This window comes from Neltuma alba, unplaced genomic scaffold (assembly GCF_004799145.2).
Source record: "Neltuma alba isolate B1F8T4 unplaced genomic scaffold, ASM479914v2 tig00012586_pilon, whole genome shotgun sequence".
NCBI lineage: Eukaryota > Viridiplantae > Streptophyta > Magnoliopsida > Fabales > Fabaceae > Neltuma > Neltuma alba.
In genome coordinates this window covers 387,239-459,327 of record NW_021637038.1, presented here as the reverse complement: position 1 = coordinate 459,327, position 72,089 = coordinate 387,239, and the positions used below count along the sequence as shown (strand labels likewise).

General features: G+C 33.6%; 4 protein-coding genes across 4 annotated transcripts in view; all 4 read right to left on the bottom strand.

Moving 5' to 3' along the window:
- Window positions 1-13,604: 13,604 nt before the first annotated feature.
- Window positions 13,605-22,898, bottom strand: LOC114728992 (proline-rich receptor-like protein kinase PERK1). Its single transcript, XM_028915934.1, has 9 exons — window positions 22,502-22,898; window positions 18,374-18,475; window positions 17,159-17,524; window positions 16,581-16,667; window positions 16,421-16,491; window positions 16,112-16,191; window positions 15,780-15,912; window positions 15,255-15,422; window positions 13,605-13,864 (listed from the first exon to the last, which is right to left on the bottom strand). The coding sequence occupies exons 1-9, from the start codon at window positions 22,863-22,865 to the stop codon at window positions 13,799-13,801; spliced, it is 1,437 nt and encodes a 478-aa protein (XP_028771767.1). The 5' UTR covers window positions 22,866-22,898; the 3' UTR covers window positions 13,605-13,798.
- A 9,817-nt stretch (window positions 22,899-32,715) lies between these two features.
- On the bottom strand, window positions 32,716-38,109 carry LOC114728971 (proline-rich receptor-like protein kinase PERK1). The gene is given in 8 exon segments (XM_028915913.1): window positions 32,716-32,889; window positions 33,046-33,179; window positions 33,182-33,206; window positions 33,315-33,462; window positions 33,714-33,793; window positions 34,022-34,092; window positions 34,204-34,290; window positions 37,722-38,109. Coding segments are annotated over 8 exon segments (1,107 nt in total).
- A 16,467-nt stretch (window positions 38,110-54,576) lies between these two features.
- LOC114728970 (proline-rich receptor-like protein kinase PERK1) lies at window positions 54,577-57,654 on the bottom strand. Its single transcript, XM_028915912.1, has 7 exons — window positions 57,267-57,654; window positions 56,062-56,148; window positions 55,880-55,950; window positions 55,576-55,655; window positions 55,178-55,325; window positions 54,908-55,069; window positions 54,577-54,750 (listed from the first exon to the last, which is right to left on the bottom strand). The coding sequence occupies exons 1-7, from the start codon at window positions 57,652-57,654 to the stop codon at window positions 54,577-54,579; spliced, it is 1,110 nt and encodes a 369-aa protein (XP_028771745.1).
- A 12,084-nt stretch (window positions 57,655-69,738) lies between these two features.
- LOC114728969 (proline-rich receptor-like protein kinase PERK1) overlaps window positions 69,739-72,089 on the bottom strand; it is a 6,985-nt gene continuing 4,634 nt past the window's right edge. Inside the window, exons 5-8 of the mRNA XM_028915911.1 lie at window positions 71,338-71,408; window positions 71,040-71,187; window positions 70,602-70,763; window positions 69,739-70,022 (exon numbers count right to left, since the gene is read on the bottom strand). Of these exons, the coding sequence (XP_028771744.1) occupies window positions 69,858-70,022; window positions 70,602-70,763; window positions 71,040-71,187; window positions 71,338-71,408 (546 nt within the window). The 3' untranslated portion in view covers window positions 69,739-69,857. The remainder of the gene's footprint in view (window positions 70,023-70,601; window positions 70,764-71,039; window positions 71,188-71,337; window positions 71,409-72,089) is intronic.

The window sequence follows — 72,089 nt, the reverse complement described above, 5'->3', positions numbered from 1 at the left end:
CAACCCCACTTAGGAGAAGTAACAGAGACAAAACTCCTAAGAGACGCTTCTCAATTGAAGGAGCAACCTTCATCGTTAGTCCAGAGCACGATGAAGAAGACCCCGTAAGTGTTAAAGAAGCACTAACAGGACCTGCTAAGGAAAAATGGCAAAAGGCCTTACAAGAGGAAATGGATTCCATGGAATCCAACCAAGTATGGGAATTAGTTGATCTACCACCTGGCCGAAAGGCAATTGGGAGCAAGTGGGTTCTCAAGTACAAACGTAAGGCTGATGGATCAATTGATAAACCCAAAGCAAGGTTAGTTGCCAAAGGGTATACACAACGGGAAGGAGTGGATTACGCAGACACCTTCTCACCTGTTGTACGTTTCAACTCGATACGACTGATACTGGCTTTAGTAGCAAGTTTAGACTTAGAGTTACATCAGATGGATGTAAAAACCGCCTTCTTGAATGGAGAACTAGATGAGGAAATCTATATGGAACAGCCTGAGGGCTTCATACAGAAAGGGAACGAACAAAAGGTTTGTAAACTCTTGAGATCCATTTATGGACTCAAGCAATCATCTAGGCAGTGGTACTTAAGGTTCCACAAAGCTATAAGCTCCTATGACTTTGAAATGATCGAGGAAGATCACTGTGTTTATATCAAGCGGTTTGGAGACAACTTTGTCATTCTATCCCTCTATGTCGATGACATACTACTGGCTGGTACCAATCTTAAACTAATAAAGATGATCAAAGAGTGGTTATCCTTGAACTTCGAGATGAAAGACATGGGCGAAGCAGAATATATCTTAGGCGTTAAGATAAGAAGAGATCGTTCTAGAAAATTGCTGTCATTGTCACAAAAGGCATACATAGCAAAGATTCTTGAGCGTTTCAATATGAGAGACTGCAAGCCTATGGATACCCCTGTGGTTAAGGGACATAACCTAAGTGAGGAAATGCGCCCTACAAAACAATGCGATATAGAACGCATGAAGAGAGTCCCATACTCAAGTGCCGTTGGCAGCCTAATGTACGCCATGTTGTGTACCAGGCCAGACATATGCTTCGCAGTCGGACTTGTGAGTCGATTCCAATCCAATCCAGGAGTCAAACACTGGGAAGCTGTAAAGAGGATTATGAGATATCTAAAAGGAACCATGGACTATGAGCTATGCTATCAAGGAAATGGCCTTCGTGCGGAGGGTTATTCCGATGCTGATTGGGCAGGAGACCTGGACGAGCGACACTCGACGTCAGGCTATGCTTTCCTACTGAATAACGGAGCAATCTCCTGGAGCAGCAAGAAACAAACGTGTGTGTCTCTTTCATCCATGGAAGCAGAATATGTAGCTGTTCTGCAGCTGTCCAAGAAGCTGTGTGGCTCAAAAGATTCTTAGTACGATTGGGAATCCATGGTGGAGTGAGGGACCAACTCTGATTCACTGCGATAGTCAAGCAGCAATAGCCTATGCAAAGGACCCTAAGTACCACAATCGTACTAAGCATATAGACATAAAGTATCACTTTGTAAGGGATATGATCGCTAAGAAACAAGTGACAGTTCAATACTTGTCCACTCATAAGATGTTGGCAGATCCCCTAACCAAGCCTATAGCTAGAGATCCTTTCGTAAGCATGTAAAGGCCTTGGGCATGCGTAGAGCATGATGTATTGAACTCCTTTTTCTTTTTGATCCTTTTTGTTCAAATACGCAGGCACAAGGCATGTTGTACTGAACCTTTTCCTCTTACTTAGTAATTCAATGCATTTTATCCAGTTCAAAGAAATTTTTCTTGTATATTTGTGTATTTATACATGCATAGGCACAAGGTATGCAATACAAATTAGTACAGGTCACAAGGTTGGCTCACTCACACGAGCAACCGCCTCGCTATGTTCTCATGGGATATAGAAGGTTTGACAGCAGATGATCACCATGAGATGGTAGAGAAGAATCACTGCACAAATGTCACCTCAGCTAGACTGAGATGAGACCCATAAAAGTTTGGGCCGAATCATGGATAATGTGTCATCCATGAGACCTGTAGCCAGACAAGGAACTCTTTACTAGTGAGACGTCATATATAGTTGTGATGAAAGAGCTCCTGGTTCAAATGTTGGAGTACATTTGGAACTTAAGTCTGTACGGTGCTATTAAAACCAAAAGCGACATACTCCACTTAGGTGGATTGAGCACCGTAACATGCAATTCATACTGCATGAGCTCACTCAAATCCGCAACAAGGGACGTAGATGGAAGATCCCTGATCCGTTACGATGTGAGTCCCAGAAAGGAAATAAACCTTTCATAATGCCCTTAAGACTTAGACAACATCACAAGGTTTTGGTTTAGTGACAGCTACTCTAGCCTAAACCCCATGGTCAAGAATGATACGATCTAACGGGTCAAGACTGAGAAAGCGACTATGCCAAATCTAAATGATGAATAGTCAGAAGGAAGGTTTATCCTGAAATACACATCTACGTTGGTGTCTGTGACATGTCCCTTGCAGGTTGAACAGAACAACTAAGCAAGTGTGGATACCATACGTATGAAAAGGCAATCTGAGTAAACAAAATAACTCGAGAGGGATTAGATATGCCACAAGTAAAGTGTATGGATAAAACTAGGGCATTCGAGGCAACAAGCATACAATTTGCAGGTATAACCAAGGGTGTTCTTGTGTGCTGGTCCTGCATAAAGGATTCCTAGTGCACAGGCGCCCGAACCGATGACGTCATGCCCACGCGGTCACGGCAGACACCTAGTATGAAGCAATGAAAGATTTAGCTATCGCACGATGGACAGCCCATCAAGTGCGAGTGGGAGATGTTAGATTTTTGGGCTTGGATCCGCCCTTGATGGGCCGGATTATTTGACCCGGTATAAAGAGAATATATCAGTCAAATATCCAAGCGATATCATGATATGTTTGACTTGGTCAAACATCCTGAATCATATCCAATCGGTTACGATATAAATCTAATTAATTTATATTAAATTAATTAATTAATTTATATGTATAGATTAAATATATATTAAGTATATATATTTAGAATTAATTAAGATTGATTCAGATTTGAATTCAAAATATCATGATATTATGAGATAAGGATATATTATATCTTATCTCAGATTTTATCTGATGGGCTCAGTGGATATTTTTATGCTACCCAAAATATCCCTGACAAAAGCTATAAATAGAGGCTTCCCCCCATCAGTTCAAATCACTCCAGTAGTAGAGCTTTCCTACTATCTCTCTCTCTCTCTTAATTTTCTTTCTTGCAAAAGTGGTGCTCTGCTGTGCACTTAAAAGCTCAGACTTTTATAGTCTAGCTTAAGCGTGAGCTAAGGAGATCCGACCGACCCGACCCGAGATCCGACCCGGTATGTTTTCGATCCATTCTCCAATTTTTCTTACATTAGGTTTTGAACAATTTATCAAATTGGTTGTCCACATTCCTTCTAAAGAATTAGAAAACGTTTGAACATCTCATGTTTTTTATAACCAGATAATTATTTAATCGTACATATATAATAATGAGTTATTTTGCTTATTTTTTAAGATCTAAATAACTAAATATGTCCCAAATAAGGGGCTCATCATGTATAAATACGTCACACGAATTTGATTAATTATGATGAAAATGCTTGTAAATACGTATGTAAAGTCTGCAAAAATTATGGATCGAGATTGTCCACCTGTATATCTAACAAGTGTGAATTGTAAATTTAGAAAGATGACTTTTGAATCCATATATAAAACCAAAGAAATGTGACTTTAGTGCGACTTTAATGTTAAATATGAGTGTACATGAAAAAATTATTTAATACTCATTGAAATTATCAAATATTTAATAAAAGCATTAAAAATATTTTTTTAAAAAAAGCCTTTTAATAAGGACTAGAAGGAATACTTTTTCCTTCCCATTATCGTTATTGTGAAATGAAGATAGATTTTTTAAGTTTTAAGAAAATAATGGAGGACAAAAAATTTAACATCATGGACTTTATAGTTTCAATGGCTCCAATGAAAAACCCGATAAAAAAAGTTTCGATTTTTGAAAGTATTTTTATATTAGTATATTGTAACGATCAAAAGACAGAGAGGAAACACAGTAAAATAAAATGTTCGTACGCATATTCGAATGGATAATATTCGAATACGCAGAGGGAGAAGAGTCCGCGCCAAAATCATTCCCCACGCCTTCTGGTCTTCTGTGTGTCTATATATATCTTCACTTTTGCCTACCCTAAGCCCAAAGTCACCGGTCCAATAATACTCTCTTAATGATCCAATTCTCTCAGCTTCCAGCCATGCAAGACTAGATCCAACAGAAAGGATTAATCTTTCACAACGTGACAAACTAATATTTGAATCTCTGTTGGAAGATGTGCTTACATTTAATGTCTAACAATACCTCGAATAAGAGGATACCTATGTTTAGCAAAAAAAAAAAAAAAAAGCTGCCAGCCATGCTCGTCTCCTTCATTCTTGTTTGGGCTCATTGCCCTCATCTTCCTGCTTTCTTTAATATTTCTTTGATTCTTAATATAAGATCTATTTAACTAATTTAATTAGATTAAGAAAGTTAGGTAAGTTAGTTAACCATATGAAATATGACATGTTTTTTCTTAAATAACTACTATAATTATCTTTCTTAATATATCTCTCTCCCTCTTCTACTTGATTATAGTTGAGGGAGTATTTATAGGGGTAATTTAGAAAAAAGTTGATAAATATGAGAAATTGGTCTTATATTTAGGATCAAAATCAACTCAACAATTAGATTGTATACTAAGAACCGAAAAAGTATTATAGTACGTTATAATATTTTGGCCTTTTATCTTTGAAGGAGGCTTTTATTTGACTAATCTCACTCCCACATCCACCTCAGGCATGGATCATTATGGGTGAAGAAAATTCCAACCTGTGTTTATTGATATCCTTGCTCTTCTCCCTATTCTTTGTTTTATTTAATTTTACTTTTATTATCACTTTGTATTTTACATAAAAATTATCCTTATTGTTCGCCTCCTCCTTGGATCATTCATGTATACGAAACTATTAACCAAACTCCTAAAACTTTTACCCTGGCAAGAAAAAAAGAAATTATCACCAAAATAGGGTTGGATCATCTTTCCTTTTCAACTGTTAATTAGCCTCTAATTTCAATACGGTTGTTGTTGTGCTTTGTAGATCCATCCAACCAAATCGCCATTACGCCGGTTAACAAAGCAAAACTAGGTAAGGGCAAATCCCGGGAAATTTTTTTTTTTTTTAGTTCCCATTATTTTAACTTGATTGTAGCTCAGACTCTAAATTTTAGCTTAGTCTAATATGTAGTCTTTATAGTTTTAACTCAGTTGTAATTTCATCTTCAAAATTTGAGTTGATAAAACTCAGATCATATAGTTTAACTATTTAAAAATTAGTCCCTATATTTTTAAAAAATAAACGTATGTATTTCATGAAGTAGTTAAAAATGTAAGAACTGAGTTGCGCCAAATTAAAGTGTAAAAAATAAAGTTACAACCAAGTCAAAAATATAATGACCGAGAGATCAATTTTTCCAATCCAAAATTATCTGTTGCTAGCTCCTTCAAATTAGCCTGCTGCTGCTGATGACGACGCCGTTATAGAAATGCAGTCCTTACAAGAACTTTAATGAAGTACGATAAATCCGTTAGTTACTGTGTTGCCTTGCCGAATCCAACTGAATTGCAAATGTTGGAGATCCTTTGCCGGTCAACAACGCAAGCGCAAAACACAATGTACCAGGGAAGGTTAAATTCAAAATCATCTGTTCCTATGCAATCCTGGTTAGGCGAAAACTATTATACTACCTAGTTGAGAGTTGAATTCATTCTTAAATATTAAATAGAAGATCTTAATTTACTTTGTCTATCAAATTTATAATTTATTCTTCCAAGTATCCTCGTTGTTTATATATACTATCTTCAGTCTTTTATATAAGAATTAGTTATATGTTGTCTTTCTTAAAATATTCTTATTAATCATGAGTATCAACTAGTATTATCATTTGAAAACTTTTAACTTGTACAACTACTATAAGGATTGCTTTTAAAAAAATGGATAAATAAGACAAAAAAGTGGATTAAAATCTTCTATTTAGAATCAAATTAAAGATCAAACTAACTCTTATATTAAGGATCGAAAACACTATTAAAGTGGTTTCCATCTAATGGTAGTTATGATTAAAAAAGGTATTTTAAAAAATTTAACTCATATTTGTTATAAATAGCTAATTAACTTAACTAATCTCTTTAATTTATTTAAATTAATTAAATAGTTTTTATATTATTGAGGAGCGGAGTTACTATATTGCAAGAACTTTACACCCATATGGATCCAGTTTTATTTGTTACGTGCGCGTTGCAGGCCCAGTACCAAGAATATTTACACATGAAGAATTAGAATTGACGAGTTGATCCAGTTAGTAAAAGGTCAACTTATACTCACAAAGTTATAAGTTCAAATCTTGCTATCAATATGAGGATCTTGTTAGTAAGCGATCTGTAAATACTTTTCTAAGCGCTCTCTGAATCTAGAGGTATACCCTAGTCTAAATGAACTCTTAAAATCCAACTCACCTAAACTTTTTTTCACAACGGACAATAGATGGATTCTCCGAGTCAAATAGAATCGGCCGAGGTGGTTTAATTTAGCACTGTCTATAAAGGAGCCCTCCGAAAGTGCTCCAGTTAAGAAGCCAAACTCTCGAGCTACAGGAGGAAAACAGCAGCTCCAGACTGAAATCAAGGTCATTAGCTAAGCCCGTCACAGATACATGAGCAAAATACCTTAATAACCATCCTCTATTTTACTTAAATTATAAAAACCTCTATTTTATTTTGAAAAACGTATATAAACTTCTCTTAGAATTAACATATATGTTACACAAACATCCCTTATATATTTGTGATTCTATTTACATCCATCCAAATGTTAATTGACCCCTGAGTTTGACTCGTAAACTTTTAATTTGACTAAAATACCACCCACTAACATATGACTTATTTAAACATTTATTTTGTTAAAAAATACTTTTTTTATACAACCAAAAATTATTTTAATACATCTATTTTCGAACCTTCTAGCATGTCATGAAATTTATTTAGGTTTCCTTTAATTGGATAAAAAAATTTAAGTGCATTTTTTTCATCATATAATACTGTAGTCCTCATGGTTTGTAAGCATCTTCAACTCAACTCTATCCTTTTGATTTAGTTCCGTTAAAAAATCAGTCCCCGATTAGCTGAGGCATACAAATACCGTTAAAAATTTGCTTCACTGTCAAACAGCAGTTCAGGTGGATTTATAAATGGGAAAATTGTAATAAAGTCCCACCTAGGGGAATTAAATACAAAAAAATTTCTTGAAATCATCAAATTATTCTGAAATCCAAGGGACCTCATTGCAAAAAATTTTATTTGTTTAATTATCAAATTATCCTTATTTTTTTCTTTAAGTTCACGTTAACAACTAAAAGAGTAATAATTGACAATTTAAGGTGTAAGGATTAACAATTATCACAGCAGGTATTACCAGCATATTTTTTCAGCATATCACAAAATGTGATGTGTGAGTTGTCAATACCTGTTGTAATAATTGTTAATTTTTATACTTTAAGTTCTCAACGACTTCTCTTTTAATTATCAATGCAAACTTAAAAAAAAAAGAAGGAGAATTTGGTAATCAATCAAATGAATTTTCTTGCAATGAAGTCTCTTTAAATTTCAGAATAATTTGATAATTTTAAGCGATTTTTTTGTATTTAATTCTCTTGGGTGGGACTTTGTTGCAATTTTCCTTTTATAAGTTGTGTAAGTCAGCTGCCACTCATTTTTTCACTGTTTATTTATTTAATAAAAAAACTACTTTCATAAGAGGATTGAGTTGCATCAAAACAAAGGATAGGGACTGAATTAAAGATGTTGACAAACTATAAGGATCACAGTATTAATTTTCCCTAATATAAATGATGCAGGTTTGAGAGATTATATAAATAATTTGAATTTAAATTTAAAATTTTGAAACAATTCTTTTCACAAACATTTATAAACATATTTACTTAATTTTAAATTTATTTAAAGAATTATTCAAATTTGTTAGGTCTACATTAATTTCGTTAAGTTTTTATCCCCAAAAAAATTAAACAAATAAATATTTTTAAAAATAAAAAATAAAATTAAGGAAAAAAATACCCTTGATAATCATATGTATTAGCTAAAACTACTATTTAATAAAAGATTTAATATGTGCAACTACGACATAGACTACCTTAGAAAAAATTAAAAAAATATTAAAGACAAAGTAGATTGATTTCTTATATTTAGGACCAAATTGAAAGTCAAATTAAGTTTTATATTAAGGGCCAATATAAAGGTTTTGAGTTTAAACAACAGGTAGCTAATGAATCCTAGTTAGTAGGATTTGAAGTATAGAAATATATGATAAGACTTCATTATTTGAGAAGGCCGAATACATTGAACCCGTGCTTTATTTTCTATCATGAAGTTTTAAAAGGGTTTTCAATATAAACCTCTGAACCCCTGACCCTGTATTTGAATCAAATGTTTGGATTTTCAAAGTTTTTTAAGAAAATCTCATTCCTTAAGAAAAAGTACTCCAAGTTAGATAAAAAATTTTTAAAAAAAGTTTAATTCTTTTGGATGCTGATTGGGTCAAACAAGGTTCATTATAAACTAAACAGCTTCAGTGAAGGATTACGTAACCAATAAGTACTTATGACAAATCCCCATATCAATTCATTTCAAATCGTTCCGATTCATACGTATACTGCTTACCGAAGTTCAATGATGAAACCATCAATACAATCAAAATCACACTTATTTTCGTCCTGTGATCAACTCCAAAAGCACAACGCCAACGGCAAAGACATCTGACGTCTCACTGATTTTCCCGCTAAGAATATACTCTGGAGCTAAATATCTGTGGTCCAACGGTGTGTGTGTGGGTGTTTATAGCATAAATTGTTAGAGATTATTGAAATGATAAACACAGTTGAGGGAAAACGGGGACAATTAAAAAAAAAAGTACTGTCCTATGGCAATCCATGTACTTAATTAGCTTTACATATATATGGTGAGATAAAATTCAAAGAGAGAAGATTATAAAGGATCATAAAGCTAAGATTTACCCAAGGGTTCCCATGAATCGTGACTGGGAGAGGTGGGTAGCAGTGTCAGATAAAAGTTGTGCAAGTCCAAAGTCTGCTATCTGATTAATTAATAGATACAAGCACACGTAATTATTTTGTTATAGATATGGTAATTGAATGGATTCTTTATGTGCAGCAAGAACAATTTGGAATTCCTCTTAAATAAACTATTTCCCAAGTATGGAAACGAGATCGTGAATTCAAAACCTTTTTCATTTACATTAATCATTTTGATGAAAAGCCATCTTCTCATCTACTAAATTTGCAATTCCCTCTCTCTCTCTACATATATATATATATATATATACACAAGTTATATTTCATACAAAATCCAAGGGTGTTTGCGAGGGAAAAGCGAGGTTTGTTTTGACTGAAAACTTGCATTTGTGGATTCACATCATATTTAGTAATTGTAAAGTTACAAGAGAAGGTAATTTTGGCTGAAGATCACCCTGAAGAATTATGTTGGGTGGTTTGATGTCACAGTGTATGATTTTGGGTTCACCTGGAACGATCGAAACCCCAATAATATTGGGCTGAAAAAACTAAGATCACAAGAGTAATAAAGTCAATTAATTAACTAATCAGGAAACTCACAGTCTTCATGAAGATATCTCAATCTTTTTGCGGAGCCAATAGCAATCTTCATCCTTGTATCCCCATAGTTTCTGTGCCTGTCCCTGCATGATATTATACATTTGTGTGCGCGCGCGCATATACCCCTAGTATTTTATACAAGATTATAGTTTATACTCATAAATAACCTATAGCATTCGGAGGCAACATTGATGTTAATTTTTGTATGGTTGTTTAGGGAATGCTTCTTCATCTCCTGACAAATCTTTAAAAAGCATCCCTCAAGAATTAGTGGATTTTCCCGGACAGATTTCCTGAGGTGCAGATTAGATTTTATAAAGTTGATAATGACTCCGTTGACGGGCATTAAGACTAGTTACTGGGTATATCTTCCCAATTATCTTGCTGGAATGCATGGTGTTATTCTCCTAATCATTACACATGTCTTCGCTGTGTATTAATGCTAGTTAAATTTGATTTGAAGGAGTTCTCCATCTTTGCAAGATCTGACTTGGACAATGATCCAATATCAATATTTAACTCTATTGAGCCTTAACATTTTTGAAATCAGATTCAGGCTCTATCAAAGCATTCTCACTATTTTTTTGAACGCTATAATTTGCTCACAGCATGAAGAAGGATGCATTGGGGAGGCTATGTTTTTCGAAATTGTCCAAGTTATTTGTCTACCTCCTAATTTTTTTTTGGACCATCACTGTTATACATCTCAGGTTATTGATGTTATTCTATATGTAATCCGGTTTTACATAAAAGAAAGGACCACTCAACTGTCGTCAGCGGAAGTAAGGATTGGGTTTGAATTTAGTTATCCATTTGTTGCCTCAATGCTCAAGATAGAGAATCTTGCTATAAATTTTAAAGATGAAAAGATGGTGATACTCTATGCTTCTCCGTCTTTTGAGGATGTTGATTATTGCCAGAACACATATGTAGATTCTCTGCATATACAAAGTGTTTCTGCAGTTGAAGTTAGGTTTCGAAATAGGATTCTATTCATTTTCTCAATTATTGCTACCGTGAATTTTGGAATTATACAAGGTGCTCTCTATTATCGCCTTCCAATTCACATCTCTTGGGTTTATCACATCTTGGGTTGTTGGAATGGCCTTGATCCACCCACCTATGCAGCTTTAGTTATGTTTCACGTTGTTTTTACAAATCTGGACCTTGAGGACAAGGTCCATTTTAACAGGGGAGGTAATGTAATGAATGGGCCTAAGAATAATATGGTTTGGGGTCTTGAGGTAGCACCGACTGGGCCAGAAGAAGTTACTATTGGGCATTAAGTTAATGGGCTTAGATGAAAAGAGTGAGGTATGTAGATGCGGCAACAAGGGATTTGGAGTGTGTGAAGATTATTGTGGCGATTCCTCTCTGTCGATCTCCTCTCTTCCCTCTAGCCATTGTCCTTGTGACTATGGAGTTTCTTCTGTTCTTATTCCCTTCCTGTAGCCTTTGTAGCTTCTCATCTTATCTGTTATACTTCTAGTTCTTCTTCATCTCTTAGTATTATAACTGTAAGACCGGGTATAAGTATGTATGAGTATTGTAGCCTTTGACCTATCTTGCAATTATTTCTGCTAACCTTTGATTATAAAGAGCGATCATAACAGATTGTATTTGTACTGCGTCATCATCAGTAAGAGGCTAATTTCAAGGAGAAGAAGCAACAGATAATTTTGGAATAAGGATTTGCAGCATTAGTGATTTGGTTGGATTCTGCAACGCACGATAACAACCATATGTATTGAAAGAGCCTAACGCATTTCATTAAAACTTACTTTTCAAGGATTTCACTTTAAATAGTAATAAACGATGAATTCTTTTCGACATAACAAAGAAATTCCAACAAATCCAGATCGAGTTGGGTGTAAAGTTCTCCCAGGATTGCATTTGCTTTGCGTCACTATCAGTAGCAGAATAATATGAAGGAGAAGCAGCCGATAATTTCGAATTTAACCTGACCGTGTTGTTCTTGGGAAGGCGCCCCCCCCCCCCCCGGGCGGGGTGTTAATGGCTGGGTTTGGCCCCCGATCCTGGATTGTTAACCAACAAAGGATTTCCACTATTGGAGGTCTGGATGGATCCTGCAAGTCATGATAACAAACATATAGAAAGAGGCTAACTGATTTATCATGCTTCATTAAAACTTATTTTTCAAGGGTTTCATTGTTCAGCTTTTTATTTCTCAAAAGATACAAATTATTTTCTTAATAAATATATTATCCCCATTTAAAAACATAAAAGTGTTTTTCTTCTATGTTATTAAAACTTAGTAATTTCTTCATGCATGTGGATGTGAGAAATTTATAGGTACAATTGTTCATGCATATGACCATTTGATTTTTTTTTTTTTTGGGGGGGCCAGAATGCATATATATAACAGTTTGATTCCCTTCTGGGTTCCATTATTTCTCTCTCATACCATTGTGGTACAAGTTTAGGCAAGGCAGGATAGCTTCTTTCGCCTTATTGTTTTCTTTGCTCTCATTATACATGTATGAATATTCAAAACCTAACTCCCCCAAGTTGATGGTAAGAGAAGAGTTAGCATGGGTTTGAGTGCTTTCATTTTTATAAGATAAAATTTTTTTCACATATTTATCTCATGTAGCACAAAATAGTTTAAATTAAGCTAATTTATACAACCACAGTTGGTGGTTTTTTAAAAAAAAAAAAAAGAAAAAAAGAAAGAAAGAAGAGAATTTGCCAAGGCCGGCTCATATATCCTATTATGTTTGGCCCAGCGCGCCTATTTTGTCCATTTTTATTAGTGTTCATCAGCTATCGATCTGCTGGCAAAAAATAAATAAATAAGCCATCGATCTGATGTACCAAGGGCAGAGGAGGTTATAAACCCTCTCCTTCAATTTTTTTTTTTTTAAAAAAAAGCTTCTTATGCATGCAGATTTATTATTTGAATAGAAATGTTCTTTCTCTACTCGTGACCTGCTTCGAGTTTGTGGTTTTGAGTTTAAACAACAGGTAGCTAATCGATCCTAATTACTAGGATTTGAGGTATAGAAATATATGATAACACTTCACTTTGAAAAGGCTAAATAGAGGCCTTCGGTATGGCTTAGAATGAATGTCCTTTGGTTCAAGCAGAGTAGATTGAACCCGAGTCTTATTTTCTCTCACGAAGTTTTAAAAAGGTTTTCAATAATAACGCTTTGAACCACTGAACCTGGTTTTGAATCAAACGTTTGGATTTTCAAAGTTTTTCAAAAAAATCCCATTCCTTATGAAGAAGTACTTCAAGTTAGATAAAAAGTCGGATTAATGTACATCCAACACCTCAAAATATTTTTTTAGTTGTATTCAGCACCAAGAAATTTTTTTTAGGTGTGTCTAACACTGTAAAATACTTTTTGGTGTATCCAGCATGTCAAAGTATTTTTTTAAGTATGTTTAGTACCTACAAATATTTTTTGGTGTGTCCAGCCCCAAGGCAAAAAAGAATACTTTAGGGTGCTGGACGCCTTTAAAAAATACTTCGGGATGCTGCATACACTACAAAATACTTCGGGATACAGAATACACTTGAAAAAAAATATTTTGAGGTGTTGGATACATTTTAACTCTAAAAAGTTTTTAAAACTTTAGTTCTTTTGAATACTAGTTGGGTCAAATATGGTTCTATAGACTAAACAGTTACTTGAACACTCATTGGGTCAAGTATGGTTCATTACAGACTAAACAGTTACTTGAATACTAATTGGATCAAATATGGTTCATTATAAACTAAACAGCTTTAGTATGAGATCCTAAGTAAAGGTTTACTTAACCAATACGTTATTTATGATAAATCTCCATATCAATCCATTCAAAATTATCTCAATACGTATACTGCTTACGGAAGTTCAATGAAACCATCTATAAAATTAAAAATCACACTTCTGAAATAAATAATGTAGCTTATGGGTTCATTTAATTTGAAACTCACGCAGGCACATATGCATTGTCCATGCAAAATTCTACACGCCTCGCGTTGACTTCTTCACGTGGCGTCCTCAGTCAGATCATCATTATTCAGGCGAATCGTTCCTTCTAAAGCTTGAACCACCTGCTCCATCACATTAATTAATTAAATTCAACCTCCCTTTTTTTTTTAATCTTTTCTTGTCAAAAAGAAAAAGAAAATCAATTCACAGATAGTCAAGTTTCATCTTGAAATTGCTGAATTCCAGAAGTTAAGGTATCCTAATTTCCAAAAGCCTACCATGTTACAATATCCGGGCGACGAAAAAATACTCACATTGAGAGAAATTAACCCCTCGTATGATGAGGAAATTGAGACGAAAATAAAAGTTTTTTTTAAAAGGTAGTAACATGAAAATAAGTTAGAGGTACGTTATTTTTAACACACTCCTTGTCTTTATCTCCTATTTCCCTGACTAACTCCCTTATATTTAATCTACCAAAGTCACTTTTTTAAATTTTTATATTTTTTTAAAATAGGAAAAAGATTTGTGTAATCTAGGTAAAATAAAAGGGTGGTTAGTGTATTTTATTAAAAAAAATCCAATCCTCATAATTAAATTTCTTTATAGGGAAACAAAAAATTAATAATTAAATAAACGAAGAAAAATTGAACCATTCTTTTTTTTTGCCTGAGAACCATTTTATATTTCATTTATTAATATATGTAAGATTTATAGTGAGCCAGACAAGAAGCACCGTTAAGGATAGACAAAAAGTAATGTTGCGAAAATTTCATTTAACCCCCGCTGTGGACAATTAATATCAATTAATTCCCAAAAAAATTTGAAATATCATTGCCTCCCCAATGACCGAAATTCTATCAGTGAAAAGACAATAATACCATGACTTTATTTTTTTAAAAAAATTCTTGTAAGTTACTGGATTTGGGTTGTAAAACACCGAATTTGGATTGTTAGTTATCGAATTTGAGTTGTCAATCCTTGTAAATTTTATAAGTGAATGAACAAGTCAAATTCGGTAATTTACAACCTAAATTCGGTGATTTACACATAAGAGAATTCACAAGTTTCAAATGCAATTGTTTTGGTGTGAATGAATAATTCAAATTTGGTGATTTGCAAACTAAATTTGGCGATATACAAGAAATATAATAAAAGAAAATTTCACAACTCAAATTTAGTTGTTTTAGGGTAAAAAAATGATTGAAATTCAGTGATTCACAATCAAAATTTAGTAAATTACAAACCAAATTCAACGATTTATAAGAGACACAATGGAATTTACAATTCCAAAATAAAGCAAAGTTATTTTTCTCTTTTCACCCATAAAATTTTTGGTCATTGGAAGTGCAGTGAAATTTCAGAATTTGGGGGGGGGGGTTGACTGATATTAATTATTCAGTGGAGGGTTTATTAAAATTCTTCCAATAAAGTTTATGCATGGGACCAAACTGTAGTTTGAAATGCAAAAACATGTATAGTACGTAAATGTGTGCGCGCGCGCGCACTAACCTGGCTCATTCGAGGACGACGCGCGGCTGGACGGCAGACGCAATGAGCAGCACAAGAAACCATTCGAAACATGCCTTCGGGCTCGTACTTATTGCGCAACCTTGGATCAGCAAGAGCCTCAAAGTCTGTATCTTCGGATCTCACGGCTGCGATGAGTAGAGGGGTTGCCTGTAATTTCAAATATTCACTACTATCAGTTATCTCTAAGATTCTGGTCAGCACCATTTCTATTGAAATTTGAAATAGCTAGCTGATATATAGACAAGTAGTTCGGTCAATGCATGCTTGATGATGTATATCTTGATCTAGACATATTTGGTAACTAACAATCCAAAAAATTTAGTATTTGATGAAGGAAAAAATATGGAAACAAAAAATCCAGAGTTCAGAGTGAAAGAACGATTTATGAACATTAATTAATGCAACTCTATAATTCTGTTATCTATGGTCAGATAGTTCGTCTCTAAGGACGCAGACTGTGTACGGGAAAAAATATTGAGCAAGCTGAGTACTGTGTACACACACCCAGATAACCATGCCTCCTGTGCACTCGCTAGGTTTTCGTCCTGTGATCAACTCCAAAAGAACAACACCAAAGGCGAAGACATCTGACTTCTCACTGATCTTCCCGCCAAGAATATACTCCGGAGCTAAATATCTGTGTTCCAACGATATATTTATATATATATATATATATATAGCAGACCTTGTTAGAGATTATTGAAATAATAAACACAGTTAACGGAAAACGGGGACAATCAAAAAGAAAAAAGTACTGTCCAATGGCAATCCATGTACTTAGTTAGCTTTCCGTATATATGGTGAGTTGAGATTCAAAGAGAGAAGCCAAGACTTACCCAAAAGTTCCCATGAATCGTGACTGGGAGACGTGGGTAACAGTGTCAGATAAAAGTTGTGCAAGTCCAAAGTCTGCTATCTGATTAATTAATAGATACAAGCACACATAATTATTTTGTGATAGATATAACATATATATATATATATATATCAATATTCAGAGTGCCAAGTTGGAATTGAAGATAAGCCAAGTCAAGTAACTTCTTAATTGAATGGATTCTTTGGTGCAGGAAGAACAATTTGGAATTCCTCCTAATACTATTTCCGATAAACTTGCATTTGTGATTGTGAAGTTACAAGAGAGGTACCTTTGGCTGAAAATCACCCTGAAGAAGAATGTTGTGTGGTTTGATGTCACAGTGTATGATTTTGGGTTCACCTAAAACGAAACACCAATGTTATATTGGACTGATGAAAAACGTAAGATCACAAGAGTAATAAAGTCAGTTAATTAATCAAGAAACTCACAGTCTTCATGAAGATATCTCAATCCTTTTGCGGAGCCAATAGCAATCTTCATCCTTGTTTCCCAATCTATAGTTTCTGTGCCTGTCCCTGCATGATAATATATATATATATATATATATATTTATATGAGTGTGCGTGCGTGCATATACCCGTACTATTTTTATGACATAGATACGTGCGTAAGATCAGGCCAGATATCATCAATTCCTCGATCTCGAACGGACAAACTCACAGAAGATTCATATATAACAGACACTGGTGCATTATCAATTCACGTAGTAATTAATAAACAACTACGAAGATTAGTATCACACGCTAATTATTACTCCTAATTGAGGAGTTTTGAAGAGTGGATGTTAGTTCTATATGTAAAATTAACCATATTGATGTCCCCCCCAATAGTCAAGTAGAAGAGGGAATATGAGAATTATGGAAGATACTTAGAGTGTTTTAGGACAAAAAAAAAACATAACATATTAACTAATTCAACTAACATTCTTAATTTACTCAAATTAATTAATTAGATCTTACATTAAGAAGCGGAGAAGTCTAATCATATGGGTCAAAGTCTTAATTACCATGCAGGTGGTACTGTAAAGAATCATTTGGGATGAACTCATAAACAAGCAGCATGTCGGACCTAAGGGCTTCATCTTCATCAATGTAGTATCCAACGAGGGAAACAATATGCTTGTGACGGGCTTGGTTTATGACCTTGATTTCAGTCTCCAGCTCTTCCTTTCCTTGTGCTCCAGAGTTTAGCTTCTTAACCGCCACAATTTCGTTATCAGGAGGGAGCACTCCTTTATAGACTGTGCCAAAACCACCTCGGCCCAGTTTATTTGACTCCGCGAACCCCTTTGTTGCCGATTCTAATTCCTCATATGTAAATATTCTTGGTGCTCGTGACCTTTCCAAGACTCTGGGATTAGACAGTGGTCGACCTGCAATTAATAATTTTCTCCAAATTATTTATTTTCGATCATGATCTTCATTTTCTTTTGGATATACCAACCAAATTCCAACAAATCTAGATGAGTTGGCAGGCTAATTTGGAGGAGAAGAAGCAACCGTTAATTTTGAACGGGCCGGGGAAAATTATTAATCTTGTCATGCTTATATTTTTTACTATGTTTTAGCTCGATTTGTAACTTCATCTCTATAGTTTTAACTATTTAAAATTTTAGTTCCTGAAATTTAAGAAATTTATAATTGTATTTTTAAAAACATGGAGACTAATTTTTAAATAATTAAATTATAGAAATTGAGTTGCATTGAGTCAAAGTTTAAGAACCAAGTTAAAATTATAAGAACTTAGTTGCATTGAGTTAAAGTTTAGGAATTAAGTTACAATCGAGAATTAAAGTTTAAATACTAAGTTACAATTGAGTCACAACTGTAAAGACAAAAAAAAAATATCAAGGCCTCATTTGTGTCTGTTTGCATAATTGTTTTAAAAGTTTATATTTCAAAATAAGCATACTGAGACTGGAAGGTAAACCTTCAATGAGAATTCAAGTCTTCAAATGGAGAAAAAGCTATCGAACGGAGAAGAAAGAGTTTCCCAATTTTCCCAATCAAAAAATAAGAAATAAAAAAAAAAGCAAAAAAAATCTAAAAATGTTTGATTTTTTAGTTTTTTAAAACATATTTCTGTTTTTTTAAGTACCTGATTAAAAACAAATTGCCAAACAAGATTTTTCTTAATTTTTGAAAACAAAAACTTGCTTTCAAAATAAGAAATTAAAACAAACAAGTCCTAATTTTCTCAGAAATTTAAGATTTAACCTTACCTAGTTGTGCTCGAGAAGGCACCGTGAGGGTTGATGGCTGGGGACGGTTCAGCGACTGTGGGTTGTTGACTGACGGGGTCATGGCGATGTGGTGGGATGGATCTGTGAAGCACGGCAGCAACGTATTGAAATGAGAGGCTAATTATTTCCTTAATAAATATAATACTTTAATATAAAAACATAAATGCCCTTTTCTTTCATTTGTATCATTAAATTTTTTCTGCCCAATTCATACTATCAGTTTAAAATTCATAACATGTCAAATTATGAACAAATTAATGCGGACCTCGCGAGATAAAAAAATAAGTCATATTATTTATAATTTACAGTTTATAAATAAATGATATTTTTTATTAGAGTTTTATATTGTGTGTGTATTATAAGATTCCCTCCTCAAAATCATTTCACAAATAGAAAAACTTAGGTCAAGTTGTTTATGTCCATTATATCAAGTTCTATAATCACACATGGCCATGTGTTCTTTTTTTTTTTAATGAGAATTTATAATTAAATGTTATTAAAGGCTAATATTTTAAAAATAGGACACAGTAGTTCAGTGACCGGGGTTACGAACTCAATCAATAGGCTTGTGTCAATTAGAAAAACGAACTTCCTTTCCTACCGTCCTGTAAAGAGAATCAATAAGGCGGGGGGTCTATAAGCTTGTGACCTGATCCGCTAGCGCAGGTTCCTTGCGCTACAGGGATAGTTATATGTGACTAGAAAACTTGATATAATGGATATAAGCAACTTGATATAAGTATTGTACTTAACAAAAACCATGCATATATGATATATCTTTTTTCAATCATAAATCCATGCATGGTATATCAATATAACTGTAAGAGAAAAATTTAAAAAAAATTAAGAAAGATGAACGAAGTTGTATTTCACTTAAATAATCTGTAACTAAAATACACAAATTTTAAATTTTTTTGCCTAATATCTTACAGTAGTAATTAGTATTAGTATATGAATAGTAACAAACCTTATTATCATTTGTTTATATTGTGATTTACCATAAATTTTATTCATGATATTAAAATATTTATTGAAAATATTTTTTTTTGGATTACTCACAGGTATTCTTTCATGGAAGCATCCTGACTACCACTTTTGCATGAAAATTATAAAACAGTATCTGGATTTTTTGAAATTTCATTAACATTACATGGATTTTTTTTAATAATTTTCATAACTCACATAAATTTCTTGTACACAAATTATACAAACTTTCTTTGAATTTTTTCTTGGGTAAATTTTATTTTTATATTCAAGACACATATAACTTTTTTCAACATATATAATAAATTATAAAAGATCTTGAATCTCATTAAGCTAATATAATTTTTATTTTTGCCAAAACTGAAGAATGTTTGCGTAAATTTTTTTTAAATTTAATAAATTATATTTTTTATCCTTTAATTTAATTCTAAAATTGTTAGGCTTAAATGATTTTTTTGTAATAATCATGGTTGTTTTAAAAATTAAACTTAATATGTTCATGTTTGAGAATATTTTATCAACTTTTAATATCTCAATGTCACCATTTTTTGTTAACAACTTTAGGACTAAAGGATTAAAAGTATACTTTTAGAAATTAAAAGATCAAGTCAAAATCTTGTATAAAATTAAAGAACTAAAATGTATATTTTAGCCAATTTAAAATTATATAAAAATGGATTGTAGCCTTGTGGGAGAGATAATAGGGGAGGGAATGTAGGGGATTTAATTTGGTTGGGGGCAATTTAGCATTTGTAAAGTCATATTTTAATTTCTGGTCCCTATAAATAATTTCAATTTTTATGATCCTCCCTAGCAAATATCATTCTCTCTTTTGTTCCAATTTTCCCTAAAAATTTAATAATTTCTTCATGTGAATATAGGAAATCACTTTGAGGAGGGTCCTTTTTATAAGATCTTTTGAAGAAATTACGGAGTTTAAGAAAAAAAATTAAAATTAGTTAAAAATAAAAATTCAACTTTTTTTTAAGTATACCATTATTTAATAAGAGAGCAAATAAGATAGATAAATACTAATAATGAGATAAATGATGAAAAAGAATGAAACATTAGAAAAGGAGAAGGGGGGAGAAGGGTTAGTTCTGTATGGGAAAAATGGAGAGGAGGAAATAGGAGAAAAATTTTAATGAGTTTAATTTCAAAAATTGAAGAAGTGGTATTAAAGGCTCTTAATTAATTTTTCTCATTCTTTTATTTTGCATCTTCTCTTTACCAAACTTTGATAACTCCACTTCTTCAATCTTTTAAATCGATCTCATTAAAAAAAAAATTTTTCTTCTCTCCCTTTCAATTCCTTCGTACCATTTAAGTGTCCTTGCTCTACTCATACTTTCTCTTTGTAGAACTAAAGACTCTCCCCTTGTTTCTTATTATAAGATCTAAATAATCAAATTATGATGTTTAAGAAAATTATTAAACTTAGTTTAAATTAATCAATATGTAGAAAATTTACTTTTATTTTCAAATTTTCTTTTATTTTTAAGTGGGTATGTGACAGCTGGAAAATATATGAGAAAAACTATATGTTCAAAAGATAACGAGAGAGTATACTTAAACAAGGATAAAATAAGTAAAAATACATTTAATATTTAGACGAATTCAAAATATATCTTATAAAAAAAGAATAAACTATCAAAACTTTAGATCTTATAATAAGTAGAGGAGGGAGAGGAAGTATCTGTTTACCGCTCCGTAATGGCATTATTTGGGCGTAATCAAATAATCCTAAACAGTTTTATATTATTTTCTCCTCAACAGAAACAACCCTCCCTCCCCCCCCCGGGGTCTACAGGAGCGTTTTCAGAAGGCTTCGTGTAGGCGTAAGGCGTCCTCGTACGTAGGTATGTGAGCGCTTCAAGATCGCTTTTGTAGATACCACTTACGAAATTTGGACCCCCCGGGAAAAAATTCCTTCAATTCTAAATATAAGACTCTTTTTATATAAAATTCTTTTTGTAGTGTAATTTACACTACAAAAAAGGTTTTATATTTAAGGCCAGAGGAGTACCACTTACAAAATGTTCTTCTAGGTCATGTCCTAATTTTTTTTAAAAAAACAATATCTTCATTTCCGATTAATAAGACCAGCGAATGAAAATACATCCGAGAACCAATTTTCAAATACAACAATAGAAGCACCAGATCAGACACCGATTTTATGCAGAAAATTAGAACATCATTTCAGCAAAAATAGGTCAACATTATAACTTTCAAAATCTGAAATTACTATATGTATGGACACATCTGAAGAACAAAAAGAGGAAGGAGAAAACACAGATCTTATTGTTCAATTAGCGGGTTTTTTTTAAACAAATATTTTCTCTCTAGGCAGAGAAAATCTAAACAATTGTTCACGCATGCATTTAACAGTTTGATTCATTTTTGGCTTCTCCATTATTGTTTCAACTAATTGTTCTCTTGCTTTAACACATATGAGTATTCAGAGTCATCTAACTTTCCCAAGTTGATGATGGTAATTACGAGAAGAGTAAATATGATTATTGGGGATAATTTCTTTAAAACGGCATTGTCAGGGTAAAGGTTAGGGATAAGGTGCGTCCAGTACCCTAAAATATTTTCTCAGATGCATTTAATACCTTTAAGTATTTTGTGACACATCCAGTATTGTGAAATATTTTTAAGTGCGTCTGGCATCCTGAAAATTTTTTTTTTTTGCCTTGGTGTTAACACATTAAAAGATATTTTAAGGTGCTGGATGCATCTAAAAAAATGTTTTAATGTGCTGGATGCACTAAAAAATACTTCATGGTGCTAAGCCCATCTAATAAAATATTCAAGGGGTGGGACACAACACAAAATCATCAAGGATGCTAGATGCACCCGAGAAAATACTTTGGGGTGCTGGATATAACTTGACCCTAAAAGTTATAAAAGTTTGTATAATAATATTGTATGAATGATCCATAAAAGTTATAAAAGTTTGTATAATAATTTCGTATGAATGATCCAAGAAATTTATGTAAAATATAGTACTCAATGACTGTAAAAGTAAAATTAAATAGATAAAACAGAGAGGAGGGAAGAGCAGATATTTTTGCACGTGTTGTTTATTTTCACCCCCCCAATGCAAAAGGAGTTTATTACCTCCTGGTTGGTGTGGTTGTGCAGAGGGGTTGTCTTTTCCTCTCATCCTTCTGTTCCTTCTCGCTCTCCATATGAAGAAAACAGCACATAATAACCCCAGTATCAGCAACAAACCAAGCACAGCCAGTCCTGCGATTAGCAAGATTGACGGAGACCGGTGCGATGGCGGAGGTGCTTCTGCAGGCGATACGGACTGCGCCGCGGTTGAAGCCAAGGCAGGGGCCAACTCTGACTGCGGAGGCAGTGAGAAGTCATCAGTTGGAGGCGGCGGAGGCGGCGAGTTGTCCCAGGGAGGTGGGGCCCCTGGCTGGTAATCGTCGAGTCTGTAATGGGGGAGAGGTGTACCCAGAGACGGTGGATGCATCGCCGGCGAAGAGTTAGCGGTGGCTTTTTCCGTTCAAGTGCGTCTACTTGAGCTTTCTGAAGCAGCGAGCGAGTGCGATAATATATAGAATATTGAGAGCGGCAAGGGATCTCGTGTTATTACAAGATTCCCGTTGACTCCACGTTGACTCTGATCTGTCTAACTCAGGTTACGAAATCCCATTAATTAAATTCGGACAATTCCACAATCACGTTTTTTGACCATCTATCGCACAATTACGTTAGGGCTAACAGACGCTGGTATGAGTCCAAAAAAAAAAAAAGGCGCTGGCGGGAGGCCTTTAATTAGTGACGTGGATTGCTTTTGAATTTTCTTCACCTATATGATCCATGTCTCAACCCCTCAGTGCTGACCAAACATAAGATAGATGAAGTTAATGTGTCTATTTCTTACAGTGTTAAGATTCGGAGAACCTAAAATGACTCCTAAAATATATTGCCACACCTCCTTAACATATCAGCTTATTATTAGGAATTGAATTTAGTTCTAAATATAAGACCTTAATTTACTTTGTCTCTTAATGAGGAAGAGGTGTACTCAGAGACGGTGGATGCATCGCCGGCGAAGAGTTAGTTGTGGCTTTTTCCGTTCAAGTGCGTCTACTTGAGCTTTCTAAAGCAGCGAGCGAGTGCGATGATATGTAGAATATTGAGAGCGGCAAGGGATCTAGTGTTATTACAAGACCCCAGTTGACTCCACGTTGACTCTGATCTGTCTAACTCAGAATATGAAATACCATTAATTAAATTTGCACAATTCCACAATCACGTTTTTTGACCAGTAATTGCACAATTACGTTACAGCTAACAGACGCTGGTGAGTCCAAAAAAAAGACGCTGGTGGAGGCATTTAATTAGTGACATGGATTGCTCTTGAATTTTCTTCGCCTATACAATCCATGTCTCAACACCTCAGTGCTGACGAAAAATAAGCTGAATAAAGTCAATGTCTATTTCTTACAACGTCAAGATTCGGAGAACCTAAAATGACTCCTAAAATATATTACCCCGCCTCCTTAATATATCAGCTAATTATTAGGAATTGAATTTAGTTCTAAATATAAAACTTCAATTCACTTTATCTCTGAAATTTATACTGTTTTCTATAAAATATCCTTATTGGTTATTGTAAGAGCTAGGTTCCACTAAGAGATAGTTTCAATACACATGATTAAATAACAATGATAGTTTAGGAAGGTTAGCACATATTTGTTACAATTAAATAATTTAATTAATTTTCTCAAATTAGTTATCTAACTTTTATATTAAGAATTAGGTATAGCAGCTGTGCTGGCTAACAAATTTTTTGGAGCTTCCCATTCAGTTTATTTCTCGCCTCGTTTGTGTCTTTTGAATTCCTAATGATGAACGTGCTACTGCTTGAGGTAGATTGATTTAATCAGATTAAAAATATGGTTAAATTCAACAAACTTGTCATAAGTTTTGTATCATGTACCGATAATACCACTCCCCCTTTTATTATAAGGTTTCGTGTGGAAGAAATTTTTTGTCTTAAATATAAGTTCACTTAGAGTTATTAAGGACCGTTTTTATCCTTATTTAATTCTTGTTGAAAAGATAGAAAGACGGGAAAGATGATAATGATTTGTAAACGTAGAAGGAAATAACATTTTTATAAGACAAACTTAAAATTTTTTTATCTATGTAACACATATTTAATGACTTAATTATCATTCGTTGATATGTGAGAATTCATTGAAAGGGATTTAGAATGATACTCCCTCCATAACTTATTATAAATTATTTTAATTAAAACAATTCCTTAAGTTTTTGTCTTTGACCTGAGAATAATGGGCTGAATGAAACTATGAAATGAAGATACTAGCACTGACTCGGCTAGCCAATAATCCCTGTGATAAATAATATGAAAGTTATTTTTCTCTAAACAAGTCACTTTGTTTGGCTTTGGTCGTTTTCTCCTATTAGACTTCCCAAATTTTTTTTTTAAAAAAATAGAGCAAAATAATATCATTGGAAGGACGATGAGAGCTGGACATATTGAATTTGTCTTTCTCAATAGTGAATCTCAATAATGGCGGATTTGATTGACGATCACGACATCGATGCACGCCTATAGACGACAAGGCCGTTGGTGGTTTGAACTTCTTTTTTAATTTTTGATTCACATATCATGGGCATCAATTTTTCACCTATTTAATCTCCTAAGGCAGAGTTATAGCTTTCTTAGGGTGTGTTTATTTTTTTTTCTCTAAATGTAATTTTTTTGGATAAAAAGTTATTTTTCCACAAAATCTTTTTATATCTTTTTCTATTTTGCAGATAATATAAAATAAGTTACAAGATTTTGAAGGATAAGACAGAAATTATGGGGACTTGAAGAGGAATGGCGTATTTTGTTGCAATTTTGGTGGAAGATAAAAAACAAAATCACACTTACATAGCACAATATTATATATTTAACTACTATCTTTGGTTGTAAGAATTAGTTGATTAATTTGAAAAAAAAAAAAAATACTTAATTATAGCATATGTTACCGGCAACAAATTTGTGTGGATAAAAAAAATTAATTATAATACTTTAGAATAATTTATTTGATTTTCTTAATTTCTCTAAATTGATTAACTGATAAGTTGTTTCTCAACAAGAGGAGAGGGAGCTGCGATGAGACTTTAGGGGTCTAGCTTTTCTCCTCTACCTTTATCGTTCACTTAGAACAACGCCTTTTTTATGAAAAAATGGAATCTGGGCCAACTAAATCAGACGGTGTTGTTTCAGATACTACTCCAGTTCTAATTATAAGATTTTATTTATAGATTACAAACAAGGTCCTATAAATATGATTTTATGATTTTGACCGGAGGTAGCATTTCATATTCCACGTTCCTCCCTCAAGCAGCAAGTCCCATTTCTCTTTTCGCGCGTTCTGTTCTTCTTCCTCCAACAACGCGGGAAAGTTGAAGGCACTGCCTACTGGTGCGAAAAAGTTTCTGAAGTTAACTGCCCTTAATTGTCGCTTTGGGGTTACTCCAAAAAATTAACCGAATTAATGCAATATAGTGCAAAACTCGGGTCGTTTCACTTTGAGGAGCCGAAAACGAAATTAAACCCTAGTAAATGAATGCAAGTAACCTAAACTATAAAAAGAGATTTTTGATTTTGAAAAGCTGTTAATTAAATACTACGAATCAAATTGAAATTAAAATACTTTTTTTTGTTTTTATATAAAAGTGATTAAAATGAATGGAGATTAAAGAAATGAAAATGAGACACACAAATAACACTGATAAAAATCAATCCTCCAATTCAACAACAAGGCAATCATCACTCTAAAAAATGTGGGAGTTAAAAATAATGAATTAAGAATCATAATTAAGCTTTTGATCCAACAACCGAGCCACCTCGAGTTGCCACAAAATATTTTCCTAAAATCCCAACTTACTAACTGCAACCAGAATAGTAAAATGGGATTAAGGATGCTAAAAACCAATGCTTAATTAGAACTCTTAAATCCAAAATAACAGAATTAAAGCTAGCAAGAGACTATATGATCCAAAATTCTAAGCCACCTTAGAAAATCACAATATATTAATTCCAAAATCAATACAAATGTCATAACCACAACATTATAATTGAGATCAAAACTATAAACAGCCCAATGTCAAATACTAAGCAATAATTCAGTCACAATAATCCTTAAATATAATCAGATTAAGCAATACAATTATCCCAACAATCAGAAAAACTATCCTAAGACCTAGGAATTGTTAAACAATTATTGAGTAAGAAATTAAAGCAACTAGAACTCCCCCTTGAAGATCCAAGCTCCTGCCATTATTGTTGAATTGGAGAATCAGAGGATCTTAGCCACGGTTTGCCATCAAGTTTGAGGTTCACGGCGTCACTGCTCTGTTCTGTTGTTCACGCTGCTGCTCGCCTCTGTTTCGCTGTCACTGAGGAGGAGGAGAAGAAGATGATGGATGGTGGAACAATGGTTGGGATTGGTGAGAATAAGAATGGAGAAGTGTGGGTGTGATTTCCGGCGAGTCCCTCTGGTCCCTGTGTCGTTCACAACGTGGGGAGGAAGAAGATGCAGTCTTTTTTCGTAACTCCCTCACGCCGCCACTGTTCACTCCCTACGAATCGTGTGTTCCGCTCCGTCTCCTTCAGCCCGCTTTCTCCAAGATGATGGTCATTTGAATAGGTTATTAGGGGGTGGGGGCAAAACGCAACGTTTTGCCCCCCTTTTTTAATTATTTTACTATTTTTTTCTTTTCTTTTTTTTCTTTTTCATTTTTTTTTATTTTCAAAATCTTCCAAAAACCTGCAAGCAAAAATTCAAAGATAAGGTAGCATTAATTGTCCTCAAAAATCAATTAGTCACAATTAAACCAAAATATGACAATTTTGCCCCTATAAAATAATAATTCAAAATAAAACATATTAAATCAATTAATCAATCAATTAAGGTCAAAAGGGACTAATTAAGTTGACAAAACCCATATAAAAGATATCAAAATATATAAAAATAATTGAGTTTGTCAGTTTCCTAAATTAAAAGACTCTAAGAATTCTAGCAAGAAAGATCTGTGGGTAGTGGCTATTACATATTGGTAAGTAAAATAATCTTCTTCTTACTCCCGTTCTTCTTGTCGAGTGGCCAGTTTAATTTTTTTTTTCTTTTAATAAATGAATCAATTCTAAGAAGTTAGAGGAAGCATAATATTCGCCTGTTTAAATTTTTCATAAATGAATCAGTACAGTTCTGGGAAGGGTAGAGAAAGCATAACATAACAACGCAAAATACCACTTTTCATCTCTCTCGTACCTGTTCTTTTCATGTGTATTTCAATAAAAAAGGGGGAAAAAACATCATAAATGATATCATATTCCATTGGCATCCACGTGAGTTATATGTGTGTATGTTTTTTAATGAAATATAGATAAAATTGAATTTAAGAGAGTTTCTGGTACATATGTATGTGTGTGTGTATATATGCTCTATTTTGTTTAGTACTCCGTATATTTGTTTGTGCGTGTATGCATGTACAATTTGTAATAATTTTATTCATTTATCAGTAATTTACATTGGCGCATACTTTTTAATTTTGCAGGAATCTTATACCATGGCTATAAATTTGACTCCCACACTTGAATGTGACGATATAAAAGAATCTTGGAAAATTTGGAGACCACATGATAGAAAAACTAGTTTTCATAAAGAAAATTAAAAAGAATACTTGGGCAGACGGTAAGTGAATGATAAAGGCAGAGGAGGAGCCAGTCCCCGATTTTAGTTACAACTAGAGGCTTTAGGTGTCACTCTAAAAGTAGTTTCCAATGCAAATAACTATATGAATACTTTAAGAAAATTAATACATATTTTTTTTCGTAAATAGTTAACTAATCTTTCTTGATTTATACAAATTAGTTAATTAGTAGATCTTAAATTTAGGATAAGAGATAGTATTTAGCACTTACATTAAAAATAAGTGGCAGATAGATGTTCATAGCAGAACCTCATGTTTATTTTTTAAAAAAAAATATTTTTTTTCTGAAAACTGTACATTAGATCTACGCATTCAAGTTTCATGTGTATTTGAATATTTTGGTGGCAGAAATAGTGATGAGATTCACTGGTGCTATATGATCCTATCTAGTGTGCCATCTTTCTCAACTTCTTCTGGTCTTCGCTGAGTTGCCTCTGCCGTCAGATCATTATTATCCAGCCAAGTCACTCTTTCTAAAGCTTGAACCACCTGCTTCCTTACATTAATTACATTCAATTATCTGCTCTTTTATTTGTTCTTTTCCTTTCATGATTAAAAAAAAAAACTCTCAAATAGTAAATTTCTATCTGAATGCCAAAGGCTATAAGGCATTATACTTGTAAACTACACTAGCTTGAAAGCATATTTGCAGATTTGTACTACTAACCTGGCTCATTGGAGGACGATTCGTAGCCGAATGGAGGACGCAATTTGCAGCGCAAGAAAACCATTCGAAACATTTCTTCAACATCGCAATCATTCTGCAACCTTGAATCAATAATATTGACCTTCAGGTCCTGTTTAGTATAAAGCATTAAGAATGAGAGGTAAGGACTAACATCAAGAAAACTCATTAAAAGAGTAATATTTAGTACTCCTCCAGTCCTAATTATAAGACCCAATTGACTTATTTGAGGAGATTAAGGAAGTAAGTTAAGTTGGTTATTTATAATAAATAAGTGTTGTTATTCCTAAAATATCCTTGCTAATTAAGTATATTGGCTAAAACTATCATTATTAGAAGGATTATCTTGGAAAAAATGCATAAATATAAGAGAAAAAATGGATTGGGTCTTATAATTAGGACCAAATAAAAAGTCAAATTGGGTCTTATAATAAGGACCGGAGGAGTATGAGGGATTGTTTGTTACTTAAGATTGAGCAAATCTATGTAGGTGGAATTGGGAAATCCCATTGAAAGGTGCAGTATTCCCCAATTCAACCTATATGGGTTTGTCCAATCCCAAGTAACAAGCAATCCCTCATATTAAACACCTTTTTAATGGTTTTCAATGCTTCATATCAAAGGAGACCTCAAAGTTTCTGTTTCCAAAGCTTGGCGTTGCCTGTGATTTGTAACATGTCTTTTAGTGCACTGCACCACAGTTATCTCAGATTCGTGTATTAAAACTTGAAATACTAGCTCTTGTCCTAAATATAAAAGTTAGACAATTGGCTTATTTCGGTTCTAAATATAAAATTTTGATCCATTTTGTCTCACAAATTTATAATTTCTTCTCCAAAGTAGATTGCATATAATAAGAAAGTTTTTGTCAAAGAGCAATACCAATACTCATAATTAGAAGGGGTATTATAAAGAAACTAACACACATATGTTACAAATAATTAATTTAACTAATTTTTTAATAGATACAAATTAGTTATATAATCCTTATATCCAGAATTGGAGGTAGTAGCAGATAACTAGACAAGTACGGTTTGCTCAGTTTTGTCTATGCATAATTGGTATATCTTCAACCGGTTATCATTTCAAATCAATCTGAACTTGTAATAACCATTGCTAGCAGTAAACACCCTCAGGATGTACTCTCTTCTATTCAAAATATAAGTTAAACTTTGTTGGTAAGCCTTGGTTTTTTTTTTATAAGATAACATTTACTTTTGTCTAAGCATTTATTGAGTTTTTTTTTTCAATTTTACTTTTTTATATATTCTCTTTCCTCTTTGATTCATTTATTTTACCTTTTACTTATTCTCTTCATTCATAAAGGCACATTTGCGGAAAAAAAGTATATGCCTTACATATTTATTGTTTTGAATTGATTTTAATTAGTTTCTTGATAAACGTAAATGGATAAAGTTTAGTTTATACTTTAAACTGGAGGGAGTATATATATATCTTTTGCAGGAAAAAATAGAGAGAGAGCGAGAGAGAGAGATCCAATTTTAAGGAGTGAAGAATTTTGGGAAAACAAGTTTTTGGTCCCTATACTTTTGTGGCAGTGTGGAAAAACTACATAACCTTGACCCAAATTGACCAATAACTATGCTTTCCCAAGAATTTTTAATGAACATTAATGCAGCACAATTACTTGTCTGTGAATAAGATCGGCTTCTGTAAAAGGGAAAAAACGGATGGAATTATATAAAAGAGAAATATTATAAAGTACTGACCCACTCATCCATACTGCCATTTGGAAAGTCTCAGTAGCACCTTTAGATTTTCCTCCACTAGTCAATGCCAAAGGAGAAGACGTCTAACTTCTTCGTGAGTTTCTTGCTTTCTGTATGTTAAGAAGTTACTATCAAGTAGGGATAATTTAAATACACGTGATTAATAAGGATATATTAGGAAAAACAATATCTATTTATGACAAATAATTAACTTAACTAATTTTCTTAATATTCGTAAATTAGTTATCGACCTCTTATATTAAGAACTAAAAGTAGTATTAGTTAATTTACTATGAGCCACTTAAGCTTCTCAAAGTTAGATGTGACTTCTGCTTCCCATGCACACGTGCATGACAACTATTCTCATGTGGCATTATAGTAGCCCTTGTGATCAGTGTTAATCTCTAGAATTTCATATCATTTCATTACTTTTTCTTTAAGTTTTATACATTCTTAGATGTATTTGCTCATATTTTGGCATTTATCCTTGTTATTTTTGAGCTTATAAAGTTTGTCACTTTTGCAAGGTTATTTTGGTCTAAAAATTAAAGTTTCAAGCCACTTGAAAAAACTTTGGAAGGAATTAAAGATCAAGGTTTCTTAAGAATTATATGATGATGATAAAAGAAGAACAAATAGAGGCCAAATCATAGGTAGAACTCCTTATTTGAGCTAGAACTACAAAATTTTCCAAAGGCAAAATGAGCTACGACGCACTCTGACCTGACTGCGGCTCAACTGAAACAAAGGAAAACTTGGCTGCAGTGCAAAATTTTTAGGCTACGGCGCAGTAGCTGATAGCAAAACGCATAGTTCAACTAAGCTAGAAAATTCTAGGTTTTAAGCCTTAAAACTCGACTTTGGCCGGCATTCTTCGGTTCTGAGTGGTTCTTGGGAGTATTTGGCTGTGCTAGGGCTTACTTCTTGGAGGAGATTGTGCTAGGAGATGAAGCTTTGAAGAGATTTGGGCTTCTTTTCTTGGTTTTTCCTTTCCATCTTGCTTTCTCTATTCTTGTTTCATTTTGTGCTGATGTGTGTGTGTGTGTGTGTGTATATATATTCTCATGGATTTTCTGAGTATGTGTGACTAAATACTTTGATTCTAGGATTATTTGGAACTCTTGTATGGATTAAGCACTCATTTATCCTATATATTTGTGATTGATGATATGATTGTGTTGATTTTACTCTATACTTAGTGCTTCTTGTTGATTGGCGACCAATGAGATTGTTGGCTTCACTTGATTGATGCTTGAGAGGGCTAGGTTGAGTGTAGAACTTGAGTTTAATCGTGTGAGAACTTGAAATTCGCAAGTTGGATAGATGGTTTTGTTAGTGAGATAGAGATATACTCATTAACCACACATAGTCACAAAAGGATTGCAATTAAAATTGGGGCTTAATTAATTAATTAAGAGATTAAGGAATTAATTGAGCTAAACACCTATTTGGAGACTTGAGAGAGCACTTATAGGTAATTTAGTGTCCTTGGCTAGCATAATCTATAATTAAGAAGCAAATATAATTGGGATTTAATTGAGTACTTTTGAAATATAAGAGGGATAAATGATCCTAGGTCCCTTTTGAATCATTGGAATTGAAGAATCACTTTTTCTTTTTGTTACTTTTTAATTTTATAAATAGTTGTTTCACTCTCGATATTTGTATTACTCAAATTAAGTGAAAATGTGATAATCAATATTTGATTGGGTTTTGAAACCAAATCCTCGTAGAAACGATACTCTACTTATCACTTTATTACTTGTAATGACCCATGCACTTGCGGTGCGAACAATGAGTAGGATTTTTTTTTTTTTGTGAATTATAGAGGTAGGTATTAGTGGTTAAAAGTGAAATTAAACTTACTCATGGATCTTTTATATCACTAGGTTATGAGGACATTTTTGTTCCTTGTTGATTGGTTTTCATGATTGAAACCTCATATATGAATATGTACGGCTTCATCTTGTTTGGATAAGTGTACTCCTATTTAAAATTTTGAGTACAAAATGAGAGAATGAGACAACATTGAGAGTGTTCCTGGTTATAATTTAATTTACGTAGTTTTAAAATCACCAAGCAAACCCAAGTTGTAGATTGGGACAAAATTTGCCCATAAATTATCTGCATAGATCAAAGATAAATAATTTCCATTAAGCAGAATCTCAAGAAGAGCCTTCAGTTGTATTTTCACGGCTTGATGAACTGCTAGGCTCACTGTATTCTCCAGTGCCACTGCATCCGCGTAGTGCCCCCTTCCAAAACTTGTTCAGGTCCAATTTTGTGCTCTCCTCGTTCCAATTATCCACACTAATCTTTCCCGCTAAACCATCCACTACCTGCTTCATTTTTGCATAAACAACTCATTAAATTTATACAAACTCTGCACAACTTACTCACACCCTTATTCTTAGTTTGGATGGGAAGAAAAATGGAGAAAAGAATACTAGGAAGCAGAACTCTCAAGAACGCATTTTAATGAATGATTCACTAGCCTGGCTCATTCGAGGGCGATGATCTGCTGAGTGGCGCACACAATTTGCAGCACAAGACGCCATCCGAAACATCTCTTCGGAGTTGTAATTATTATGCAACCTTGGATCAGCAAGAACCTCAAAATTTCGATTCCCAATGCTGTCGATAGTAAAGGTCTCGCCTGTAATCACTTATCTATCAATCAGATCCATTCCTCTTTAAACAAAGAAATTCGAGCACGAACGTAAGATCCAAAAGGAAAAATAATAGTGAAGGACCGTGCACATACCCACTCAACCAGACTGTCTTCTGTGAAAGACCCAGTTTGAAGAACAGGTTTTCGTCCAGTAATTAACTCCAAGAGCACAACACCAAAGGAGAAGACGTCTGCCTTCTCTGTGAGTCTCCCGCTAGATGCATATTCTGGAGCCAAGTATCTATATTTAATGAAACCAGAACTTTATGCCTGAAGATGGAAAGAAACAGTTAATGGTAAAAGCAGGTAATTCAAAGAAACGTATGTATTATCTAACGGAAATCCACAGACTTCATCGAGAGATTGACAAGAGAAGTTAGATAATACTCGTTAGGTCTTAAATATATGACCAATTTTCTAGTGTAATTTATAATATAAAATAGGTTTTATATTTCGGATGGAAGGGAGTATAAGACTGTATGCAAGTCTTACCCAAAGGTTCCCTTTATTCGGGCTGTAGTGACATGGGTATCATTGTCTGATGAAAGTTTGGCCAGTCCAAAATCAGCAATCTGATGAATAGATACAGTAAACACAAATTAATTTTTCTTTCCTTTTTTATAGATATGCATGTTGATACGGTTTGACGATTGTCCTGGATTAAATTAAAATTATTCTAGATTTCTTTCTCATACACATGACTTCATTTCTAGGGTGTTTGAATAAGAAAATTGAGGTTTCTCTTCGATTGAATCTCTAAAGAGGCATTAAAACTTGCATTAACATAATGAGAGACCTACCTTTGGCTCAAAATTGTTATCAATGAGAATGTTAGCTGCCTTGATGTCACGATGTATGATTTTGTGTTCACCTACAACGCAACAAACAATATTGGACTGAAAAAGTAAACCTTCTATAAGTAGTTAATAAGTGCAATAATCTTTCTTTATTATTGGATGTTATATCAAGTAATTAAACTCACAGTCTTCGTGCAGATATGCGAATCCTTTTGCAGAGCCATTAGCAATCTTCATCCTCGTTGAGCAGTCCAGAGTTTCTGTATCTTTTCCTGAATGATTGCACATATATATCCCTTGTTGTATCTTTACTTGTAAGACTAGGCAAGATATCATTTCCACCATGCACAATGAACAAGCATATAAAGGAAATCTATGTATCATCCTCGGTCATCGATATAAGAGCTAATAGAGGGTTTTTTGGGTCTTAAATATAAGACCCTAGTATATTTTATCTCCCAAATTTATAATTCTGTCCTAAACTCTCCTTACACATATTAAAGGGTACAGTGCAAATAACTACATAAGTACTCTAGGAAAATCAACACATACTCTTTTACAAGTAACTAATTTAATTAATTTTCTTAATGTATACAAATTAGTTAACTACCTCTTACGTTTAAAACTAAAGGCAGTACCTCCTTTTTCAACGTAACATTGTTCAAACACTGATATGTACGGACAAGCCAATGGCATATGAGCGGCCAATGCATTCATCCATAGGAACAATTTTCCTAAAGTAGACAACTAATGAATTATCACACTTCCAAAAAAAAAAAACAGACTTCTCATCACAGTTATTCCATGTGGATGTCTACATTCATAGACTGTAACCCCTGCCCCATATCTGGTAAAATCAAATTTGCCTTCTGAACAATATTTGGGTTCCAATGAAGCCCATCCCACTATTTCTTCCTTTTCAGGACTAAGATTTCTTTTACAGGAACTATAAAGGGACCTTCTTCTCATTATGCTATAAATAGGGATACTTCAGTTCATTTTTTCCCAAGGAATGAAATCCTTATTCAAAATCTCCAACATTTAGAGATTCCAAGATCTTAGAAACATTCCTATCTCCATATACATGTTATGATACTTCCCTTTTATTAACAATTTTTTACGATTTATCAAGGGGAAATTACATTGTGGTTCTAAAGACGGAACATAATTACTATAAAGTCTCAAAACTAGTTAATGACAAGTTCTTGTATAGGAAATGACAATAAGTTCCAAACTGCTACTCATCATTGATACATTTTTAATAATTATATTCTTTATTTTTGACCTGATAGTGATTTCCCCATTTACCAACTGTAAAAACCCTTATCCTTAAAAACATCTTAACCCATCATAAAACCTCTACTATGGTAGAAAAGGAAATCTGTTAAATGGACTACCATAGTAGGAAGAAATTTGCATAATTTTGAATTCACATTTAAACCGTTGCATGCAACTGAAATCATTCATTTACAACTATTGGGCCTCCGAGCCTCCGGCCCGGGTAACACATACATCAAAATCAGCCCATCTAAATAGTTTTCAACCATATAATCCAGAGTTCATCAAACACTAGCAATGGCCTCCGGCCAACCAAAATAAGGAGATACATTCTCTCCAATTTACAACAAGGCCGGGTAATCAAATATATCAAAAAGCAGTCCTAAATGTGGCAATATATACTAGTCATACATATACAAATGCTAGAGGCCTAAAGCTAACCAAGCTCAAGCCTCTGCGTCTCTTCCCGATGGCCCACGCCCGGAACCTTCACCTGAAAACATTGTAAACCACGGGGTGAGATAAAGTCCCAGTAACCAACCTTTCCAATACTAGGTACTACTAACTAGGTGCTCGTGAGGTGTCAAGTGGGGCAGTTCACAAGTAATATAATAACCAGATAGCCACAATACATCATGCGAGTGAAATGATGCAAATCCCATTAACCAAATCCCTCACTTTGGGGGATTTTTAGGAGCCGAAGCCGGCCTATCCCTCACAATGGGGGACGTAAGGAGCCATAAAAGGCCTATCCCTCACTCTGGGGGACGTAGGAAGCCAAAAGGCCTATCCCTCACTATGGGGGACGTACTAAGCCAACCATCATGCATTAATGGAGGCCTTACCACGTGGTAGTAACCATCAAAAACTCTCACCAATTCCCAAATCATGCATCATGCTCAAATCATAATCAAATAGTAACAATCATTTCACAATTAACCTCATTCAGTGGCATATCTTTCACAATTCCAAGATTCATTCATCATAAATCAAAACCCCACAAGACGGTCTTTCCCTTTTTATATACAACATATAGTTTGAACACAATTACTATTTGGAGCACAAAACACAAATCTACTCACAATACCACAGAAGCAAGTACTAAGGATTGGAAAGTGGTTACCTCTTGCCTGAGCAAGGAATAACAATCAACAATGTGGCCCCGTGCACCACCAAGACTCACAACCGGTCTACACAAGCACACAAACACACAACCATCATATATTAGCTTTCAAACTAATAATGTGGCCAAAACAACACTTGGGGACACAAAATTCCTATCTCCCATCAAAACTCTACCCAACTCAAAGGGTATAACTATCAAAACAACACTCCAAAGTCCTCAAAGTCTATTAAAACATCAAGTCTCCTTCCAAGCATCAATTAGAGTTCAAACCTCAAGGACCCACTATAGGAATTCAACCTCCAACATCCCATTTGAGCAATTAAGGTTCCAACAACAATTCTAAACCGATTAAACATCCAATTTAACCCTCCTTAACATAACCCAATTCACAAAACCCAAAATCAATCTCTACATTGTCATCCTCAATCCCAAATCATCCAATTCCATAAACCCTAGCTCCAAAAATTCAAGATTCTTTAAATCCAAGGAAACTACACCGATTAAATACTTAAACTAACCCAATGCAATCAATTAAACTCAAAACAATCGGTCAAAAACCTCAGTTTCATCACAACTTAGAAAATCCTAGGGTTCCACTAAAAAATCCTCAGAAATTCCAAGAAATTCCAAGAAAGAAAGAAGATTAGAGGTTAAAATCACTTACTTGAGGTAATGGATCCTTAGAAATGTCTCCTCCAAGCCAAAAGTTCGAAACCCTAGCAGAGCTCCTCTCTCCTCCTTTAGATTTTTCTTATTTTCGCACGCTGAACCCTCCCGCGACTATATAGATTCGCGACCTTTTGCCGCGGCGAACTAATCCCGAGAGGGATTACTCGCCTGAAAACCTGACTTCGCCGTGGCGAACCCCAATCTTCGCCGCGGCGAAAGCTTCCCGAGAGGAAACTTTCGCTCGCCCAGAAAACATTCGCCGCGGCATACCCCTACCTTCGCCGTGGCGAAACCTTCCCGAAAGGAAAGCCTCGCTCACCTGAACAACTTCGCCGCGGCCAAACCTTCCCGAGAAGACACTCCCCTCTGAAACTCCCGGTGCGCCGCGGCGAAGTAAACTTCGCCGCGGCGAACATACCCTGAGAGGGGTACGTTCACCTATTCCTCCAACAAACCTCAAATCCAACCCAAACACCAAGATCAAGATTAAATCACTAATCTATCCTCAAAATCAACCCAAAAGAGGCTATTAAAACCCGATAAAACTCAGGATGTTACACCAACGACTAAAAGAGGAGTTAAAAAAACTGAAGAAATCTACAACCTTGTGAAATAGGCTCTAAATCATACCGTGGAGGTGGAAGTCCAGGGTTTTATTAGGGACAAACTCATAAACAAGCATCAACGTCCTTTGAGATTCGGCAGTGCAGTATCCAACAAGGGAAACAAGATGTCTGTGATGGACTCGACTAATGACCTGCACTTCAGTCTGGAACTCTTGCATTCCCTGTTTGCTTCCAGATCTTTGTTGCTTAATGGCAACACTTTGATTATTTTTAGGAAGTATTCCTTTATGGACAGTGTCAAAACCACCTTGGCCCAGAAAATTTGACTCTGAGAATCCACCTGTTGCCAATTCTAATTCTTCGTATGTAAATGTGGCCGGTGAATGATCAAACGCACTGGAAGATGGTAGAAGTGAAACTGCAACCTCTTCCGCTGCAAGAGAAGGTGACATCAATAATCAATAATCTGTGTGTGCGTCCACATATATTGATATAGTAGTAAAAGAATAAAACTTAATTAGGTCAGGTTCTAATCTGGACACAACCATACATCTACCCAAAAAGCAAAAATAATTGGACATGACTCCCAATATATACGTTGTTGATCGTGGGTCGAAAAGATCCTTAATTATCCTCGTAAAATTTCAAAATATCATTCCTTTTATATAAAATCTAATGGTTAAAAGAAAAAAAAATCTGATAATTAAAAGAAAAAATAAATATTCAAGAACTTGGGGCATTACAAAGGTATCACAAGAGGCAGGAACTCCAAAGCCCAGAAATTGCGAACTTGAAGAGGAACCTGATCCTCATTGAATTGCAAAGCGAAATGCTTAGAAGAGAGGGAAGCAGAAAAGGTTTACCAGCTGGTTGATTTGGTGGCAGTGGTGAGTGCCTCCTCTTTCTCCATACGTAAATGGCACCCAGTACCAAGGTCATCAGCACCAAAAGTCATCAGTGAACTAAGCAAAGCCCCCGGGAGCAGATCGCGTGTGTTTGATTTGTCTGGGGGATATGGCGAGAGAGACAGCCAGGAAGACGGCGGGAGATATGGTGGCACCACTATAGAGTAGTAATCACTGTAGGAGAGGAGACGGTGGTATGGCCGGGTGTCTTGAGGAGTCCACGGAGAGGGTGAAGACATCGCCAGCCAAGACTTGAGGCCCCGTTCAAGTGTGTCTTCTTGGAGTTCCAAAGGAGAATTAAGAACTCTGAAGCAATGAGCCAAAAAAAAAAAAGAGAAGATCGAGAGCAAAGGGAACGCAATTTACAAGAAACCACCATGAAACCTTTGACTCAGATACGTTTGACCTTTGATTAATGTGCCTATTAAAAATTTGGAGAATGACACTTGAGGGCCTGTTAAGAGAGACAATAACCTATTTGCTAAATAAGTCTCTTAAGACTAATGGCATTAGCTGATTTTGACGAGACTTCCTTGACATTACACTAATTCGGTTCACCTTATTTGTCATTCTAGAATTAAAATAAACACAAACAAATTACTTGGGCCACTACCGCAGGCAAATTTGACTTTTTCAATCTCTTCACTTTCCAAAAGTGCCGGGGGAGACCAAAGTAGCATCACTTTGTCAACAATCTTCCCTGTAGCAGCATTAATGCATGAGTTGGCCAAAGAAAAATAAATATAAATTTCTGGACGGTTTAGAAGATTTTTAAAAGTCCACGGCAATCGCCTGTTTCCAGAAGAAATCATTAATATCATTGTACATATACACACACATGTATCAATATCAATATATACCATTAGCTAATCATATATATGCATATATCATTATATATGGCGTGCTTATATATATTCCCTTCTGAGAGTTTTATATATCACACGCGCCATCCTTTTATTCTTGCCTATTCTTTTGTTGAAGAAAATTATTAAGTTCGAAGTATGGTTGAACACTGTGGTAATCTCATCTTGAGTTTCCTTTCTACGTGAAGAAAGACCCAATATAATATTTGAATCCTATTTTTGTTTCGCTAGCTGATATGGAGAGGGATCAAATTGGGATAAGTTGTTTCATGGAAGTTTGAAATCATACGTGTCAAATTTGTGAAGGATATAAATGGGAAGATGAAATATGTGGAAGACCAAATGCTAGATTGATAATAGAAGGCATAGCTCATTATGTACGGGATATGTAAGTAATAACGTTGTACAAATTAAATGATGTATGTGTACATTGAACATACATAGCGTCCAGTTGATAGAGAATATTTTATAATTTTTTACCATTAGAAAATAATTTTCCAATTAAATTTACGTAAAAGAGTTGCTAATTTAATTTGCTGTAGTCATTTGACTCAACTAACACTTAATACCTCTTCAAATCTCACTTTAGTATAAGGACATAAATTTGCATGTTCGACTTTCTATGAGCGCGATAGATACGTGAGTTCCTTCTGTCAAGTGAAGGATGATAAGAAAAACGAATTGCAAATTTCAATTTTATAGTTATTAAGACTAAAAATCGAAGTTATTAACTTATTATTAATTAATGAAAGGATACTGATTATTACGTTGCAGATTCTGGAAAAATTAAAAGGTGTAACTTCATTGTTAAATGAATCTCTTGAGACTATAGCACTGACATTGACTGATTTCACAAGACCTCATTGGTATTATACTGATTGGGTTGGGCTTGTTTGTCAATGAAAATAGATAAAATGGAATAATATATAAACATGCAAATTATGTGGTGCAGCCTAATTTAACTTTTGAAACACTTCACTCCCTAAAAATCACGCAAACCCAAAAGGTATCTGGGATCATGCAAAAGTATTTTTAAAAAATATTTTTATATAAACTGAGACAAAACTCTTTTCACGTATTTATTTTATATACCATAAAATCACTTTTAAAATCATAATTTGGTTTCCACCCAAACACCCTCTAAAGCAGCATGCATGTATAGCATATTTCTTTCACATAATTCTAATGACCGCAGATATTTTACTAACCAGTGATTATTAATATTACCTCCAATCTTATTTTGTAAGACTTTGTTTATAAACTATAAAAGAGGTCTTATAATCAGAACTGGAGGTAGTAATAATCATGTGCGTCACCGTTTTGAATATTCTTTATACCCACGTGACTATTAAGGCATGAGTTGGCCAAACTAGGGGGAGAAATATGCATGCCTCATGACTGTTTATAAGATTTGGTCAACTCGACGGCGGTTTCCGGTTCCAGGAGAAATTATTAGTATCATTATCCTTTTTCTTCTCCTTCTACCATTCTTTGTAGGACTAGAGACTGTCTGCTTGTCTCGTCTAATTTACTTCTCTAGTTCTATTTATAAGATACTTTTAGTATGTTTCACACTAACTAAAGAAAACTTTAAATTATACTAACTCTTCATTAAAATACTCCTCCTGTCCTAAATATAATACCCCTTTTGTGATGTAATTTACACCACAAAAGGGGTATTATATTTAGGACCGGAGGAATACAACAACTATTCAACTTTACTCTTATTTAATATATACATTTTTAAAAAAAATAACTATCTATATCATAATAAATAATGATGGATAAAATAATACATTCGTGTTAAAAATTTAATGAAATAATTTATAAATAAGTCTAAGAACATTTTCTTTGTCTGTCTTTTAAATAAGATCAGAGGAGCACATCCTTATTGGTCTTCTTTTCACGTAACCAAACCATTTTAATTAAATAATTTTCTATCATTTTTTCAATAGGTTTCACATTAAACTAAATTGAGACAGTCCAAATTTAGAATTTTTGAACTATATTTTTTTAATAATAGTTTATGTTCTTAATTAGATGTTAGAGCTACACAACAGGTAGACTAGATCAGACCAAAACCTAACCTAAAGTCTGGTATGATTTTTGATTAATAAGGACATGTTAGGAGGAACAAGATTTTCTCATCTCCTTTTGTTTTATTTATCAATAGGAAGAAGGCACTGTCGCTCTTCATTTCTATTCTTTTCTGTAGATAATTTTTGTTTTACCTACTTCTTTATGCAAATTTTGTTGATTTTACATTCTTTCTAAATTTTGCAGATGAATAACTTACATCACAATCAAAATTTTCTTTACAATTTCTGTATTTCATTAAAAGCTAATGATATTGAAAAATGACTGTTGTGAAAAAGTGATAGTTTAGTAGGTGCTGAATATAGAGAAAGATTTAGTTGGAAATCGGAAAAAGAACTGATGTGAAATGATTATAAAGTTTGTTAAACAAAATACCAAATGACGTGTATGTATATTATTGAACATACATATACTGCCCAATTGATAGAGAATAATTTTATAATTAACCTTATGTAAACGAGTTGTTAATTCTTGCAGTCCCAAAAAAAATAGATTTGTTAATACTAAAAGTCAAAGTTACTATTCATGGTATTAGCTGATTTCATGAGAATTCATCGGCATTATACTAATTGGATGTCGGTGAAAATAAATACACACGTTATTTGGTGCAGCCACTTTCAGACACCTCGCTTTCCAAAAGTCGCGGAGACTGAATCAAAAACTTCTTATTCATTATGCTCAATCTTTATGTACATCTCTTTTTATTCACGCCTGCATGCTGTACTGGTCTTTTTTTCATATGACCACGCATCTTAATTGTATTTTTTTTTAAATAATAAACTTATATTCTTGGATGTGATAGTTATAAAAATTAGTTTTACTTTAGATTAACTATTTATTAAAATATAAAAATTAAATATTTTAATTATATATTTTATATTATATTATTCTTGCTTTAATTAAAATATCTTGAATATGGCCTGTTAGTTAGTTAGGCCCAGTTCAAATAGAGTTTTAGACTCGGTTCTTTTTTAGTCATCACTAATGCAAAATATTACTTTAGCTACTCGCTTTTACTTCTGTTACTTGAGGAAGAGAAGCAACAGTAAATTTGTCATATTTTTACTACTGTTTTATTTCTACCAGAAGCCATAAAATAACTTATGGCGTCTGTTGAATACGTCCAAGATGCTGATTAATGAAGTCTTGGTCATTCTTAATCTCTTGCACACGTGGCTTTCACCGTCTTGTCTAAAGAGTTCATTTTTTCCTCTAATTTGCAACATTTCTATACTTGCGTGGCACTGAGCAAGTCTTTTGCCTTCTTTTTTTTTTTCAAATCTTGCAGAATTTTTGAAGTTTGAAGCCGTATTTTGACCTGCAGATGAGAGAGAAACACAATGTTAGTCTGAATACTTCCTACATCTAATAAAATTAGAGTACATGTATATTGATTTGTACATGTTTATGCTTTGTAAAACTTGCTAATATTAAGTAAATACCTTTTCTAACCATTTATTTACTAAATTTGGTTGTACATATATGTTGTACTGTGCATTTGTGGCTGTATTTAATATTTAGATGCATATGCATATATAGTAAGTTATATAGTTGGTTGTCTATAGCAGGGGTTGTTAAATGAGAGATTAGTATTTAATTACTATTTTTTTTTCAAAAAAGCAAAGCACCACCTATGGCTTCTGTTGTAACTATTTCAGAAGCCATACGTGGTTAGCTACAGCATCTGGTACTGTCTACAACAGAAGTCATAAGTAAGTGGCTATGGAGTCTGTTGCACCTTACAACAGTAACCATAAGTGCCAAAACATATGGTTTCTGTTCTTTCATAATAGAAGCGGTATGTGATATTTTTTACTATTGATGTTTCTTTCACGACAGCCCATGTATAGTAGCAAAAGGCTACTTTTGTCTCTTTCACTACAACCCATGTACAGTAGCAAAAGGCTACTTTTAATGCCCCCCGTATGTGGTATTTTAGGCTAGTGCATTCTTTCACTATTTTTGAGGGTTTCTTGACTGGTGACGACTCTTATCAGTTTTATCATTGTGCTCACCTTCGAGTTAGAAGAATCTAACTTTCTTTCTACTAACAAGTTTTTATGATCTCAGTTGCTCTAATCCAGATCTAGAGCATGAGCATTGTGGATTATGATTATCAGAGGCACATTGAGAGCAACAAAATACGGATCATGCTCAGAACACATATCCCAAAAAGATTCCAAAATCCATAGTGGATCCAGCAAGTTCGTGACTTTTCTACCAATGAGAAAAGGAAAGGACGCATGGACCAAACTCTTGCCATTCAGTATTCAAAATCTCATACAAACATTCTGATCAAAATAAGCTGAACGGATAAATGATGCTTATTGAAGCTTCTCTCACATTAATTTTCAAATAGAAAATTAAGATGTATTAATAATATATCAGATACAAAAATAATATGCCGTAACAAGGGTTCTGTCATCAAACCTTGTTCTTGGATTACAAAATGAAGAATTTTTTATTTGAACTTTTGGACTATTTTTCATGAAATCAGTGTAATAAATATGCTTTCCATTATTTTTTGTACTTTCCGCCATTGAAAACACTGGAATCCATGCCCTCAAATGCTGAAAGACCCAAAAAAAGCGTCTGCTTTGGCCAAAAAATAGCGCGGCGTTGCATTGGCGGTGGCTGTAAGACGCTGCTACTATGGCTTGAAAAGTGGGTCAGAAGTCCGGTCAACCTAATCTAACTCCATGAAGAAGAAGACTCCCTCACATGCAAAACAAAGTCATCCAAGGGCACCGCGAAATATTTTGGAAAATGGGCCGACGCATTTTTGGCCCAATTTTGTTGGGCCTGTGTCATTTAATTTAGTGGGAAAAAAAGCAAAAAAGGCTCTGAATTAACAAAATCACAAAATGCAAACATGAATAGGCCTAATTGCTTAGAGGAATTGAGTCTTAAATTGCAATTATAAAATCAAACTAAAAGGACAAAAATGACCTTCCTTCTTCTCTTTCTTCTGTCATCACATCTCCTTCTCTTTATCTTTCTTTCCCTCTTTTCTCTATCTGCGATGGAGGAAGCTTAATTGGAGACTTCAACGTCCCCTAAAATTTTAACAGGTTTTCTTATTAGAATTTAAGTAGTTGTTACTTTATTTGAGAAGTTAAGTTTTAAGCTTTACTTGTAGTTTACTGTTTGTTTCAATTTAATTATGCATTTTTCATGTTATTCTTTCTCTCTCTTCGTGTTTCAAGACAGCATCGATAGGTTGCAGCAAGAAAGCCAGGAAAAGGAGCCTGAGAACTTGCAATTTTTTGGTACTAATCTTATGAATCTTAAGCATCCTATATCCCATAAGGAAAAACAGGTTCATGAGAGCTCTGATGGTGGGAAGTTTATAATAAGAATAGAGGAAGATATTGGCTCTACTGGGAGGCAAGATATGATTATTTGTGAAAGTGAAAATGTTGAGGCGTTATTCATGAGAACTAATGGTTTGAATACGGAACAGAAGAAATTAAATCATATAGTCAAAGGAACTGAAAAGTAATTTTTATGACATATATATCATAAAAATTGCTTTTTTACACCTTGGTTCACTCACTTAGGGTTTGTTTGGGATAGAGATTAAAAACACTTATAAACATACTTCACGTAAATCAAGACAAAACTCTTCTCATATGCTTATCTAGTATTCCATAAATCATGATTGAAAAGTTACTTATAAGCTATTTTAAAAAGATTCTTAAAACATTCAAGGACATTGTCTGGCGGAATGGCGGATGCAATTTACCTGTGAGATTGATCAAAAGACTCAAAAGAGACTCACCCGACAGTTCCCATTATTCAAGCGAGTTGAGACATGGGTTTTGGCATCCAATTATGAACATCTGGCAAGCCCAAAATCTACAACCTAGTTAATTAATAAATATAGGAGAACACATTATTGTTTATTCTATCATAGACATTACGGATATATTCAAGTGTCGTAGACATACTCAACCTGATTAATAGATATTACTTCTACTCTTCTAAATATAAAACCTATTTTGTGATATAAGTTATATTATAAAATAAGTCTTATATTTAGGACTGAATGAATACTTATATATTCATATTATTTCAAGTGCCGCATTGTATTTCAATGGATTCTTGCAGGAAAAACATTTGATGAATATTAATTACTTAATAGATTTATGTATTAGGTCGAATTGAGAAGACCTGCCTCTTGGTGGCTAACACTCAACCAACCCTAGCTAAGAGTCTCCAATTAGTACTCCTTCCATCATTTTTTTTATAAGAAACAAGTATGATTTTTATCTTGTCCCTATTTATAAAAAAACATTTGCAAGATGTCTCAATTTTTTTTTACTAGTTTCTTATTTTACCTCTATTAATTACTTATTTTAATACTCAATATATATTTATGATCTCATTTTTCGAAGCACCATTCATTCTTTCCTCATTCTCTCTCTCCCTATAAATAAGAGTATTTTTTAGGGGGGAAAACTTACAATTTTTACATGTATATTATTTTTAACTAATTAATTTTTTGAACCACGTGATTTGGTCAAATATTTTTAATAAAAAGATATGAAAGTAGTGATTGCACAAGTTTAAAGGGATTTTTTACATATAGTTGATTGATTTTAATGTCGATAAGAAACTAATTAATTGAAAGAACTAGTATTGCTCCTAATTCCAATTTCTAGAGAATGTCTTGGCATTACACTTTTCTTGTATGATTACTAAATTCACTAGAACCTATAAACATTAGAATTAATTTTGCACCTAATTTTTAGGGAAGAACAATTCATATATTGCACTACCATCTTCAAGTACGTTGTAGCTTAAAAAATTTTATTTTGAATCAATGACCGGTTAGACGGTCGATCAATGTCAGTTAAAGAGGATGAATTCAATGGCATTTGTGTTATTTCACAGGAAAAATTAATTGCAATCAAGTCATCACAAAATACTTCAGAGTAGGCTTTTTGTTTCCCAAATTTGTGGGAATGTAATTTGTTAATCTCTAGAATTTCATGTCATTTTAGTACTTTTTCTTTAAGTTTTATGCACTCTGAGATAGAGATATATTTGTTCATATTTTGGCATTTTTCCCTATTATTTTTGAGCTTATAAAGTTTGTCACTGGTGCTATATGATCCTATCTAGTGTGCCATCTTCCTCAACTTCTGGTCTTCGCTGAGTTGCCTCCGCCGTCAGATCATTATTATCCACCCAAGCACTCCTTCTAAAGCTTGAACTACCTGCTTCCTCACATTAATTACATTCAATTATCTGCTCTTTTGTTTGTTCTTTTCTTTGCATGATAAAAAAAGCTTCTCAAATAGTCAATTTCTATTTGAACTCCAAAGGCTATAAGGCATTATAATTGTTGACTACACTAGCTTGAAAGCATATTTGAAGATTTGTACTGCTAACCCGGCTCATTCGAGGACGATTCGTGGCCAAATGGGGGACGCAATTTGCAGCGCAAGAAAACCATTCGAAACATTTCTTCAATGTCGTAACCATTCTGCAACCTTGAATCAACAATACCAGGTCCCGTTTAATATGAAATATTGAGAATGAGAGATAAGAACTAAGATTAAGAAAACTCTTTAAAAGAGTAATATTTAGTATGAAGGATTGCTTGTTACTTAGGATTGAGCAAATCTATGTAGGTGGGATTGGAAAATCCCATTAAAAGGTGTGGTATTCCCTAATTCCATCTATATGGGTTTATCTAATTCCAAGTAACAAGCAATCCTTTATATTAAACACTTTTTTAATAGTTTTCAATGCTTCATATCAAACGGGACCTCAAAGTTTCCTATTCCAAAGCTTGGCGTTGCCTGTGATTTGTAACAAGTATTTCAGTGTACTGCAGCACAGTTATCTCATATTCATCTGTTAAAACTTGAAATACTAGCTCTGGTCCTAAATATAAAAGTTAGACAATTGGCTTGTTTTAACTCTAAATATAAAATTTTGATCCATTTTGTCTCACAAATTTATAATTTCTTCTCCAAAGTAGATTGCATATAATAAGAAAGTTTTTGTCAAGGAGCAATACCAATACACATAATTAGAAATGATATTATAAAGAAACCAACATGCATATGTTACAAATAATTAATTTAACTAATTTTTTTAATAGATACAAATTAGTTATATGATCCTTATATTAAGAATTGCAGGTAGTAGCGGATAAATAGACAAGCAAGGTTTGCTCAGTTTTGTCTATGCATAATGGGTATATCTTCAACCAGTTATCATTTCAAATCAATCTGAACTTGTAATATCCATTGTTAGCAATAAACACCCTCAGGATATTGATGAGAACCTTTGTCGTTTGCCTTGGGGTTCCCAATCAAAAATAAATCCAAGTAATGCAATATAGTACAAAACTCGGGTCGTTTCACTTTGAGGACCCTTTATTTGAAATCCTAAGCAACTAAGTATCAAAAATAAAGAATTGACTTGGAAAGGGATTGATTTTCTTTTTAATTAACTAATTGGAAAAATTTAAAAGGATGCAAAATGAGTAAATAATTTTTGGATTTTTAGTTTATAAAATAGATATGAATGAAATAAATAAAGAGAATTAACAAGTGACAGCAAATAGAAGAGCAATCCTCTAGCACAATGATTAAGGCTATCATTACTTCAATTAATTTGGGAGTTAGCTAAATTCAAAAGACTCTAAGGGCCACCCCCTAGACTCGGTTTAATTAGAATAATCAATACCAAGCCACCTTGCATATTAATTATTCACAATTAAACTGTTTCAACACAATTAGCGAAAAAGAAAATCCAAGAAAAGCAATTAACATTTTTAGTCCAATAACCAAGCCACCTTGAATTACCACTAAATGTTCACAATAATTTCAAAACATAGTCTGACCCAGTACAATGTAAAGAAATTAAAGCTAATCATAGCATGATGTTAAATGCTAATCAAAGATTCCAACAACTACAACCAATCTCAATACAAATATAAATCATCACAGCCCATTCAAACATTATAAAATTCATTCTAAGACCTAGAAATCACAATTATAATGAAAGAAGTAAAGATTAGAAGAGTTGAAACTCCCCTTTGAAGCTCTAAGTTCAAGCCATAACCATTGCTCTAGAGAATTGGAAGGATTTAGCTACTCCTAACCATCACCACAGCTCCACCAAAATTCCAATTCGGTTCAGCCATGAAGAACAATGAAGATGGAATCTGGAGGAGTGATTTTGCCGTGAAGATATGGTCCTTCGTTCTCTCTTCCTCGCCGCTGGTCCTCTTCAATTCACGCCGCCTCCAGCTCGGGTCCGTATACAGTGCTCATCAGGTGATGAGCACCCGGTGCTCATCACCTGATGAGCCATCTGGGCTGTCCAGATCTAATCTGGACGGTCCAGATTTAATATTTTAAAATAATTATTTTAAAATAGAAAAAAATATATTTTTAAAGAATGATAGTTAGGATATTATCTTTATTTTTTATCCTATACCTATTAAAATAATTATTTTTTAAAAAATAAAAATAAAAATAAAATTCAATCTGGACCATCCAGATCAGATCTGGACGGTCCAGATCTGATGAGCATTGGGTGCTCATCAAAACTAATGAGCACCCAATGCTCTCCGCTCCAGCTCGTGAGCGTCTCCCTTGTGCTGCTCGTGGGTTTCCTCTTATTTCCGCCGCCACTGTTCGCTTGCGTCTCTGTTCGTGCCTCTCTTCCCTCCGTGTGTGTGTGAGTGATTATTATTATTAGGTTGGGGGAGGGCAAAACGTTCCGTTTTGCTCTCCCCTTTTTTTATTGTTATATATATATATATATATATTTCTTTTCTTCTTTTTTTTATATTTTTAATTCTTCCAAAAACCTGCAAACAAAATTCAAAAGTAAGGTAGCATTAATTGTCCTAAAAAAAACCAATTACTTACAATTAAACCAAAATATGACAATTTTGCCCCTATAAAATAATAATTCAAAATAAAATAAATTAAATCATTAAGGCAAAAAGAGACCAATTAAGCTGACAAAACTCATATAAAAGATACCAAATATATAAAAATAATTGATTTTGTCAGATATATATATATTTATATATATATCTTTTTACAGGAAAGAATAGAGACAAAATCCAATTTTAAAGAGTGAAGAATTTTGGGGAAAAAAAGGTTTTTGGTCCCTAAACTTTTGTGACAATGTGGAAAAACTACATGACCTTGACCCAAATTGACCAATAACTATGCAATTTCCTGCAACACCTTACTTTTATATATACTAATAGGATCAATATAATACTATGAATCACTAATACCAGGTTTCCGACTTGGTGAAAGATAGGGAAATTTTTTTCCCTTCAATATTAGAATCCATCAATCAAATATTTCAAACCTTTAGAATAACTAATGAGTGATCCACAATCAACCGTGCTTTCAACTTAATCTATTATCACCTAAAATGATATCATACTGTGCAAATCATAATATTATGTTAAAAATATAGCAACCATCTTGGTTGACAGCACATACCAGCACCCGGCAATACTCTTCTCCTTATGAAGGATACAAAATAATATTTATATAAAGAAATTAAAATTACTTGCCCATATAATATATATAATAGTATAAAAATAAATTATCAAAATAGTCTACCACAACATACAGAATATAGCAGGCATCCTGCTCTTCAACCAGCTCACCTTCTTCTTAAACAACATCCTTATCCTTCGAGCTACTAGCATTCGTTGTTCATCATAAATGGAAGGGTGAAATTCCAAAAAATCTCCGTAGTAGTAATTTCCAACAAACACTAATGCAGATTACATAAAGCATGCAAAACAAGCCAAAGTGGAACAAAACCTTGCAAGCTAATACAGTTGAGCATTTATGCACAATGATAGATAGAAAAGCTGAATAAATAATGTGCAAATAATTGGCAGATAATGCCCCATGTCTATCAACTACACGCGATCACGGCTAAATAATCCATGCAAGGAATTAAGGATTACATGTTCTTATGGTTTAGAAAAGCAATATGACACAAACAGACATGCAGTAATCATATATAAGTGTAAGGTAGGAAAGACCTACTACCTAGTCTGCTTCCCTCCAAATCATCGTTCTCCTTTCTTTCTGCTTCCTGGTGAGTTTGAGCATATATCAAAACCTATCATATTCGTAAGAGTAGATCAATATTTGATCCAACTATAATTCATAAATTAAATAACTCTCTTTAAATCCCAAATCTTTAATCTCTACCCTTACATAATAGTTGGTCATCCTGGACAATTTTTCTTATTCAAACTATTTTCTTTAGAACACTTCCTTCCTTATCTCAACCCATACAGTTACTTTACTTAGTAACTAGTCATCTTGGTCAAATATATTATCTTTAATTATTGCATTTAAGGGTAACGCCATGTCCCCAATTCCAATTTCAGTTCCACTATTAAGTGGTTGGTATCATGGAGAAAGTAAAGATTTATACACACACACACATATTTATATATATTATTTTAATTCTCATTTAACTTCAATTAACACTTATATTCTAAAGAAACAAGGCAGTTTCTTTTCTTCACAAATTGACAACAAATATCTATCTATCATCACATTCACATCTTGTACCTATTATGTAGCTATTTTCCTTTTTGATTTCTCTTCTTTTTTGCCAATAACTTCGGAACACAAGTAAAGTTTAATTCTTTCTTAATTTCAAACATAAATTTTTCCCTCAACCCTTCGGCCATCACCACCCAATTAATCCAACCATATATTCACCTATGCAACCTCCAAAATCATAATCAAGCCACCACACTTGTTCAACTATTTCAATTGGGAAAAGTTCCCTTCCACTTAAACCTATTCAACCCAAAATCTTTCTTGACAGTAATTTAATTTTTTTTTTATCTTCATACTTCTTAACTTTACTTTTCCTTATTCCACTAAATAATTTAATCTAACATTTCAAAATAAATCTACGAACTTTTCTACTTATTATTAGCAACTCATATACCTTTAAGATACTTATTTAACTTCAATAATTCGAAAATTCCAACTTTCCCAATTATCAACCTCACGGACAACAGCAACCAAACAGCACATGCATATATTAATCTAGTTTCCTTCTTTCCTCCCGCCATGTGTGTGTGTGTGTCACTTTTCACTTCCAATCTGATTTTAGCTTCCAAACTCACTCCTCAGGCATACCCACACAAACATAAGCATACATACATATATAAACCCAAGCACTCCAAATTCTCCTCTATGACAAATCTGGAAATTTACCAGATTTCAGTGTCATTAACTATCAGCTCCCATGTTCAGTACACACAAACAATCGAATATATACATACCACACTTCATTCTTATCCTTCTACCAAAACCAACCCAGCATCAATACAACGGATTCCAACTCCTTAAGGCCAAAATTTTGGTTTCTATATTCGGTTACTCTCGGCCAGCAATAATCAAAGCAAGATAAGCACATTAAATAGCATCCCTCCTTCGTCCTTTCACATGCAGGGCCATATCTAACTTAAGCAAACATTAATCCATCCAACTCAACAAGATTCAGAATTAAAACTCAGAGGAATATACGCCCCTGTTCGGCCGAGACAAAACGGAGAAGGAATCGACATAAAACAGAACATCTTCATTATTATCTTGTTTTCCCATAACCAGAAAACTAAAGCTCTGTTTCGGCTCACAAAAACAGAGTAATAAATCCACATACAACCACCATTATCAACATGCAACTTCATATTCATATAATACACGTTTCCTCTCTCCTAATACCTCAAACCCGATGCCTATGAACTCAGAAATGACATGCTCTGTTCAGGAATTCATGAAACAGAGACAATAGTAACATGAAAGCTCAAAAACCAGCATCATATACCTCATTCTTGCCATAGGACACGAACCAACCGGTCCTCCTCTTCTTTCCTTCACTTTCTCTCACTACCCGTTTCTGTCTCTCTCTCTTTCTCTCAAACACGCCATAGCTACGCAGCAAACCCAGAAAAGAAGAGTGAAGAAGGTTTAAGAGGCTCACCTTGTTCAGGATCCAATCTTGCATGCAACAAACGGTTTCCGATCACTACCTCCTGCTTCCTCTCTTCCTCCGTCACTCCCCTCGCTCGCGTCTCCCTGCGTGAGGCGGAAGTGAAATGAGGGAGGTGGGTGCGTAAGATGATGGTTAAAGGGCCAAGCACACGTGTAAAGTGGGAGTAAAAACAAAATGTCCATTTTGCCCTTACACTCTGCTTTCTTTGAATTTCATCCTTCTACTATTTTTCTGAAATAATCAAACTAATTCTAAAATTAATCCTTGATGTTCTGTACGGGTTTTCTTCATCCATTATCTTCCTCGACCTCTAAACTAAATTTCATAAAAATTTCAGGTCAAAAATCAACTCCTAACTATTTTTCTTGAATTTTTTAAGAAAATAGCACTTAATTTCAGAAATTAATCCTTGCCCCATTTTAAGGATTTTATGCCTCCATTATCTTCTTTACCATCACAACTGGTTATCCGAAAATTTTCAGATTAAATATAAATCTCTAAGTATTTTTCCATAATTTTCTTTAAAAATAAGTCATTTTCCTGTTAAAATTATGTATTAAAATTATTTAAGTCATTTTTTAGGGAAAATAACTTTTCCAAAATATCTCTAAACTTGAAAATCAATATTCCATAATTTTTTTCAATTTTATTTGGTTATTAAATAATTTTAATGATTTTTTTTTTGCTCATCCTAAATCAGAATGTCCGAGATGTTACATTTTCCAAGAATTTTTAATGAACATAAACGCAGCACAACCGCTTGTCTATCAATAAGACCGGTATATGTAAAAGGGAAAAAATGGACGGAATTATATAAAAGAGAAATATTATAAGGTACTGACACACTCATCCATACTGCCATTTGGAAAGTCTCTGTAGCACCAACAGGTTTTCGTCCACTATCAATGCCAAAGGAGAAGATATCTGACTTCTCTATGGGTTTCTTGCTCGCTGTATGTTAAAAATTACTCCTTCCATCCCATATTATAAGTAATATTAGACCTCATCGCGTAGATCAAAGTATTAATTAAAATTAGTTAAAAGCAATAAATGTGTAAAAATTAGAAGTTTTTTTCACTAAAATGTCCTTATTTATGAGGGAGAGAGAGAATAAGAAAATTATTATAATAAAGAGAATTACAAAAGAGAGAATGTGTGATGGAGAGATGATGGTTTGAGAAATGAGATAATAAATATATTGAATATTAAAATAAGTAATTAATGAGGGCAAAATAGAGAATTCGCTACAAAAATTTAAGACAACTTGTAAATATTACTTATATTTAAGGATAAGAGGGAGATGATAGTTGTTGCTTATAATATGAGATGGAGGGAGTACTATCAAATAGGAATAATTAATAAGGGTATGTTAGAACACAATATCTATTTATTATAAATAACTAATTTAACTAATTTTTTTAATATTCATAAATTAGTTATCTACCTTTTATATTAAGAACTAAAGTTAAGAACTAAAGGTAGTATCAGTTCATTTACTATGAGCTGCTTAAACTTCTCAACGTTAGATATGACTTCTGCTTCTCATGCACACGTGCATGACAATTATTCTTATGTGGCATTATGGCAGCCCTTATGATGAGTAGTTTTTTTTTTTTTTTGTGAATTATAGAGGTAGGTATTAACAGTTTGGGGTTATAAGTGAAATGAAACTCACGCATGGAGCTTTTATATTACTAGGTTACAAGGACATTATTGTTCGTTATTGATTGGTTTTCATGATTGAACATCAGATATGAATACGTACGGGTTCATCATATTTGGATAAGTATCATTATCCAAAATATTTTTACTCAAAAATATGGTAGCTATGTATAATTATAATCCTATTTAAAATTTTGAGCATAAAATGAGAGAATGAGACAACATTGAGAGGGTTCGCAGTCATAATTTAATTTACATAGTTTTAAAATGGCCAAGCAAACCCAATTTGTAGATTGGCACAAAATGTGCCAATAAATTATCTGCATAGATCAAAGATAAATAATCTCTATTAAGCAGAATCTCAAGAAGAGCCTTCAGTTGTATTTTCGCGGCTTGATGAACTGATAGGCTCACTGTATTCTCCAGTGCTACTGCCTCCGCCTAGTGCCCCCTTCCAAAACTTGTTCGGGTCCACTTCTGTGCTCTCCTCGTTCCAATTATCCACGCTAATCTTTCCTGCTAAACCATCCACTACCTGCTTCATTTTTGCATAAACATCTCATTAAATTTATACAAACTCTTCACAACTTACTCACACCCTTATTCTTAGTTTGGATGGGAAGAAAAATGGAGAAAAGAATACTAGGAAGCAAAACACTCAAAAACGCATTTTAAATGGATGATTCACTGGCCTGGCTCATTCGAGGACGATGATCTGCTGAGTGGCGCACACAATTTGCAGCACAAGACGCCATCCGAAACATCTCTTCGGAGTTGTAATTATTATGCAACCTTGGATCAGCAAGAACCTCAAAATTTCGATTCCCCAACGCTGTCGAGAGTAAAGGTCTCGCCTGCAATCACTTGTCTATCAATCAGATCCATTCCTCTTTAAACAAAGAAATTCGAGCACGAACTTCAGATCGAAAAGGAAAAATAATAGTAAAGCACCGCTCACATACCCACTCAACCAGACTGTCTTCTGTGAAAGACCCAGTTTGAAGAACAGGTTTTCGTCCAGTAATTAACTCCAAGAGCACAACACCAAAGGAGAAGACATCTGCCTTCTCTGTGAGTCTACCGCTAGATGCATATTCTGGAGCCAAGTATCTATATTTAATGAAACCAGAACCTTATGCGTGAAGATGGAAAGAAACAGTTAATGGTAAAAGAAGGTAATTCAAAGAAACGTATGTATTATCTAACGGAAATCCACAGACTTCGTCGAGAGATAGACCAGAGAAGTTAGCTAATACTCGTCTGGTGTTAAATATATGACCAATTTTCCAGTGTAATTTATAATATAAAATAGGTTTTATATTTAGTATCGGAGGGAGTATAAGACTGATGTAAGACTCACCCAAAGGTTCCCTTTATTCGGGCTGTAGTGACATGGGTATCATTGTCTGATGAAAGTTTGGCAAGTCCAAAATCTGCAATCTGATGAATAGATACAATAAAGACATTATTTTTCCCCCTTTTTTATAGATATGTATGTTGATACAGTTTGACGATTGTCCTGGATTAAATTGTAATTATTCTAGATTTCTTTCTCATACACATGACTTCTTTTCTATGGTGGTTGAACAAGAAAATTGAGGTTTCTCTCTGATTGAATCTCTAACGAGGTATTAAAACTTGCATTAATAGAATGAGAGACCTACCTTTGGCTCAAAATTGTTATCAATAAGAATGTTAGCTGCCTTGATGTCACGATGTATGATTTTGGGTTCACCTACAACGTAACAAACAATAGTGGACTGAAAAAGGAAACCTTCTATGATTAATTAATAAGTGAAATAAGTTTGCTTTATTATTGGATATTATATCAAGTAATTAAACTCACAGTCTTCGTGCAGATATGCCAATCCTTTTGCAGAGCCATTAGCAATCTTCATCCTTGTTGACCAGTCCAGAGTGTCTGTATCTTTTCCTGAATGATTGCACATATATATCCATTATTGTATCTTTATAAGACTAGGCAACATATCATTTCCACCACAATGAACAAGCATATAAAGCATATAAAGGAAATCTATGTATTATCCTCGGTCCTCAATATAACAGCTAATAAAGGGGTTTTTTTGTCCTAAATATAATATCCTAGTCTATTTTATCTCTCAAATTTATAATTCTGTCCCAAACTTTCCTTACACATATTAAAGGGTACAATGCAAATAACTATAGAAGTACTTTAGAAAAACCAACACATTTTTTTACAAGTAACTAATTTAACTAATTTTCTTAATATATACAAATTAGTTAACTACCTCTTCTATTTAAAACCAAAAGGCAGTACATCCTGTTTCAACATAAAATTGTTCGAACACTGATATGTAGGTACTAATGGCATATAAGCAGCCAATGCATTCATCCATAGGAACAATTTTCCTAAAGTAAACAAATAATGAATTATCACACTGTCAAAAAAAAAAAAAAAAAAAGACTTCTCATCACAATTATTTCATGTGGATGTCTACATTCATAGAATGTAACCCGTCCCCTATATCTGGTAAAATCAAATTTGCCTTTTGAACGATATTTGGGTTTCAATTAAGCCCATCCCACTATTTCTTCCTTTTAGGACTAAGACTTCTTTTATAGGAACTATAAATGGACCTTCTCATTATGCTATAAATAGTAGGGATACTTCAGTTCATTTTTTCCCAAGGAATGAAATCCTTATTCAAAATCTCCAACATTTAGAGATTCCAAGATCTTAGAAACATTCCTGCCTATGTTTAACACATCCATATACATGTTATGATACCTCCCCTTCATTAACAATTTTTATGATTTATCAAGGGGAAATTACATTGTGTAGTTCCAAAGAAAAAACATAATTATTATAAAGTCTCAAAACTAGTTAATGACAAGTTCTTGTATAGGAAATGACAATAAGTTTCAAACTGCTACTTATCATTGGGAATTTTTTAATAATTATATTCTTTATTTGTGACCTGATAGTGATTTGCCCATTTACCAACGGCTGAAAGAGTGGTTAAAAACTAAAGAAATCTACAACATTGTGAAATAGGCTCTAAATCATACCGTGGAGGTGGAAGTCCAGGGTTTTATTAGGGACAAACTCATAAACAAGCATCAACGTCCTTTGAGATTCGGCAGTGCAGTATCCAACAAGGGAAACGAGATGTCTGTGATGGACTCGACTAATGACCTGCACTTCAGTCTGGAACTCTTGCATTCCCTGTTTGCTTCCAGATCTTTGTTGCTTAATGGCAACACTTTGATTATTTTTAGGAAGTACTCCTTTATGGACAGTGCCAAAACCACCTTGGCCCAGAAAATTTGACTCTGAGAATCCACCTGTTGCCAATTCTAATTCTTCGTATGTAAATGTGCCCGGTGAATGATCAAACGTAATGGAAGATGGTAGAAGTGAAACTGCAACCTCTTCAGCTGCAAGAGAAGGTGACATCAATAATCAATACTGTGTGTGTGTCTACACATATGTAGATATAGTAGTAAAAGAACAAAACTCAACTAGGTCCAGTTCTAATCTGGACACAACCATACATCTACCCAAAAAGCAAAAAATAATTGGACATGACTCCCAATATACGTTGTTGATCGTGGTTCGAAAGGATCCTTAATTGTCCTCGTAAAATTTCAAAATATCATTCCTTTTATATAAAATCTAATGGTTAAAAGCAAAAAAAAAAAACCTGATAATTAAAAGAAAAAAAAAATATTCAAGAAGTTGGGGCATTACAAAGGTATCACAGGAGGCAGGAACTCCAAAGCCCAGAAATGGCGAACTTGAAAAGGAACCTGATCCTCATAGAATTGCAAAGCGAAATGCTTAAAAGAAGGAAAGCAGAAAAGGTTTACCAGCTGGTTGATTTGGTGGAAGTGGTGAATGACTCCTCTTTCTCCATACGTAAATGGCACCCAGTACCAAGGTTATCAGCACCAAAGTCATCAGTGAACTAAGCAAAGCCCCCAGGAACAGATCGCCTGTGTTTGATCCATCCTGCCGGGATGGTGGCGGGACATTCACCGGGGGATATGGCGAGGGAGATGGTGAGGGAGACAGCCATGAAGACGGCGGGAGAGATGGTGGCACCACTATAGAGTAGTAATCACTGTAGGAGAGGAGACGGCGGTATGGCCGGGTGTCTTGAGGAGTCCACAGAGAGGGTGAAGACATCGCCGGCAAAGAGTTGAGGCCCCGTTCAAGTGTGTCTTCTTGGAGTTCCAAAGGAGAATCAAGAACTCTGAAGCAATGAGCGAAAAAAAATGAGAAGATCGAGAGCAAAGGGAACGCAATTTACAAGAAACCACCATGATACCGTTGACTCAGATACGGTTGACCTTTAATTAATGTACCTATTAAAAAATTTGGAGAATGACACTTGAGGGCCTGTTAAGAGAGACAATAACCTATTTGCTAAATAAGTCTCTTAAGACTAATGGCATTAGCTGACTTTGACGAGACTTCCTTGACATTACACTAATTCGGTTCACCTTATTTGTCATTCTAGAATTAAAATAAACACAAACAAATTACTTGGGGCACTACCGCAGGCAAATTTGATTTTTTCAATCTCTTCACTTTCCAACAGTGCCGGCGGAGACCAAAGTAGCATCAGTCTGTCAACAATCTTCCCCGTAGCAGTATTAATGCATGAGTTGGCCAAAGAAAAATCAATATAAACCTCTGGACGGTTTAGAAGATTTTTAAAAGTCCACGTCAATCTCCAGTTTCCAGAAGAAATCATTAATATTATTATACATATACACACACATATCAGTATCAATATATACCATTAGCTAATCATATATATGCATACATCATTACATATGGCGTGCTTTTATATATATATATATATATATATATTCCCTTCTAAGAGTTTTATATATCACACGCGCCATCCTTTTATTCATGCCTATTCTTTCGTTGAAGAAAATTATTAAGTTCGAAGTATGGTTGAACACTGGTAATCTCATCCTGAGTTTCCTTTCTACGTGAAGAAAGACCCAATATAATATTTGAATCCTATTTGTGTTTCACTAGATGATATGGAGAGGGATCAAATTGGGATAAGTTGTTTCGCGGAAGTTTGAAATCATACGTGTCAAACTTGTGAAGGATATAAATGGGAAGATGTAATATGTGGAAGACCAAATGCTAGATTGATAATAGAAGGCATGGCTCATTATGTATGGGATATGTAAGTAATAAAGTTGTACAAATTAAATGATGTATATGTACATTGAACATACATAGCGTCCAGTTGATAAAGAATATTTTATAATTTTTGACCATTAGAAAATAATTTTCGAATTAAATTTACGTAAAAGAGTTGCTAATTTAATTTGCTGTAGCCATTTGACTCAACTGACACTTACTACCTCTTTAAATTTCACTTTAGTATAAGGACATAAAGTTGCATGTTCGACTTTCTATGAGCGCGATAGATATGTGAGTTCCTTCTGTCAAGTGAAGGATGATAAGAAAAACGAATTACAAATTTCAAATTTATAGTTATTAATACTAAAAATCGAAGTTGTTAACTTATTATTAATTAATGAAAGGATACTGATTATTACGTTGCAGATTCTGGAAAAATTAAAAGATGTAACTTCACTGTTAAATGAATCTCTTGAGACTATAGCACTGACATTGACTGATTTCACATGACTTCATTGGTATTATACTGATTGGTTGGGCTTGTTTGTCAATGAAAATAGATAAAATGGAATAATATATAAACATGCAAATTATGTGGTGCAGCCTAATTTAACTTTGAAACACTTCACTCCCTAAAAATCACGCAAACGCAAAAGGTATTTGGGATCATGCAAAAGCATTTTTAAAAAATATTTTTATATAAACCGAGATAAAACTCTTTTTACGTATTTATTTTATATACCATAAAATCACTTTTAAAATCATAATTTGGTTTCCACCCAAACACCCTCTAAAGCTACATGCATATATAGCATATTTCTTTCACATAATTCTAATGACCACAGATATTTTATTAACCAGTGATTATTAATATTACCTCCAATCTTATTTTGTAAGACTTTGTTTATAAACCATAAAAGAGGTCTTATAATCAGATCTGGAGGCAGTAATAATCATGTGCGTCACCGTTTTGAATATTCTTTATACCCACGTGACTACTAAGGCATGAGTTGGCCAAAATTAGGGGGAGAAATATGCATGCCTCATGACTGTTTATAAGATTTGGTCAACTCGACGGCGGTTTCCGCTTCCAGGAGAAATTATTAGTATCATTATCCTTTTTCTTCTCCTTCTACCATTCTTTGTAGGACTAGAGACTATCTGCTCGTCTTGTCTAATTTACTTCTCTAATTCTATTTATAAGATACTTTTAGCATGTTTCACACTGACTAAAGATAACCTTAAATTATACTAACTCTCCATTAAAATACTCTTCCGGTCCTAAATATAAAACCTCTTTTGTGATGTAAATTACACCACAAAAGGGGTCTTATATAGGACCAGAGGAGTATAACAACTATTCAACTTTACTCTTATTTAATATATATATATTTTTTAAAAATAACTATCTATATTATAATAAATAATGATGGATAAAATAATACATTCGTGTTAAAAATTTAATGAAATAATTTATAAATAAGACTAAGAACATTTTCTTTGTCTGTCTTTTAAATAAGATCAGAGGAGCACATCCTTAATTAAATAATTTTCTATCATTTTTTCAATAGGTTTCACATTAAACTAAATTGAGACAGTCCAAATTTAGAATTTTTGAATTATATTTTTTAAATAATAGTTTATGTTCTTAGTTGCCCTTAATTTGTCGCTTTGGGGTTACTCCAAAAATTAACCGAATTAATGCAATATAGTGCACAATCCGGGTCGTATTCACTTTGAGGAGCCGAAAATGAAATTAAATCCTAGTAAATAAATGCAAGTAGCTTAAACTATAAAAAATGATTTTTGATTTTTGAGGAATTGCTAACTAAATGCCTTGAATTAAATTGAAGTTAAAATACTTTTTTTTTGTTTTTATATAAAAATGATTAAAATGAATGAAGATTAAAGAAATGAAAATGAAACACATAAATAACAATGATAATAATCAATCCTCCAATTCAACAACACAGGCAATCCTCACTCCAAAAGATACGGGAGTTAAAACAATGAATTAAGAATTATAATCAAGCTTTTAATCCAACAACCGAGCCACTTCGAATTGCCACAGAATATTTTCCCAAAATTCTAATTTACTAACTGCAACCAGAATAGTAAAATAGAATTAAGGATGCTAAAAACCAATGCTTAATTAAAATTCTTAAATCCAAAATAATAAAATTAAAGCTAACAAGAGACAATATAATCCAAGATTCCAAGCCGCCTCATAAAATCACAATATATTAACTCCAAAATCAATACAAATGTCATAACCACAACATCATAATTGAAATCAAAGCTATAAACAACCCAATGTTAAATGCTAAACAATAATCCAGCCACAAAAATCTCCACAGATAATCAGATTTAACAATACAAAATTTTCTAATAATCAAAATAACTATCCTAAGACCTAAGAATTGTTAAACAATTATTAGACAGGAAATTAAAGCAACTAAAACTCCCCTTTGATGATCCAAGCTCCTGCCATTATTGTTGAATTAGAGAATTATAGACTCTAGCCTCGGTTTGCCATCAAAATTGTTGTAATCAAAATTCTGCTGCAAAATTCCATGGAGGAACACTGTTCACGCCGGGAGAACACGGTGAAAAATTGATGAAGGATGACGCCGTCCAGCTCCCTGCTTTCTGCCTCTGTTCGTCGCTCGTTCCGTCGTGCCCAAGAGAAGACGAAGGTGAAGAATGGTGCTGTCACTCTCTCTCACTCACAGGTCCCTGTGCGCCGCTGGTTCTCGTGTGCGTCGCGTCTTGTTCTGCTTTTTCGCCGCCCAGCGTGTGTGCGTCTCCTCTCTCGCCTCACTTTCTGCCACCAGGAAGAAGACGCGGAGAAGAAGGTGAAGGTGATGCCATCGATGGAAGATGAAGGCTCAGAGGAGACGGGGATTGGTGACTTCAGTCCTTCATTCTCACGCCGTCGCTGGTCCTTCACTCTGTTCGCGCAGCCGTCACTGGTCCCTGCCCTCAGCTCTGTCTCGTGCGGCCTCCAGCTCGTGGGTCTTGTGTGTGCTCTATGGTTCCGCGTTCAAGATCAGCCGAGAAGACGAAGGTGAAGTGGCCGATGATGATGATTCTCGTGTTCTCCCTCCCTGTTGCTCTGTTTTTTCCTTCTCAGCCGCCGTCCAGCGTCCGCTCGTGTTCGTTCTCCGCTAAGATGAAGAAGAAGATTGTAATAATATATATTAGGGGTGGAGCAAAACGCAGCGTTTTGCTCCCCCCTTTTATTATTATTATTTTTTTAATTAATTTTTTTCTTTTCTTTTCTTTTCTTTTATTTTTTTTATTTTTTATTTATTTTCAAAATCTTCCAAAAACCTGCAAGCAAAAATTTAAAGATAAGGTAGCATTAATTGTCCTTAAAAATCAACTAGTCACAATTAAACCAAAATATGACAATTTTGCCCCTATAAAATAATAATTCAAAATAAAACATTAAATCAATTAATCAATCAATTAAGGTCAAAAGGGACTAATTAAGTTGACAAAACCCATATAAAAGACATCAAAATATATAAAAATAATTGAGTTTGTCAGTTAGATGTTAGAGCTACACAACGGGCAGACTAGATCAAACCAAAACCTAACCTAAAGTCTGATATGATTTTTGATTAATACGGACATGTTAGGAAGAACAAGATTTTCTCATCTCCTTTTGTTTTATTTATCAATAGGAAGAAGGCACTGTCGCTCTTCATTTCTATTCTTTTTTGTAGATAATTTTTGTTTTACCTACTTCTTTATGCAAATTTTGTTGATTTTACATTCTTTCTAAATTTTGCAGATGAATAAACTTACATCACAATCAAAATTTTCTTTACAATTTCTGTATTTCATTAAAAGCTAATGATATTGAAAAATGACTGTTGTGAAAAAGTGATAGTTTAGTAGGTGCTGAATATAGAGAAAGATTTAGTTGGAAATTGGAAAAAGAACTGATGTGAAATGATTATAAAGTTTGTTAATACAAAATACCAAATGATGTATACGTATATGATTGAACATACATATACTGCCCAATTGATAGAGAATAATTTTATAATTAACCTTAGGTAAAAGAGTTGTTAATACTTGCAGTCCCAAAAAAAATAGATTTGTTAATACTAAAAGTCAAAGTTACTATTCATGGTATTAGCTGATTTCATGAGAATTCATCGGCATTATACTAATTGGATGTCGGTGAAAATAAATACACACGTTATTTGGTGCAGCCACTTTCAGACACCTCACTTTCCAAAAGTCGCGGAGACTGAATCAAAAACTTCTTTTTCATTATGCTCAATCTTTATATACATCTCTTTTTATTCACTCCTGCATGCTGTACTGATCTTTTTTTCATATGACCAAGCATCTTAATTGTATTTTTTCAAAATAATAAACTTATATTCTTGGATGTGATAGTTATAAAAATTATTTTTACTTTAGATTACCTATTTATTAAAATATAAAAATTAAATATTTTAATTAAATATTTTACATTATATTATTCTTGCTCTAATTAAAATATCCTGAGTATAATCCGTTAATCAGTTAGGCCCAGTTCAAATAGAGTTTTAGACTCGGTTCTTTTTTAGTCATCACCAATGTAAAATACTCCTCTGGTCCTTATTATAAGACCCAATTTGACTTTTTATTTAGTCCTAATTATAAGACCCAATCCATTTTCTCTTTTATATTTATGCATTTTTTTCCAAAATAATCCTTCTAATAATGATAGTTTTAGCCAATTTACTTAATTAGCAAGAATATTTTAGGAATAACAACACTTATTTATTATAAATAACCAACTTAACTTACTTCTTTAATCTCCTCAAATAAGTCAATTAGGTCTTATAATTAGGACCGGAGGAGTATTACTTTAGCTACTCGCTTTTACTTCTGTTACTTGAGGAAAAGAAGCACAGTAAATTTGTCATATTTTTGCTGCTGTTTTATTTCCACCAGAAGCCATAACTTATGGCGTCTGTTGAATACGTCCAAGATGCTGATTAATGAAGTCTTGGTCATTCTTCATCTCTTGCACACGTGGCTTTCACCGTCTTATCTAAAGAGTTCATTTTTTCCTCTAATTTGCAACATTTCTATGCTTGCGTGGCACTGAGTAAGTCTTTTGCCTTTTTTTTTTTTTAATCTTGCAGAATTTTTGAAGTTTGAAGCCGTATTTTGACCTGCAGATGAGAGAGAAACACAATGTTAGTCTGAATACTTCCTACATCTAATAAAATCAGAGTATACATGTATATTGATTTGTACATGTTTATGCTTTGTAAAACTTGCTAATATTAAGTAAATACCTTTTCTAACCATTTATTTACATATATGTTGTACTGTGCATTTGTGGCTGTATTTAATATTTAAATGCATATGCGTATATAGTAAGTTATATAGTTGGTTGTCTATAGCAGCGGGTTGTTAAATGAGATATTAGTATTTAATATCTTTTTCTTTTTCTTTTTCAAAAAAGCACCACCTATGGCTTCTGTTGTAACTATTACAGAAGCCATAGTGGTTAGCTGCAGCATCTGGTACTGTCTACAACAGAAGTCATAAGTATGTGGCTATGGAGTCTGTTGCACCTTGCAACAGTCATCATAAGTGCCAAAACATATGGTTTCTGTTCTTTCATAATAGAAGCCGTATGTGATATCTTTTACTATTGATGTTTCTTTCACGACAGCCCATGTATAGTAGCAAAAGGCTACTTTTAATGGACACCGTATGTGGTATCTTGGGCTAGTGCATTCTTTCACTATTTTTGAGAGTTTCTTGACTGGTAGTGACTCTTATCAGTTCTATCACTGTGCTGACCTTCCAGTTAGAAGAATCTAACTTTCTTTCTACTAACAAGTTTTTATGATCTCAGTTGCTCTAATCCAGATCTAGAGCATGAGCATTATATTGTGGATTATGATGAACAGAGGCACATTGAGGGCAACAAAATACGGATCATGCTCAGAACACATATCCCAAAAAGATTCCAAAATCCGTAGTGGATCCAGCAAGTTCGTGACTTTTCTACCAATGAGAAAAGGAAAGGACGCATGGAACAAACTCTTACCATTCAATATTCAAAATCTCATATAAACATTCTGATCAAAATAAGTTGAACGGATAAATGATGCTTATTGAAGCTTCTCTCACATTAATTTTCAAATAGAAAATTAAGATGTATTAATAATATATCATATGCAAAATAGTATGCCGCAACATGGGTTCTGTCATCAAACCTTGTTCTTGGGTTACAAAATGAAGAATTTTTTATTTGAACTTTTGGACTATTTTTCATGAAATCAGTGTAATAAATATGCTTTCCATTAACTTCTGTACTTTCCGCCATTGAAAACACTGGAATCCATGCCCTCAAATGCTAAAAGACCCAAAAAAGGCGTCTGCTTTGGCAAAAAAATAGTGCGGCGTTGCATTGGCGGTGGCTGTAAGACGCTGCTACTATGGCTTGAAAAGTGGGTCAGAAGTCCGGTTAACCTAATCTAACTCCATGAAGAAGAAGACTCCCTCACATGCAAAACAAAGTCATCCAAGGGCACCGCAAAATATTTTGGAAAATGGGCCGACGCATTTTTGGCCCAATTTTGTTGGGCCTCTGTCATTTAATTTAGTGGGAAAAAAAAGCAAAAAAAGAATCCTGAATTAACAAAATCACAAAATGTAAACATGAATAAGCTTAATTGCTTAGAGGAACTGAGTCTTAAGTTGCAATTATGAAATCAAACTAAAAGGATGAAAATGACCCTCTTTCTTCTCTTTCTTCTGTCATCATATCTCCTTCTCTTCATCTTTCTTTCCCTCTTTTCTCGATGAAGCTTAATTGGAGACTTCAACGTCTCCTAAAATTTTAACAGGTTTTCTTATTAGAATTTAAGTAGTTATCACTTTATTTCAGAAGCTAAGTTTTAAGCTTTACTTGTAGTTTACTGTTTGTTTCAATTTAACTGCATTTTTCATGTTATTCTTTCTCTCTCTTCGTGTATCAAGACAGCATCGATAGGTTGCAGCAAGCAAGCCAAGAAAAGGAGCCTGAGAGCTTGCAATTTTTTGGTACTGATATTATGAATCTTAAGCATCCTATATCCCATAAGGAAAAACAGGTTGATGAGAGCTCTGATGGTGGGAAGTTTATAATAAGGATAGAGGAAGAGGAAGGTATTGGCTCTACTGGGAGGCCAGATATGATTATTTGTGAAAGTGAAAGTGTTGAGGCGTTATTCATGAGAAATAATGGTTTGAATGCAGAACAGAAGAAATTAAATCGTATAGTCAAAGGAACTGAAAAGTAATTTTTATGACATATATATCATAAAAATTGCTTTTTTACACTGTGGTTCACTCACTTAGGGTTTGTTAGGGATAGAGATTAAAAACACTTATAAACATACTTCACGTAAACTAAGACAAAACTCTTTTCACATGCTCACCTAGTATTCTGTAAATCATGATTAAAAAGCTACTTATAAGCTGTTTTAAACAGATTCTTAAAACATTCAAGGACAGCGTCTGGCGGAATGGCGGATGCAATTTAACTGTGAGATTGATCAAAAGACTCAAAAGAGACTCACCCGATAGTTCCCATTATTCAAGCGAATTGAGACATGGGTTTTAGCATCCAATGAACATCTGGGAAGCCCAAAATCTGCAACCTGGTTAATTAATAAATATAGGGGAACACATTATTGTTTATTCTATGACAGACATTACGGATATATTCGAGTGTCATAGACATACTCAACCTGATTAATAGATATTACTTCCGCTCTTCTAAATATAAAATCTATTTTGTGATACAAGTTATATTATAAAATAAGTCTTATATTTAGGACTGAATGAGTACTTATATATTCATATTATTTCAAGTGCCGCATTGTATTTCAATGGATTCTTGCAGGAAAAACATTTGATGAATATTAATTACTTAATAGATTTATATAATAGGTCGAGTTGAGAAGACCTGCCTCTTGGTGGCTAACTCTCAACCAACCCTAGCGAAGAGTCTCCAATTAGTACTCCTTCCATCATTTTTTATAAGAAACAACTATGATTTTTATCTTGTCCCCATTTATAAAAAAACATTTGCAAGGTGTCTCAATTTTTTTTACTAGTTTCTTATTTTACCTCTATTAATTACTTATTTTAATACTCAATATATATTTATGATCTCATTTTTCGAAGCACATTCATTCATTTCCTCATTCTCTCTCTCTCCCTATAAATAAGAGTATTTTTTAGGGGAAAAAACTTACAATTTTTACATGCATATTATTTTTAACTAATTTTAACTAATTAATTTTTTGAACCACGTGATTTGGTCAAATATTTTTAATAAAAAGAGATGAAAGTAGTGATTGCACAAGTTTAAAGGGATTTTTTACGTATAGTTGATTGATTTTAATGTCGATAAGGAACTAATTAATTGAAAGAACTAGTATTGCTCCTAATTCCAATTTCTAGAGAACGTCTTGACATTACACTTTTCTTGCATGATTACTAAATTCACTAGAACCTATAAACATTAGAATTAATTTTGCACCTAATTTTTAGGGAAGAACAATTCATATATTGCACTACCATCTTCAAGTACGTTGTAGCTTAAAAAATTTTATTTTGAATCAATGACCGGTTAAACGGTCGATCAGGGTCAGTTAAAGAGGATGAATTCAATGGCATTTGTGTTATTTCACAGGAAAAGTTAATTGCAATCAAGTCATCACAAGAGTAGACTTTTTGTTTCCCAAATTTGTGGGAATGTAAGTTGTAATCTCTAGAATTTCATGTCATTTCAGTACTCTTTCTTTAAGTTTTATGCACTCTAAGATAGAGATATATTTGTTCATATTTTGGCATTTTTCCTTGTTATTTTTGAGCTTATAAAGTTTGTCACTTTTGCAAGGTTATTTTGGTCTTGGTCTAAGAATTAAAGTTTCAAGCCATTTGGAAGCACCTCAGAAGGAATTAAAGATCAAGGTTTCTTAAGAATTATATTATGGTGATCAAAGAACAACAAATAGAAGACAAAGCATAGGGAGAACTCCTCATTTGAGCTAGAAGTACAAAACTTTCCAGAGGCAAAATGAGCTCGGCGCACTCTAACCTGGCTGCGGCTCAATTGAAATAGAGGAAAACTTGGCCGTAGCACAAAACTTTTAGGCCGTGGCGCAATCGTTGACAGCAAAACGCATAGCTCAACTAAGTTCAAAAATTTTAGGTTTTAAGCCCTCAAACTCAACTTTGGCCATCATTCTTCAGTTCTGGGTGGTTCTTAGAAGTCTTTGGCTATGCTAGGGCTTGCTTCTTGGAGGAGATTGAGCTAGGAGTTGGAGCTTTGAAGAGATTTGGGCTTCTTTCTTGGTTTTTTCTTTCCATCTTGCTTTCTCTACTCTTGTTCCATTTTGTGCTGATGTATACATATATTCTTGTGGATTTTCTGAGTATGTGTGGCTAAATACTTTGATTCTAGGATTATTTTGAACTCTTGTATGGATTAAGTACTCATTTCCCCTATGTCTTTGTGATTAATGATATGATTGTGTTGATTTTACTCCATGCTTAGTGCTTCTTGTTGATTGGCTACCAATGAGGTTGTTAGGTTCACTTGATTGATGCTTGAGAGGGCTAGGTTGAGTGTAGAATTTAGGTTTAATTGTGTGAGAACTTGAAATTTGCAAGTTGGATGGATGGTTTTGTTAATGAGATAGAGATATACTCATGAACCTCACATCGTCATATAAGGTTTGTAATTAAAATTAGCGCTTAATTAATTAAGAGATTAAGGAATTAATTAAGCTAAACACCTATTTGGAGACTTGAGAGAGCACTTATAGGTAATTTAGTATCCTTGGCTAGCATAATCTATAATTAAGAAGCAAATACAATGAGGATTTAATTGAGTACTTTTGAAATATAAGATGAATAAATAATCCTAGGTCCCTTTGAATCATCGGAATTGATGAATCACTTTTTTTTTTAATTTTTAATTTTACAAATAGTTCCTTTCACTCTTGATATTTGTATTACTCAAATTAAGTGAAAGTATGATAATCAATACTTAACCGGGTTTTAAAACTAAATCCTCGTGGGAACGATACTCTACTTATCACTTTATTACTTGTGACGACCCGTGTACTTGCGATGCGAACATAAGTCTCATATATTTGGGACTTATTCACAAACTTTCCTTTAAATAATTGCAAAGGTGACCATATTCCTTGATGGTTATATTCAGATATTATTATCAGTCTAGTGGGCATCCTCTGTTTCCTTAAACGTAATAATTTACCAAATAGTTATTTAATTTATGACAAATCCGCATATATATATTAATTAATTAATTCATTAAAAAAATAATTCCAATACAACATTCAGCTTACGGAAGTTCAAGGAAATTACCATAATCCAAACAAAGAGATATTTCACAATTTAAATTCATAGTTATGTGGATATTTTGGAGCCGTCGACCAGAACTAATCCTCGAGGGGGCGAAATTGATCAGATGGGACCGGCGTGCTCCTTGTTCCTGCTACCATCCTTCTCAACGTCTCCGCGTATGCTTCCCGTTGATGTAGTGCGGCGGGGTCCTCCGTCAAATCATTATCCAGGGAAATCACTCCTTCTAAAGCTTTACCCACCTGCTAGATATTATTATTACTACATCTTGTATTTAATATACAACCTAATTAACTAATTTACGTAGATTAAAAAATTAGTTAAATTAATTATTTGTAATAAATATGTTAACTTTACAGAAGATTTTAATTTTTAACCGTACCAAACTCCATTGTCATATTAATTTTATTCCCTCCCATGCTACTTTTATAATATGGTATAAATGGAAAACATATTTATACTCCTTGAAACTAAACAAATACCTTGTAAAAAGGATGAAGACTACCTTCTAAATGATAACTATGTGTAAGTTATCCCTATTAGAGATCAAAAGGGATTTGAGGTTCACTACTCCCAATCCCATAACTATGGTGATACGTATTTATACATTTAAGTCATCCACTACCTACTGCTCTGTATATGGTAGGATTGGATATTTACTTTGGTTTAATGATTTTCATACACGATTTGTTTTACATTAACGACTCCCTTATATATATTATCATACTTTTTTTGTAAAAAAATTAATTTCATAAGAGAATCCAATCCTAATAAATTTCTTTAAAAGGGAAACAAAAATCTTATAATTTATGTGCACTAACCTCGCTCATTCGAGGACGACGCTCAGCTGAATGGCGAACGCAATTAGCAGCACAAGAAACCATTCGAAACATCTCTGCCGGGTCGTACTTTCCCTGCAACCTTGCATCAGCAAGTTCCTCAAAGTTTCTGTTTCTCAAAGCTTCCGACAACAACGTCGTCGCCTGTGATTTTTAACGTATATATGCAAGTATCAGTCCGCTACAGTTATCACTCTTCTATCAATGAAGTCATCAAAACAAACAAATTAAAAGAAGCATAAAGTAGCATCATGTTACTCCTCCAATCCTAGATACAAGACCCCTTTATACTATAAAAAGGGTATTATACTTAGAATCGGAGGAGTATTTTCTATATGCATCCATAAATAAGATCACGCTGTTGGATGTAGTTAGGAAATAAAATAATTTATCTATCAAAGAACATATAACAGTACAGACCCACTCATACAAACTTCCTTGCTGGTACTTCTCAGGATCATTAACAGGTTGTCGTCCTGTAATAAGCTCTAAAAGCACAATGCCAAAGGAGAATATATCTGACTTCTCAGAGTAATTGCCGCTCATAGCAAATTCTGGAGCAATGTACCTGTGCTCAATGAAATTTCAGAATTTCATAAATATTGAAATAAGCACTACTGAATATACATCCAGTGCGAATCCATGTACTTATAATTAATAGTGAGAATAGTAATGGCAAAAAAAAATTTAATAGTGAGAATAAAAGATTAAGACTGACCCCTTAGTTCCCATTACTCGAGTCATGATACAGGCCTCTAATGGCAATCTGGCGAGTCCAAAATCTGCAACCTGATAAATATATATAGATAGAAGCACATATTAATTTGTCATCGATATTAGATATATTGATATTTGAACCGATTCTAATTTAGAGCAGGAAAAATATATGATAAATAGAAAGTCAACTAATTTGACTTAGTTGATGTGCCTTGTTAAAGATGGGGTTTAATGATAGAGAGAGTAGTGGGAACTCTCACAATTTTCTCCTTGTTAAGTCAACATCAAAATTTGTTTTTAAGTATAAAGGAAAAATTAATCATTTGGCCCACATAGATCTAACTCAGCTAAAATTTAATTTTTAAACTTTGACTCAAAAATTTCAATCCTTAGAATTTTCTATTTCATTAAAACTTAGCCCTTAAACTTTAGCTCGATGTAATCCATTCCTTATAGTTGTACCAGTACCTATATTAACAAGAAAAGAAGAACTAAAGCTATTTCTTGAATTCTTGGAGCCAATGTTTTAAACTGCTAAAATAATAAGGATTGAGTTGCTTTACGCCAAAATTTAGAGACCGAATAATTTTAATCAAGTCAAAACTATAAGAATTAAATCATATTCAATTAGGGTGTTGTTCACCAAATAACTTGACCGCAAGTGGATGGGTCGCAAGTAATATAAAAAGTATCGTTCCCTCAGAGACTAAGGCTAGATGAGTTGAAAAATCATAATTGTGTATTTGATTAGGT

Bases quoted from the DNA above. Each gene is read 5' to 3' on its own strand.
- LOC114728992 (XM_028915934.1), bottom strand. From the start codon at position 22,865: ATGCATCCACCGTCTCTGGGTACACCTCTCCCCCATTACAGACTCGAC. The intron at 16,492-16,580 runs GTGAGTTTCTTG...GTTTCGTTTTAG, and splicing joins GAGATATCTTCATGAAGACT to GTGAACCCAAAATCATACAC. The intron at 16,192-16,420 runs GTACCTCTCTTG...TTAATTAATCAG, and splicing joins AGGGTGATTTTCAGCCAAAG to ATAGCAGACTTTGGACTTGC.
- LOC114728970 (XM_028915912.1), bottom strand. From the start codon at position 57,654: ATGTCACCTTCTCTTGCAGCTGAAGAGGTTGCAGTTTCACTTCTACCA. The intron at 55,070-55,177 runs GTATGTGAGCGG...AAGTGATTGCAG, and splicing joins AAGACAGTCTGGTTGAGTGG to GCGAGACCTTTACTCTCGAC. The intron at 54,751-54,907 runs GCCAGTGAATCA...AAAATGAAGCAG, and splicing joins ATCGTCCTCGAATGAGCCAG to GTAGTGGATGGTTTAGCAGG.